The sequence below is a fragment of the Schistocerca gregaria genome, chromosome 3 (assembly GCF_023897955.1).
Source record: "Schistocerca gregaria isolate iqSchGreg1 chromosome 3, iqSchGreg1.2, whole genome shotgun sequence".
NCBI lineage: Eukaryota > Metazoa > Arthropoda > Insecta > Orthoptera > Acrididae > Schistocerca > Schistocerca gregaria.
Genome location: NC_064922.1, coordinates 39,260,461 through 39,332,549, shown reverse-complemented (window position 1 = coordinate 39,332,549; position 72,089 = coordinate 39,260,461).

The following is a 72,089-nucleotide window of genomic DNA, read 5'->3' as shown; positions in this document are numbered from 1 at the left end:
TACACGGAAACATTATGAAGATAAGGTCTTCATATAAGGGTTGATCAAAATGTTTCTGTTCGAAGGCCGTACAATCCAGAAACGATATTTCAATCCGGCGAAATCCCCGTCAGCATTGAGGTACTCGCCCCATCGGTGCACCATGTTGATGAAACACGGTGTCCTGCTGCGTGAAGAAGTCCGTTGCTGCGTGCTACACATCGTCCATCCTTCAGTGGCTTTTCTGAAGGGACGAAAGGTATGACAATCACATGAGGCAGAGATCAGTAGTTGGCACAAATGCGTCACGGCATGTGCAATGTGGAGACGTACGTTATCGTGAAGCACCAGCAGCCCTTAGCGCACGCATTCTTCATTCTCTGAAGGGCGTCTACCGCTGCTTATCCTTCGGCAGTGAAGGAAACAATAACAGCACGTTGGTCCCTTTTCAACGCATTTGGTAATATGCCACGTTTAGACATTTACCGGACACACGTCGGATAGAAAGGGATACCACACTAATCCCTCGCCTGCATCATACTGTTTATATACCCACATATAAGTCAAGTTACGTTATATATATGCTGCAGCAACGCCCTAAAACGGAACTTTTTGGTCGACTCATATTATACAGAGTGTTACAAAAAGGTAAGGCCAAACTTTCAGGAAACATTCCTCACACACAAATAAAGAAAAGACCTTATGTGGACATCTGTCCGGAAACGCTTAATTTCCATGTTAGAGTTCATTTTAGTTTCGTACTTCCTCTATTCACCGCCATGATTTCATACGGGATACTGTGCTGTTCGAACACGTGCCTTTACAAGTACGACACAACATGTGGTTCATGCAATATGGAGTTCCTGCACATTTCAGTCGAAGTGTTCGTACGCTTCTCAACAACAGATTCGGTGACCGATGGATTGGTAGAAGCGGACCAATTCCATGGCCTCCACGCTCTCCTGACCTCAACCCTCTTGACTTTCATTTATGGGGGCATTTGAAAGCTCTTGTCTACCAAATATACAGACTCTTCGTGCTCGAATTGCGGACGGCTGTGATACAATACGCCATTCTCCAGGGCTGCATCAGCGCACCAGGGATTCCATGCGACGGAGGGTGGATGCATGTATCCTCGCTAACGGAGGTTATTTTGAACATTTCCTGTAACAAAGTGTTTGAAGGTACGCTGGTACGTTCTGTTGCTGTGTGTTTCCATTCCATGATTAATGTGATTTGAAGAGAAGTAATAAAATGAGCTCTAACATGGAAAGTAAGCGTTTCCGGACACATGTCCACATAATATATCATCTTTCTTTGTGTGTGATGAATGTTTCCTGAAAGTTTGGCCGTACCTTTCTGTAACACCCTGTATATATTATACAACGTTCATTATGGAGCAAACCTTCTAATGAGTTACATATTAACATGTTGTCGTCTTACGATCCTCGTCATTCCCGGAGTTTTAGATCTGAGTACCAACATAGCAATTTCCAAGCCGTGTAAATATCTCTACAAGCACTGTGAAATACTGAAATTTATTCCTGAAATTCAACTTAACTGTAAAAGGTATAGATGTACTACCGATGCGACATTTGAAAATCTGATACCAGGGCCGGCATAAATTTGTTTACAAGGTGTACAACTTTGCTTCCCCCGTTTTTCCCCAACATTTGAGGCTTTAGAGACAAAAATTGATTACACTTGTTTCATTCAAGGTATTTTCGACCGGTGGCCAATACGTTCTCCCATCTTTCGGGCACTGTACGAATCCAGCGTCGAAAAAGTTGTTCATCTTTTGTAACGTTCCAAGAATAGATCCAATTTCCTACTTCTTCACGAGTTCAGAACTTTTCGTCAGCCAGGCCATGCGCCATTGATCTAAACAGGTGATAGAGGGAGCAATGTGTGAAGAATACGGCGAGTGGGGTAGGACCTCCCATTTTAACGTTTCCAAGTACATTTTGACCTCCTTTACAACGTGGGTCGAGGGATGTCGTGCTGCAAAATCACTTTATCGTGCCTCTCGCTCTATTGCGGCCGTTTCTCTTTAAATGCTCTGCTCAAACGCATTAACTGCGTTCGATAACGAGCACCTGTGATTGTTTCACTTGATTTTAACACCTCATACTGCACCACACGACGCCGAGCTGGTTCCACCAAATGCAGAGCATGATCTCGGAGTCGTGAATATTCGGTTTGGACGAGATATCCCCATGATTTTCTGCCTTTAGGTTATCGTAATGACCCCATTTTTCGTCCCCGGTCACAATGCGATGCAGATCCCTTCCGTTTTTGTCTCTGAAGCAACTATTCACACAAAAACACCGTTCAACATCTCTCGGTTTCAGTTCACAGGGGATCCACGTTCTTTCTTTCTGAATCGTGCCCATAGCCTTGAGACGTTTTGAAATATCTTGCTGTGTCACTCCCACTAATCGTGCCAATTCTTAAGTTTGACGAGAGTCTTCACTCAGCAATGCCTCCGATTCTGCATCTTCGAAAACATTCTCTATTCCACCACTATGCCGGTCTAAGACGTTAAAATCACCGCTCTTGAATCGTTGAAACCACTCACGCAACATTCTTTCACTAATAGCGTCCTTACCATACGTGCTTGAGAACATTCGATGAGACTCGCCGCTGTTTTGTTCATACTGAAACAAAACAGTAACACCTCCCGCAAATGACGAGAATTAGGATCGTAAACTGACTTTATTACTCAGACACAAATCGACTAATGTCTGAATGAGGTTATGTTGACCGAGGTCAAGGCTAACTGCCTGACGTCTGCGATCTGTTTCTCTCGACCGCTACTTATCGTTGCCGCCACCTATCGGCAAACGGCGGAAGCAAAGTTGAACACCTTATATATTACAGTTAAGTTGAATTTAAGAACTAAGTTTCTGTGTTTGAAACTGTAGTTCGTCATCAAATATGAATTCAGAAATATTTTTGCTGCTTTGACGTTTAGCTTAAAATTATATTTTCAAAATAAGGGTCCAACCATTCCTTCGCACTTCAACTGTGGGAGAACCGTAACCAGAGTTAAGATTACTCAAGTACGGTGAACAGGAAACAGTAAAAAAGAAAAGACCTTGTAATTTATTTTTCATATTTCATTAATATCTGCAGGTACTTTTACGAAATAGACATTTGATAACCCTTATCAATCAGTTTCCAATTGTAACTGCTAGGTTCCAGATTTTCATTATGTGAGTATGTGATCTTTACGGAAGCTTGTACAAGACTCGAGAATAAACTATCGGTAGTAGACAGTGGGGAGCGAGATTGTCGCGCAGTGCGGATACTAGTTGAAAATAACATGTGAAGTGGATTCTGACCGACCGCAGGAGAACGAACAGTGACATTGCATTGCATTGTATTGTATGTTAACCGGGGACCTAGAAACGACGGAGAGGCTCCGTCCCGGCCGCAGCCGCAGTGGTTCACAACCCCACGACGACTACCGCAGTCCACTTCACCGCTCCGCCGCCCCACACCGAACCCAGCGTTATTGTGCGGTTCGGCCCCTGGTGGACCTCCCAGGGAACGTCTCGCACCAGACGAGTGTAGCCCCTATGTTTGCGTGGTAGAGTAATGGTGATGTACGCGTACGTGGAGAACTGTTTTGCGCAGTAATCGCCGACATAGTGTAGCTGAGGCGGAATAAGAGGAACCAGCCCGCATTCGCCGAGGCAGACGGAAAGCCGCCTGAAAACCATCCACAGACTGGCCGGCTCACCGGACCTCGACAGAAGTCCGCCGGGCGGATTCGTGCCGGGGACCAGGCGCTCCTTCCCGCCCGAAGACGTGCGTGAGACCGCACGGCCAACCGGGCGGGCGAACACTGACATAGTTGGATTAAAGTTTACATTGTCACGGTGAATTAAATACGTTAGGTCGTCTACTCGCAGTTGAAACAATTTTGGAGTAATATTAATAATGACAGCACGAAACAGATTAGTAACTGCAATGCTGTCGGCAATAAAGATAACATGACACAAATCGAAACTCAGAGTGAGTTTGATGGATATCAGAAATCAAACTTGACAGTGCCGCCCATGACTTGAGTTGGGAACTGTCGCAGAGCTCGAACTCTGGCTGTGTCGATTGGCTAGGGTATGAGAGAGTGCTGCAATTAGGTGCCAAACTGATTCTTATAAAACGGATCCAATCCCCGCGAGTAACCCTTTCGCTACGATGAACTTCTGTAGAAGTCGGGAGCGAATGTGGCGCTCAACCGGTGGACTGGTGCAGCAGTTCCGCTTCGCGTCATACTTCTCCGCTTCACTACGCTCGACTTGTGTGGAAGCTTGACCTATGCACCATCTAGCGGCTTTGTTCAACGTCTGTAGTTAACAACAGTCGCTAGATGCAGTTGCAATCACTTTCAAAGTGTTTGTTTCGCTCATTTCCCGCCTTGATTCTGATCTGAAGTGACGTGTTGTTAACTTCAGTTTCTACTAGAAGTGATATGGCAGGTAAGCGATATACTGTGGATGAAACTCTTTCTCTCATACTGGATAGTGACTCTGAAGATGAAAGGGAATCATCGTCCGAATCTGACGATTAATATGGAACACTTATGAGTGATTTGTATAAATCTTGCCTAATAAATATATAGTACAAAGTCCAAAACTGGCGACAGCACTACGAGTGTGAAAGCAGGACAGAGCAGAGCTGCAGGGCGCGCAAAAAATGCGGCGTGCAGCGGGCACTGGTGCTCGGCCACAGCGCACGGCGCCGGCATCAAAGGCTGAATATGAACGGCACTCACACAACGCACCAAACACACCACAAAGTTAATCCTTTTCTCAACATTCATTCCTACGGTACCATTTTTCTGGCAATTTTTGAAGCAGTACATATACACGTGAACTAATATTTAATGCGGATAACAAAACTGTCATGTTACAATTATGCATGTAATAGATATTTTTAACGGAATTCGTGTACGTCTCCAATGTAACTACACTTTTTAGTTTCTGTGATGTGTAAAGTGTAAAACTAACTTGCAGAGACGTTAATCAGCCACACTCAAACTAAATTGGAGGACCGAATAAAATAGTAGAAGTAGACGAATCTTATATATATTAGACGAAAGAACCAGAGAGGACGGCCTTCTAAAAGTGAAGTAGATCATATTTGGGTTATCGGTGGAACAGAAAGGGTGTCCAAATAAAATGGCTCTGAGCGCTATGGGACTTAACATCTATGGTCATCAGTCCCCTAGAACTTAGAACTACTTAAACCTAACTAACCTAAGGACATCACACAACACCCAGCCATCACGAGGCAGAGAAAATCCCTGACCCCGCCGGGAATCGAACTCGGGAACCCGGGCGTGGAAAGCGAGAACGCTACCGCACGACCACGAGATGCGGGCAAAGAGAGTACCGCAAGTGTTGTGAGGGTATTGTCCCGAGACAAGTTGAGTTTAATCGGTCTCATAAAACACTTCATACTGCCTCTAACAAAAGTAATCACACAAGATTTCAGTCGTACCAGACTCTGAAGGCTGAAGGGTTCTACCACGAATTTGTGAACCACTCTAGCGTCTTCCAAAGAGACGAACTCCACAGTGTCCACACCCAGAATATAGAACGGCTGTGGAAGTCTGTCAAGTCTCCCATAAAAAGAGAATGGCGTCCAGGACAGAGGAACGGACTGTACTCCTTCCAGTACCTGTACTTCCACAACTTGGCGTTTGCAGGGAAAAGTCGACGCATGCGACACTCTTCCGATATTCCTGCGCGATATTGGCAGAGTTTATCCTGGCCACAGGAAAATGGAATTGCCCCTGTACTTTATACATCACACGGTCTGTTACAAGACGATAACACCAACGACGAGTAAGGTAAGTCGTCTCCTTTGAATTTACAAATGCTTCTCCAACACTTTTCTTTGGTCGTTTTTGTAGTGACAACTTGAAACATACTCATAACGCCCGCCACGAGACTTCCGTAATCGATTTACTATCGCACGTTCGATATGTATCGTTTGGACCCCACCAACTTCGATAGGCAATCATTCTTGGGAATTACCAAAATTTCAGTATCTGTGCACGTACCGGAGACGTCAATATATGAATCTATTTTATACACAAAAATTAGGGCTAACATCCTGAGCAGTGAATCTGACAGACTATATTTTATTTTTCAGATCAGCAAAATTTTATGGAGAAGGTCTGTACACGGCATATAATCTAACAACTAGCATTTTTCTATTATTGCAGTTAATGGTGCCGAATTTAGCGCACGGTCTGTCAAAGATCATTATAAACAGTCAGCTACTCAGCGAGGAAGGCTTTCCGTTGAGATGCCAGTGAGGAAGAAGTTCACCTGAGAAAGTAAGTCATCGTTCTTTTCGTTGTCTAAACAAAACTGTTGCACCCATCGTATGAAAAACAAAGAACAGATACGTAGATGCCCTACACAGAGTTATCATCAATTATCGAAAAGCTTACTGAAGGCTTACAATAAATATTAACTAGATGACGTGAAGTGTTAAAAGTACAACAAAAAAGACAGTTTCAACACAGGAATGTAGACCGTCACTATTGTGTTTTAATTTAACGGTATTTCTCGCAGCTGTTACTGAGTAAATGATTTAGATTTATTTGATAATTCGCGTTACTCGACTGGAAGCTATCAATTTAATTTTGTGATTTTCTCGTGTTACATTAGTTGTGTGATGAAGGCGTTGTATGAGAGTTTGATTTATTGGTGACAGACAATGATAGTTCAGTCTAGCTAAACGAATCACGATGCACTAAAGTACGATTCTTTCCTTTTTTGGCAGTATAGACTTGGTGGATCGAATATTAACACTCGATTGCAGCCCAAGTTGCAAAGAAGACGTGTGTGAAGTATAAAAGCGTATGTATATTGAACAATTGTTACCAGTAAGCTGGTTTGTTAATCGTTTTAGTTCAAAATTAATTGTTGACAACTTAAATTTTGTTTAACTGTCTCGGGAGGGTGCAGTACATGAGTGGCAGAAGACGCAGTTGAACCAAAAATGGATCCATACCTGAAGCGAAAAAAATTAGTTGACAAGTTGAGAGACTGTGTAGATGATATAACCTGAAAACGGAAGAAAATGGACTCTTTAATAGTTTATAAGTTACATAGCCACTTTTGTATCGGAATATTTAAACAACTCCACAAAATATATAAAAGAGTGCCTGTGTCGATGATTACACATTAACAATGAGCGTTTTAATAAAATACCAGCGCGAAAATAATGAGTAATGAAAGAGAGACTGACGACACACATGAAATACTTCCACTTTTAACTGAGTAAGCTTGGTGTCCGCCACTATAAGTGATGCTCGCTAACTTTCCATTACCTTTCATGTGTTCTTGTAGCTTTATAACTGCACCACGTGCTGCATTAGTTTGCAGCCAGTGGACATCTTTTTATATTTTTTTTACGTTACGTAGGATGTTTACGTTTACATAATAGGTATTTTCTCGTTAGCTAATATACATTAAACCATATTATCGATCCGTACTTTTACTGTATGCCTGTAGTCAACTAACTTCAATGCCACCTAATAATAATAAAATATATTTTGGGTTCTATGTTTTTATGGGTGATGGGCTGTTTAGGCTCTTTGAGTAAGACCAGTGTACGACTAGCGCAATAATTTCATTTCTTTGTTATGTTATACTTGGAACTGTTTCATGTTTGACTAACATATTCAAACAAAGATTTTAAACAAAACGAGCTTTGGTCACCACTTTTATACTGTCAATCATACTATTAAAAAACTACATCGAACATGCCATTGTGTTAAAATCCTATATCGATCCGATGTGACAACATATAAAACTAACTGACAAGTTCATTTGTAAAATGAAATGAAATGTCGTGTGACGAGGTCCTCCAGTCGGGTAGACCGTTCGCCTGATGCAAGTCTTTCGATTTGACGCCACTTCGGCGACTTGCGCGTCGATGAGGATGAAATGATGATGATTAGGACAACACAATACCCAGTCCCTGAGCGGAGAAAATCTCCGACCCAGCCGGGAATCGAACCCGGGCCCTTTGGATTGACAGTCTGTCGCGCTGACCACTATTTTTTAATTTTTATTTTTATTTCTTTTAACAGTAAGGAACAGAAAACTAGTAAGTGCACTCGTTGCGTCGAGTTGGGGACGCACGTAACTAAAACCATACTAATAGTTGTAGAAAAGGGCATAAAGAAAGAGAGCAAAGTGCGGGGCGAAGGAAACCATGAAACAAAACTGAAGGGTGGAATCCATACCACCATTAACCAGTGCTACATCTTGCACCGGATGGGAAAACTAAAACTGCGAAGACCTTTTCGCACCGGGGACAAAAAGAGGAAATGGGACAAATACTGCTACAGAGTGTGAGGGTTCCCAACGAAACTCTCCATCTGCTGTATCATCCAGGTATGACTTCTTGTAATGATGAAAGTAGATCCCACCTTATACCGTGTAGTGTTCTATTATCGTATTGTAATTTTAGCTTCTCTTACCCGTGATGTTCCAGCTACGTGGAGGGTCGTGGAACGCACTCCACAAAAAATTGGAAAAATATTGTCGATACTCTGGGTTACGGAGGATCTTGCAATGCCGTTCCTGCAAATAGTTCCAAAAGTCTAAAGTGTCCTTAGTGCCGTCTTGAAACAAATAGTGCACTGCATGTCCACGAAGCCACGTCGTTGCATTAGTTTTAGTGCGTGGGTAATACGTTTCATCCGGGTATAAGATAGTCTTGGGGTCGATATGATGCGGCGTTACCCGAAGGAAGTATGCTGACATTTGCCTCACTAAGTGCCACACTGCTGTAGACTCGCCACAGCTAAGACGGTGTTCATCGTTGTCTTGAACGCCACAGCTCGTTCACATGGGTGAGTCTACCATGTGGATCGCATGAAGCCTTGATCTGGTCACCTGATTACCGTTGATAGTGATATACCACATCACCGTGACGTCAGTGTCTAGTGTTACGTGGTGAATTGTCCTCAACACTACTCGCTAGTTGACGTTTGGGTGCTTCCTCTCCACGACGTTATCGGGTCGTCCACGTTGCAGGACCCTACAAACAGTCTTTGCCGTCGCCAGTTGAGTCGCTGGTAAGGCAAGTCGAACGTAACTGAGTTCGAGGTAAAAGACACAGATGTAGAAGAGCGAAGTGGGGACGTGGTGTATTGGCACAGGCGGCAACAGGGAGGGCGGTGCTAGTTCTTCTATTAACAAACTGGTCAGACTGTCCGGACGGCGGTGCCATAGTTTGACTAATGTGCTGACAAATAGGGCGACCCCTTTGTCATAAACGTGATAAAGGCCAAGCCCTCCCCGATCCGGGGGAAGGGTGAGAGTCTCATATTTGATCTTGAAAAGCATTCCAGAACTCACGAAGGACCCAAAAGCCGCAAGTATACGGCGAGCTAACATCACCGGTATAGGTAATATCTGGGCGTAGTGCGGAATGCGTGACGCTAAATGTGTGTTGACATACTGGGTCCGTTGGACGATATCCAGGGCTCGTAGGCGGTTGTTGGCAATTCCAGTCCGAACATTTCGTAAAAGCCTTCCAAAGTTGTGAGCAGCGGTCCGTCGTATATCGTCTGTAAAATCAATGCCGAGACATTTCAAACTATCACTGAGCTGTAAGGGGGTGACACTGTTCTCAGACAATCCGACCCCGATGTTCATCGCCACCAATTTTGCGACGTTGATACGACTACCAGTGGCCATGCCATATTTCGCTATCCAAGTTAGTGCGCTAGCGGTGTCGTCACCGTTGCGGATGACAATCACCAGGTCGTCAGCGTACGCTTTACATCGGAAAGTGTGGCCTCGTAACGTCATACCCGTTAGTTGTTGGCGCAGGCCGCAGAGGAGAGGTTCTGTGGCCACAGCGTAAAGTATAAGTGGACAGAGGGCAGCTTTGGCGTATCGATCGAGAAATGGTGAGGGGCTGCGTAGGTCGGCCGTTGACTATCACCTTGGACGTTGCGCCGCGGAGTAGTCGCATGACGACAGTGACGAATGGCTGTGGGTACCGCATATGTTGGAGGACCGCTTCGAAATAGTTGTGGTCGAAAGCTTGACTAAAATCGATGGTCGCCAGTGCACCCTTCAGACTACATGCCCTCGCCAGTGAGATCAAGTCACGATATTCGCTGAGTGCCGTTTGAATATTATTGTCGCCTCCCAATGACGTCTGATCGGGTGAGATAACATTGCGTAGGGTCTGGCGTATCCGCGCCGCCAACAGTCGAGAAAAGATCTTAAAGTCGCAGTTCAATAGCGTCAACGGGCGGTAGTCCTGCAGTCGTGAGCCACCGGACGGTTTGTGAATAGGAATAATCATCCCTTCCACAAGGGCCGCAGGGAGCGGCACGTCCGGGGATAGTAGTTCGCGACAGATGTCCGTCCATTGGGAGGCTAATAAATATTGAAAAGTCCGGTAAAATTCCAAGGGGAGCCCATCAGGACCCGGAGACTTGTTGAAAGCCCCTTTTCTAATGGCGTTGATCACTTCTTCTTCTGTAATTTCTTCCATCAAGGCCGCTTCTATTACCGGGGTGACGGTGCCGTAAATCGTCTGAGAGACGTCCTCCAGTGCTGTCGGATCAGGGGTCTGAGCGGAATTGAGCTGGGATTAATGATTGTAGAACGCTGTGTTTATGTCTTGTTGCGTGGTGAGGCGATGACCGTCCTCCGTGTCGATGAAGCGTATCAGCGCTCGTTGGCGTCGTTTACGTTCACGAAGGACGTGGAACATTGACGGGCGTTCGCTAGATATCCGATCCTGCGTCCTCGAGCGGATGACTACCCCCTCTAGGTGGCGTCGCATATGAACGAGAATATGAGCCTTAGCACGGTGGACCGCCGTTTGTCGTTCCGGAGACGGCGCCATAGTATCGCAGTCGCGCAGGACCCGGAAGTAAAAGTCGAGTGTATGACTTCGCCAAGTAGCGTGGTCGCGACCGTAGGTTATCAACGTTCGCCTCAGTGACGGTTTGGCGCAGTCCAACCACCAGCGGATCGTTGTGGGATATGCACGGAGGGGATTTTCACACGAATGCCACGTATCCTCAACGGCTTGGTGGCAATCCGGGTACGTCAGGTGAGCGATGTTTAATTTCCACGGGCTGCGGCTTCTCCAAACTTGTTGCCGCCGCAGGGTGACGGCACAAATGTAAGCTGAGTGGTCCGAGAATGCTGCAGGCCACAGTTCCGCATCTTGTGTTCCAGCGGCGAGAGAGCGTCAGACATAAATCCTGTCGATACGACTGGAAGAGTGACTCGTGAAGTGCGTGAATCCCGGTCGTTGGCTGTGAAGATGTTCCCAAGTGTCCACCATCTGCAGGTCTCGAATTAGCGTCTCCAGTTCCGGGCAAGGATTATGTCGTGGGAGTTGGTCTCTGGGCGCCAGTACGCAATTTTAGTCACCTCCAAACAACAGATGGACGTGGGGGCCTTGGAAGAGCGGGGCGACGTCTTCCGCAAAGAATCGTGAACGTTCGCGACGTTTGTCCGTCCCGGAAGGTGCGTAGATATTGATAAGGCGGACACCCAGTACTGTGAGTGCCGTTCCTCTTGCCCCAGGCAGAAACAGGATATCGTCTGCCACTACCCCTTCCCGAAGAAGTACAGCGACACCACTGCCTTTTGGGGAAGCTGGAGAGACGCAAGCATCGTAACCGTACATGTCTGGGAAGTCGTCGACGTACACTTCCTGGAGGAGGGCTATGTCGATGGAAGCCGAGTTCAACATATCCTGAAGAAATGATAACTTAGCGCGCGTCCGTATAGTGTTGATGTTTATATTTGCAATGCGATAAGTTTGAGGTCTATCCACAGCATCTGTGTTGGCCATCAGTACCCCTGTAAGGCTGTCTCGTCACTCTACCTAATGGCGGGAAAGGGTCAGCACTGGTGGGATAAATTTCCCCCCGTGTCGTCCGACACGATGGGCAAGGAGTGTGCCTCACAGTCGTCTGCCCAGTCGCCATGAAATACCATCGGCTGTTGGTGGCTGTTAGTGGCTGCTGTGGCACTCGGCGCTGACTCCATCGGCTCTTCTGGCTGGGAATCGGCAGCGGCTGCCTGCTTGTGATCCTGCTGTTCTGTGGGGTCGGAGGGGCTGAAGCCGTCACCACGGCGATCTGTTGAGTTTGAAGTTACAGCGGCCTCTGTACCGCCGGTACCGTCGTCGGAATTTCCTCAGTCCATGGCAGACGATTGCTGCAAACACTCGTCCGATGGAGCACGCCGCCGTCTCTTGTGTTTTCGCGGGGAACGCTGTTTACGGACGTGTGCTTCAGTATCTGAATGTGGGTAGATTTCTTCAGCTGCTCCGGTGTCTGGAAGAAAAGCTGCTGTCGGCACAACCCGTGGGTCAATGTCCATCCTGGCATCTACGCCTTCTTGCAAGGTCGGTCGGTGATTATCTTCAGGTGGGGGTGCCGGATCCTGTACTGCAGAAGCCATTATGTTCTCTCCATCGAGGGCGGTTATCGGACTAATGTCGTCAGCAGCGGTAAAGGTTGCTGCCCGTGTAACTTCGGCGTAATTGAGAGGAAGGGTCGTCACCGTAGGAGTCATAGATTCACCTGTCGGGATTTGAGTAAGCCGTCGTCGGAGTCAATCCGAACGGACGTGCCCTACTTGGCCACAACCAGAGCAAGTGCGTGGCTGACCGTCATACATAATGATCGCCCTACATCCGCCGATGACAGATATGACGGAACATGTTTGGTCAATTCAATTTTAATCTGTCGTACCCCGTTAAGAACGGGGTACGTTGTAAAGGTGGTCCATTTTTCGGCCATATGGCTGATTACTCTGCCGTTGGGCTGGAAAGCCGCGGTGACTACGTCCAGTGGTACTTCAAAAGGGAGTTCGAAGACGCGTATCGTACGTAGGCCAAGCCCAGCGTGATCGATAGAGACCGCCCGAATATGGCCATCAGAATGTTTGAATTTAAGACCGTTGGCATGTGCGCTCACGATTCTGTTGCACACCTCGTCACTTACTAGCTTGACGTAGACAACACTGCTCGTGATAGAGAGATGGATACCAATTACGTCTCGCGGGTCAATTTTAACGTCGTCATGAAGGAAACGTTCCACTTCAAAAGCTCGCGGTCGTGCATTATCGGGTTGAAAACTGATCTTGATGGTGGTTTGTCTGTATGAATGTGCCATGTTCCGTCGGTAGTGATGGACGCTAAACTAGCGACAACGCAGTAGTAAACAACTACGAGCACTCGCGACCGCGCGGACGGGACGTAAACAAGACGTCCTCGCCACAGCGCTGCGGAAAGCAGACTGAATCAGCTACCGGGGGCGGACCATTTGTATAAGATTTAGTCATCACAAAATTTCTGATACATGTGCAACCTACACGACACTTGGTTAAATGCACATGTGAGCATTCTTCGTTTTCTTTTATACACGCAAATGAATAACGCAAGTGGGTTATTCGGTAACAGGGAATGGTAGTGCAACCAGATGACATGATCACCACTAGAAATGTAAATAACAAAGTAAAAATTTATTCGAAGATTCGAAATATCTCTGACAGTAGATTATTATTTCAGCACTATCATCCCAAAATACCTTTAATAAAGATTCATATCATTGTCCAACTGAGACTCTATTCCGTTGGTGTAACTACTTAATCACCAATAGAGGGCTTCACCACGTTAGAAATCCCTGGGTTCGTAAATGACAGAAGTGGATTCAAATCTATGAACAGGGGTAACGATTTCTCTTACACCAACGTCCTCAAAACACAGACAAACTTAATTGATGTTCAGTTTTCATTCCCTTCAGCAATTTTACAGGAGGGCATATGACTCCGCTTTCGATGTATTAACAGAGAACTGTAAAGTTTTCACTCCAAGAAGCAGTTAACATATGTGCTGTTCCTTTACTTCGGTGACTGAACCTCTTCTTTATGTTGTCCGAAACACACAACCGCGGCCAGGGAATGTTTGTGGAGGCACAAGGACGACGACAGGACAAAGTGTCATGTTTGTCTGCAGATTGCTAATGTGGTTACTGCAGACAACTGGCGTCGCCCTCCCGTCACCCTACCGCTGAGTGACGTCTTATATAACGTCAAACAAACAAAGGCGGGCAGCCGCCACCCCTAGTCTCGCAGCAGGAGGTCACTTCTGGGAAAGCACCGGCCCTCCACAAAATGCAGCTCCAGATTTGTTTTGCGCCGAAGCTCTGAGGGCGCAGTTAAGAAAGCACACAAACACTGAGAAGGCTTACTTAGCGAGTGGCTACACGTGTTCGAGGCCCTTAGGCATGTTCGAAAAAGTTTGGGTTATAAACGTTATATTGTCCATGATCGACAGTAACTAGTAAACTATAAATGATGCATACAATAATCTTAGATGATTTTAAAGCTTAAGACCTTAGCTACGTAATCTCGCAATAATTTGTAGGCCATATCGTTTTCTCTGAGAGCGAGAGGAGGCAATATTTATGCCGGTCAACTGACGTGATAGGTGCTACAAATCGGTTCAGATCTTTGTTTATTTTGATCAAACAACGTGAACTAATCACATACTGAGTATTATACTGACATACCCTTGTTGAGGTTACTAATGAGGTAAGTAAATCTGAAGAAATCATTATTGCACTCAACGAACAGCAAGACTAGACAGACTCAATAACTACAGTAATTTATTTATTCCCCAGACATAGGTTATCGATCTAAAATACAAGGTACGAAGTACAAAGCGGATCCTGCTTCGTATTTTTCTAACAATCCCACCAAGACATATACTTGCAGCCTTACAACTTCCCAATTTTATCGCCACATGTGATAGTCTAATTCGTTGACGAAAGCCGCCGTTCATATGTAAACTATCGTCCAAGTGTCGAGGAAAAAATGAATATGCATCCACGAAGATAAAGAAGACAGGGGAAAGGAGTCATAGAGAGAATAAATCTAATATGTCTACAAATCGATAACAAAACTGTATTCCAATATGATTCTTCCGATGTCTCTGTTGGTTGGTTGATTTGGGGAGGGGACCAAACAGCGAGGCCACCGGTCTCGTCGGCTTAGGGAAGGGAGCCGGCCGTGCCCTTTCAAGGGAACCATCCTGGCATTTGCCTGAAGCGATTTAGGGAAATCACAGAAAACCTAAATCAGAATTTGAACCGTCGTCCTCCCGAAAGCGAGTCCATTGTGCTAACCACTGCGCCTCCTCGCTAGTTCCGATATGCCTCTAAGCCATTGTTTTAGAAGGTCTTCTGCTATTTCACTTTCTTCATTTGGAAATAATCTTTGATTGTTCATCATATTTTTCATACACTGATACCTTCCAAATTTCGTAGAAGCTATAAACGTTTATAGATACACATAGAACCTATACAGGGTGTTACAAAAAGGTACGGCCAAACTTACAGGAAACATTCCGCAGACACATATAAAGAAAATATGTTATGTGGACATGTGTCCGGAAACGCTCAATTTCCATGTTAGAGCTCATTTTAGTTTCATCCGTGTGTACCGTACCTCATCGATTCACCGCCAGTTGGCCCAATTGAAGGAGGGTAAAGTTGACTTTGGTGCTTGTGTTGACATGCGACTCATTCCTCTACAGTACTAGCATCAAGCACGTCAGTACGTAGCATCAACAGGTTAGTGTTCATCACGAACGTGGTTTTGCAGTCAGTGCAATGTTTACAAATGTGGAGTTGGCAGATGCCCATTTGATGTATGGATTAGCACGGGGCAAAAGCCGTGGCGCGGTACGTTTGTATCGAGACAGATTTCCAGAACGAAGGTGTCCTGACAGGAAGACGTTCGAAGCGATTGATCGGCGTCTTAGGGAGCACGAAACATTCCAGCCTATGACTCGCGACTGGGGAAGACCTAGAACGACGAGGACACCTGCAATGGACGAGGCTGTTCTTCGTGCAGTTGACGATAAACCTAATTTCAATGTGAGAGAAGTTGTTGCTGTACAAGGTAACATTGACCACGTCACTGTATGGAGAAAGCTACGGGAGAACCAGTTGTTTCTGTACCATGTATCAGCAGCTGATTGGCATCCACAGGTACACTTCTGCGAATGGTTCATCCAACAATGTGTCAGTCCTCATTTCAGTGCAAATGTTCTCTTTACGTATGAGGCTTCATTCCAACGTGATCAAATTGTAAATTTTCACAATCGACATGTGTGGCCTGACGAGAATCCGCACGCAATTGTGCAATCACGTCATCAACACAGATTCTCTGTGAACGTTTGGGGAAGGCATTGTTGGTGATGTCTTCATTTGGCCCCATGTTCTTCCACCTACGCTCAATGGAGCACGTAATCATGATTTCATACAGGATACTACCTGTGCTGCTAGAACATGTGCCTTTACAAGTGTGACACAACATGTGGTTCATGCACGATGGAGGTCCTGCACATTTTGGTTGGTTGGTTTGTGGGGGTTAAAGGGACCAGACTGCTACCGTCATCCGTCCCTTTTTCCAAATACTAAAAACACCCACTGAGAATAAAACGATCAACGGACGATAAGACAGACGATAAGACAGACGACACAGAACAAGAGAAACGTAGACAAAGACCAGACAAGACGAACTAAAATCACACAGAGTATGACGGTGGTTGGCCGACCATACAAACAAAAACGGAAAAGCCAACCATCGAGAAAGACATGAAAAAAATCAGACAAATCGTAGGCCATAGGCCAGAATCAACACAAAAACTCACACACTTACATTAAGCGATAAAATCTCCCTGCCCGAATAAAACGCAGAACTACGTCCGCTATGGAAGAGTCGTCAGATAAAAGCGCAGAGAGCGTATCAGGCAACGCAAAAGTCTGCCTGAGCACAGATAAAAGGGCGCACTCCAACAGAATATGGACCACCGTCAAGGACGCCCCACAACGAGAGAGAGGGGGATCCTCACAACACAGTAAATAAGTGTGCGTCAGTCAGGTGTGGCCAATGCGGAGCCGACAAAGGACGACTGATTCCCTGCAGTTAGCTCGCATGGATGACCGCCACACAGTAGTCGTCTCCTTGATACGGCGGAGTTTGTTAGGCACGGGCATGTTGCGCCAATCAGTGTCCCATAAATCGAAAACTTTGCGGCGTAATAGTGCCCGCAAATCAGTCGCCGGGAGGCCAATCTCCAGAGATGGTGCACTAGTGGCCTCTTTCGCCAGGCAGTCAACAGTTTTATTTCGGGGTATCCCAACATGACCCGGGGTCCAAACAAAGACCACATATCTGCCGCAACGGGTAAGAGTATGCAGGGACTCATGGATAGCCATCACCAGACGAGAACGAGGGAAACACTGGTCGATAGCTTGTAAACCGCTCAGGGAATCGCTACAGATAACGAAGGATTCATCTGAGCAGGAGCGGATATACTCTAGGGAGCTAAAGATGGTGACCAGCTCAGCAGTGTAAACACTGCAGCCAGCCGGCAACGAACGTTGTTCAGAATGGTCCCCTAGAGTTAGTGCATAACCGACACGACCAGGAACCATCGAACCGTCGGAATAGACAACGCCAGAGCCCTGATACGTGTCCAGGATGGAATAAAAGCGGCGTCGGAAGGCCACCGGAGAAACTGAGTCCTTTGGGCCCTGTGCCAAGTCGAGCCGAAGGCATGGGGGTGTACGCAGAGGGGCCCGGAAAGGAGGTGGTACAGGGAAACATCCAAGCCCGTAGAGAATCTGTTTGACGCGTACGGCGATCGGACAACCCGACCTGGGCCGACGTTCTGGCAGATGGACGAGGGACTGCGGGAACAGGACACGATAATTTGGATGCTCGGGCAAGCTAAAAACAAGGGCAGCATAAGCAGCCAGTAATTGTTGGCGTCGTATCCGCAGTGGAGGGACACCTGCCTCCACAAGTATGCCGTCCACAGGACTGGTCCGGAAGGCACAAGTGGCAAGGCGTATCCCGTTGTGGAGGATTGGGTCCAGCACCCGCAGCGCAAATGGGGATGCTGAGCCATTAGCCAGACTCCCATAGTTCAGACGGGACTGGATTAACGCCTGGTAAAGCCGTAGGAGAGTAGATCGGTCGGCGCCCCACCTGGTGTGGCTCAGGCATCGCAGAGCATTTACATGCCGCCAACACGCCTGTTTAAGCTGCAGCCAAGTCAACCGGGCATCAAAAACCACCCCAAAAACCTATGTAACTCCACCACTGTAAGAAGCTCGCCGTCGAGATAAAACCGCGGCTCTGGGTGAACAGTGCGTCGCCGGCAGAAATGCATGACGCAGGTCTTGGCTGCCGAAAACTGAAAACCGTGCGCTACAGCCAAAGACTGCGCCTTGCGGATTGCGCCCTGTAGCTGACGTTCAGCAACTGCAATGCCAATAGAGCTGTAGTAAAGGCAGAAGTCGTCAGCATACAGGGAAGTGGAGACAGAATTTCCCACGGCCGCAGCGAGCCCGTTAATGGCTATTAAAAACAGACACACACTTAGAACAGAACCCTGTTGCACACCGTTCTTCTGGACTTCGGAGGAACTACATGAGGCCGCGACGTGCACGCGGAAAGTACGATACGACAGAAAATTACGGGTATAGATCGGCAGAGGGACCCGAAGACCTCATCCATAAAGCGTAGAAAGGATGGGATTACGCCATGTCATATCATACGCCTTCCTCATGTCGAAAAAGACAGCGACCAGATGCTGATGGCGGGCAAAGGCAGTAGCGGATGGCCGACTCTAGGCTCACCAGATTGTCGGTGGTGGAGCGGCCTTTACGGAACCCACCCTGAGACGGAGCCAGAAGGCCGCGAGACTCCAGTATCCAATTCAAGCGCCGGCTCACCATCCGTTCAAGAAACTTGCAAAGAACGTTGGTGAGGCTAATGGGACGGTAGCTGTCCACCTCCAAAGGGTTCTTCCCCCGTTTCAGAATGGGGACAACAAGGCTTTCCCGCCATTGCGACAGAAACTCACACTCGACCCAAATGCAGTTGTAAAGGTCGAGGAGGTGTCGCTGGCAGTCCACTGAAAGATGTTTCAGCATCTGAGAGTGGATGCTATCTGGGCCAGGAGCGGTATCAGGACAAGCGGCGAGGTCACTGCGGAATTCCCACTCACTGAATGGAACATTGTACAATTCAGGATGGTGGGTGCGAAAAGAAAGACTCCGACATTCTATCCGCTCTTTAATGCAGCGGAAGCCCAAGGGGTAGTTGGCAGAAGCGGAATTCAGAGCAAAGAGCTCTGCCAAGCGGTTTGCAATGACGTCGGAGTCAGTACAAACTGCTCCATTCAGTGAGAGCGCAGGGACGCTGACAGGGGTCCGATAGCCATAGGGGCGGCGAATCTTGACCCAGACCTGCGATGGAGTGACATGGAGGCCAATGGTGGACACATACAGCTCCCAGCACTCCTGCTTGTGTTGGCGGATAATGCGGCGGGCTCGCGCACGCAGCCGTTTGAAGGCGATAAGGAGTTCGATTGAGGAATGTCGCTTGTAAAGCTGGAGCGCCCGCTGGCGAGCTTTAATCGCTTCAGCGATCTCAGGCGACCACCAAGGCACAGTCCGCAGCCGAGGGTACCCAGAAGAACGGGGAATGGCAGATTCGGCGGCAGTAACGATGCCGGTGGTGACCGATTGAACCACTGCATTACTGTCATCGTTAGAGAGAGGCTCAATAGCGGCAGTGGAGGAGAACAAGTCCCAGTCAGCCTTATTCAGAGCCCATCTGCTAGGGCGCCCAGAAGACTGACGCTGTGGTAGTGACAGAAAGATCGGAAACTGGTCACTACCACAAAGGTCGTCATGCACTCTCCATTGGACAGACGGTAAGAGGCTAGGGCTACAGATCGAAAGGTCTTTGTCGGGGTATGTGCCATGCGCCACACTGAAGTGTGTGAAGGCACCATCATTTAATACCGAGAGATCAAGCTGCGCCAATAAATGCTCAACGATGGCGCCTCGACCTGTTGCCACTGACCAACCTCACAGATGGGTATGGGCGTTAAAGTCGCCCAGTAACAAGAAAGGTGGCGGCAATTGGGCTATCCGAGCAGCCAGGACATGCTGCACGAGATCACCATCCAGTGGAAGGTAAAGATTGCTGACGGTAACAGCCTGTGGCGTCCACACCCGAATAGCGACAGCATCTAAAAGTGTTTGGAGAGGTACAGACCCGCTGTGAAGAGAGTTCAGGACATATATGCAGACGCCACCAGACACCCTTTCATAAGCTGCCCAGTTCTTATAATAACCCTGGTAGCCATGGAGGGCGGGGGTTCGCATTGCCGGAAACCAAGTTTCCTGCAGAGCAATGCAGAGGAAAGGGTGAAGGCTGGTAAGTTGGCGGAGCTCAGCTAGATGGTGGAAGAAACCGCAGTTCCACTGGAGGATGGTGTGTCCATGGCTGAGAAAGGCGTGACGGGACTGGGAAGGGAGATTACGCCACTGGGTCACCTGCTGCCTCCGATTTAGCACCTGTGATAGTGCTTTCCATGGCGTCTGATGGACCGGCGAGATTGAGGTCCTCAGGGGACGCCAGAATCTCCACCTCATCCTCAGACGCAGAGCTGGAAGGTTGCGGTGGGATGGCTGCCACCACGAGTTCCTTGGGCTGAGAGCTCTTCTTGGATATCTCACGCCGTTCCTTGGGTCGCACCGGCTGGGAGGGCTTCACCGATTCAGTCTCCGGGACGGAGGAGGACCGTGAAGCCCTACGACCAGCGGATTGCGGGCACTTACGCCACTGTCAGTCGTCAGCCTTCTCGCTGGCGGAAACCTGGAAAGGGAGGGACCCCCAAGGGACCCCTTGCAAGCGTGAGAAGCCGAAGAAGTCAGTGTCAGCCAGTTTTCCGTGGCATACGGAGCTCCATCGCAGTCTTTAACACTGGTAGCATGCCGCGACAGCGTGGACGTGAACCGTATGTGCAGTTGACGGACTTTGAGCGAAGGCGTATAGTGGGCATGCGGCAGGCCGGGTGGACGTACCGCCGAATTGCTCAACACGTGAGGCGTGACGTCTCCACAGTACATCGATGTTGTCGCCAGTGGTCGGCGGAAGGTGCCCGTCGACCTGGGACCGGACCACAGCGACGCACGGATGCACGTCAAGACCGTTGGATCCTACGCAGTGCCGTAGGGGACCGCACCGCCACTTCACAGCAAATTAGGGACACTGTTGCTCCTGGGGTATCGGCGAGGACCATTCGCAACCGTCTCCATGAAGCTGGGCTACGGTCCCGCATACCGTTAGGCCGTCTTCCGCTCACGCCCCAACATCGTGCAGCCCGCCTCCAGTGGTGTCGCGACAGGCGTGAATGGAGGGACGAATGGAGACGTGTCGTCTTCAGCGATGAGAGTCGCTTGTGCCTTGGTGCCAATGATGGTCGTATGCGTGTTTGGCGCCGTGCAGGTGAGCGCCACAATCAGGACTGCATACGACCGAGGCACACAGGGCCAACACCCTGCATCATGGTGAGGGAAGCGATCTCTTACACTGGCCGTACACCTCTGGTGATCGTCGAGGGGACACTGAATAGTAGACGGTACATCCAAACCATCATCGAACCCATCGTTCTACCATTCCTAGACCGGCAAGGGAACTTGCTGTTCCAACAGGACAATGCACGTCCGCATGCATCCCGTGCCACCCAACGTGCTCTAGAAGGTGTAAGTCAACTATCCTGGCCAGCAAGATCTCCGGATCTGTCCCCCATTGAGCATGTTTGGGACTGGATGAAGCGTCGTCTCACGCGGTCTGCACGTCCAGCACGAACGCTGGTCCAACTGAGGCGCCAGGTGGAAATGGCATGGCAAGCCGTTCCACATGACTACATCCGGCATCTCTACGATCGTCTCCATGGGAGAATAGCAGCCTGCATTGCTGCGAAAGATGGATATACACTGTACTAGTGCCGACATTGTGCATGCTCTGTTGCTTGTGTCTACGTGCCTGTGGTTCTGTCAGTGTGATCATGTGATGTATCTGACCCCAGGAATGTGTCAATAAAGTTTCCCCTTCCTGGGACAATGAATTCACGGTGTTCTTATTTCCATTTCCAGGAGTGTATGTTTTATCAGAACCCTTTAGTAAGTCCATGTTGAAGTCACCGCAGACCGTTAACGGCTTTCTGCTGTCTGGCAGACAGCATAATAAGGATTCGAAATTCCTCATAATCGATTCAAAATATCCCAATGGGGGATCTATATATAGTAAACAAATAATTATGTAATGAGATTAGATTTTCCCTTTGTGCAGTAGAAACTCAGTAAGAGAATTGGAAGTCAAAACTTATCTGAACTGAGAAATTGATGCTCTACATTCCCATATTTTTCTCACTGCAAGATTTAGCAACATACGTATTTCAGATTTGTGCAATGTAACAAGTAACTCTACCTTGAACTATTTCATAGTTCGCTAACGATGGGAAACCGTGTAGGTGAACTTTGTTCGTAAAAGAACATGCTACACTTTTCTGCGAGGGAAATAATCACAACAGAATTTTCAGATTAATGGCGAAATAAATATCGTGACCTAAACAATCAGTTTGTATAGTAAGTTATTCTAACGCGAAGCGACTCTGCGAACGTGCATGCACGAAAATTAGACATGCCACGTATGAAACGCAGTAGACATTATGCCAGAAGAAGTCCAAAATAGTTTAAAGAGCTTAATTGTCTGACTATATCAAGACATAAATATCAGAAACATTATATACCTTTTTAAACACAAGTGCTTTATTAAGGAGAGTGGTACTGTCATGCTCAAAAGTACCCGAACGACATGAATCGCGTTTCGCCTGATTTATATGCAATCCCCATAACGCAACTGTCTTGCATACCCTCTGTGGTCTTTTGGATACAGTTGTTTGACTAACTAAAATGGTTATTACAAGAGGCCTCAAAAAATAACTGCCCTTAATGGGTATCAATCCACATACAAATTAATACAGAAAACACGTTATTAGACATGACACGGCCATTACGCTTGCAAACTCAAATTTATTACAGTAAATAACATTTCAAAAAGCAAAATTCAACTTGAAATTATATTACAAACATTTTTGTACTGGAATGGGACTGAAGTCTCCAATCCAGCAATTCTTCTTCATGTTAAGTAACAACGAAAAATTTTAAACATGGTTCAGGTCAAAAGTAACAAGTGTGTGCAGGATTTAATTTGAAATGACATGGCATAAAGTTTGTGGGGGATTGGGATTCGAACCCAGTTGATACTGAATTGTTAATCGAGCACAATCAAATATTAGATCTGAAATCTTTTCAACACTAGCAAGACGACTAAAACTGAAATACCGAGGTGAAAAACTTTTGATTTACCGGGATTCGAAACCAGTACCCCTTTTAGTGTTATACAGTCATGAACACATGTTACAAAACATTTTATTTCACCAGTTGTGAGATGTACAGGTATTTGAACTGGAAATAACATGACGTACAGCTGTGTGCTGATTGGAAGTCGAGCCCTGCAAATGTCTTCGTTTCGACTACACACGAAGAGGCATTGACTATGAAATACTTTTTCACCAAACTAAGCGACGATGATTGTATATGAAATTAATATGACGAATCGTTCTGATTGCGAGTCGAAACCGGCACCAATCAATAATGTTGAAAGGCACGGAGAGACGTTGAAAGCTATAATTGTCACCTGCAGGCTGGTGTGCGCGTACTGCAGCTTGAAACGTCGTGATGGAAACTTTTTGCCAGACCAGTTGTCGAACCCAGATATGCGTCTTTCGGAGAGACTTTGAGAACTCAGAAATCCAGGGGAAACATTGAATCGTTGGAACTACATCATCTGAAAGGGGTGAAGCCTGGCGAAGGGAAGGATGAGAGTTCGAATCTCAGTCCCAGACAAATATTTTCAACATCTCGGGTTCAAACACCGTAAGAAATAAGTGTCCTGCGACCTTACGTGACGATTCGTTCATTAATTATAATAACTCTTGTATAAAGAAACTTACTGATAACAGAATCGCTATGTAGCGTGACATCAGCCTCTATTACGTCTCCAACAATTAGCGACTCTCCACCAGTAGACGGAGCGAGATGGCGCAGTGGTCAGCAAAGTGGACTCGCTTTCGGGAGGTGGACGGTTCAGTCCTGCGTCCGACCACCCTGATTTAATTTTTCTTGATTTTCCAAAATCGCTCCAGGCAAATGCTGGGACGGTTCCTGTCAAAAGACACGGCCGACTTCCTTCCCCATCCTTCCCTAATCCGATGAGATCGGTGACCTTGCTGTCTGGTCTTCTCCCCAAAACAACCCAATCCAACTCCACCAGTATGTAGCGACCGGTCGTCGCGTTTAACGTGGATATGGAAACACGGTGCAACACGGCACAGCTCAGCCGGCCTTACCACAGGTGAAGTGGGTCTTTTACTTGTTAAAAATGGTTGCCTGATGTGTGAATCCCACCCAGACCTTAAGCACACAGAGAATGTTCATACAAAACACCAAGCATTTGTTCCAGTTTGCGTCGTAAGTAAGGGTGCTCCACGTTGAAAGAGAATTCTGATTCCCTGTAGGTTTATTGCTACTTGTTCGACACATTCATTACCTTGTTCGTCCACATCGATATTCATTATCTGCATTGACAACCACCGGCATTGTGGCCGAGCGGTTCTAGGCGCTTCAGTCCGGAACCGCGCTGCTGCTACGGTCGCAGGTTCGAATCCTCTCTCGGGCATGGAGGTGTGTCATGTCTTTACGTTAATTAGGTTTAAGTAGTTCTAAGTTCTAGGGGACTGATGACCTCAGATGTTAACTCCCATAGTGCTTAGATCCCATTTTATTTGCATTGACAACCAAAACTTGCATTTGACTTGATTCTATAATCTTTGAAATGAAATCACATAACTATCAGTTGCACATACTGTCAACACGGTAGTATGCGGAAATTTTTGCTGGAAGTGTTACTTTCCGTCTGTGATTCTGTGTTGATGTGTGTGTTCATGGTCTATTCAAAAATGACAGAGTGTAAACGCAAAAACCAGATCTCAAGTACACTCTCACCCTATGTTTTTAAACCAAATTTCGTGTCATATAACTGAGTAGGTAAGGGCGTTGTGACCTTTTGTCATGCAGCACATTATTTGAGGAGGACTGACCTATGTAATCCACCTGGGCAAAATTTGCCAAAAACGACAGTACAACTGGGAGGATGACGGCGCTATGAGGTTTCTGTACAAATTACTTATTCTTATAGATAATAATAATAATAATAATTTAGTGTGGCTCAGAGGCGTGAAGCAAGTCTTCGTATTCAACGCCACCAGAGCGACTACCGTGTCCCTAACCTGCTTACGTTATCGAACCGGGTAAAGGCAACCTATATTTTTACGCGGAATCTGAACCACATGTTGTTCCTCACGATTCCTCACATCGTTGAGATGTGAAGACTAGGTTAAAACGATGAATGAGAAATTGGTGGTCCGATCGAGAAACGATAACGACCTCTCGGTTTCTGCGCTATACGTGCACAGCGCCAGGCCCCAGGGTCGAGCTCTGATTTCATCAATAGGATTTGACGAGTGAGTTTGCAAGTAACGAAATATGTGACATATGTGGCCGTATCTTTTGACTACATTGACTTAGAACCTTAAATTATTTACATCGCAAAGGTATCGTTTACCATAGTATAGCCATTCTTGAGAACGGACAGACAGACGAACAACAAATGACTCTGTATGTTGATGTTACTAGTAGATTATTTTGTCAAGTTCCAGTTAGCTGTTTTAACTTCTGCCAAAGATACAAAGACAACATACAAGACTATCTATAATATATGACCCTGTGGCTGACGGTATAATATACATCCTAAATGCAAACAAAGAATGTCATCTAGCTGGGTAAGAGTTTCTAGTAACTGAGGAATACCATTTTAATAATTTTCATATTATGGAACATGCAACCTAAATACTGGATGTTACATTAGGGATAGAATACAGTTTCTACATCAGTGCTTTACTATTTCCTGTAGTTCGTAAATCTCCAAATACTGTAATGTCTATGTTGGAAGTACAAAATATGACATTGGTGCAAATATTAGCAATAATGGGAGCTTCATGAGGTTCAATTAAATGACACAGACATTTTACAATGATTGCAAGAAACGACAGTAATGTAGAAGCTTCAGTAATTGCAATATGAAGTACTTATGCTTCCTTTCAAAGGGACCAAATTTAAACAACTAACAGTTACAAATGTGAATAATGATACATTTTTGGAACACAAAATATTTTGAAGAGTGCTTCTGGATAAGAGACTCCAAGCACAGAAATTCTGATTTCAGTAACTACTTTGACAAATGCAAATTTATACTACTAATTCTAGTTATCAGAATGTAAACTTACATGAAATCTATTGTATTTTACGCAAACTTTTGAATAAATATCATACAACTGTAATCGAGTGTGAACAAGTCATATCAAAACAGTGAAAATGTCAATAGAAATGTTTAAATGAGGAAACTATGGCTTCTTGAGCTAATAATTCTTTCCTCAGACAGGTGAGAGTAGTGAGAGGTTACTTTATTACAACTGTTTTCAGTCATTTCCCATCCTCACAGTACCAGTATTGTGTAAAAAAAAAAGACTGAAGAAAACTGAATAAAAAGGGTGCACACATTCTTGACGTATATATATGCCATAACGAGAAACGCAGTGTACCAACCCTAACTTGTGTAAACACACAAAACTGCAATGTCATAAGCAGCTCACTCACTATAGCTAGTTCCATTATAATTACATCATGTCAAGGAACATAAATGTATTACTATGTCTTATTTATGAAGTCTAATATTATGAAGAGGTGGCAATCTGTGGGTCGATCAATCTTAAACAAGTGGCCACCCCTAAGCTTATACACGATCACAATCAACTGCCAGACAACACATACAATTAACTGCTTTGTAATGTAACAATACATCAACCTTTTTATTAGTCTGCTTAGGACAAGAGGTGGGATGTCAACAGTAACAGGCACTCAGCATTTCAGATCATATTACAAGCGTGTAATATTTCTATATGCAGAGTTGTTCGCTTCAAAGAAAACAATTTACAACTGAATGGCAGTAGTGTGCACAAATATATATTTTCAGGAAAATGTATCATAAAAAGCCTATAACTTTGTGATGTAAGCTCTCCTAGAGAGAGATTAAAAAGCACAGGAGTAACAATACATCCTTGTGTAGCTGCACATGAAATAGTAGTTTGTAGACATACATACGTAGTAGAAAAATATGCTCTGATCTTCATGTACTTAATATAACCTATTTAATAGCATGACAGGAACGAGAGTCATATCGGATTACAGTTATTTCTATGTTCTCAATGCGCACAGTATGCAATAAAAACCTTGGATAGTGAAAAGGCTAAAGGACACAAAGCAGGAATGTAATACATATGTTGCTTTAAGTCTTAATTTCAAAAGCATGTGACAGAAATCAAAGGAAAGTGAAGTGTAGCAAACTGACACTGATAATATAGTTTTCATAAACCTGGATTTATTGTAGCTCAGCCAAACCTTGAAAATGTTATGGAAGGCCACAAAAAAACTAAGGGAAATCGTTTGCTATTGGGTTTCTAATTGCTATTATTGCTTCTAATAACTGAGCTTCAAATTATCTGGAGTTGTTTTACACACTGCAGTTTCTTTGAACTTTTGTTACTTTGCAAATGGTGTTTTAAATGTCTGCTATTAGGAATTTTGAGAAGGTTTGAATTTATAATCAATGTTTTTGTTGGAAGCAGCTAAGTGCTCTCATTAAGAAACACTGGATTAATATAGTGTGTGTTTTTTGTACATCTTTATCTCTACTGGCTGAAGACATGCACGCCATTTCTGAATACTGTTCTTCTTATGTTTAACCGCTGATTCAAGATCATACTTCTTACTGACTACATTCTGACAACAGTTCCATTTTCAGTATTTTTGTAATTACTACCTGCATTTTAAAAAGGAATATTTCTGTTGACCCAGGACACTGTCAGATAAGCAATATGAAACTGGTACTGCAGGCCATGAAGTTAGTCTTTTAGTAATAGCAATGGGATAGGGTTTGGGGGAAAAAGGCCTTCTGTCCTGTGTCTGTCCTCTGATTTCTGATAATTATCTGCCAGCTATTGTGAATGGTGTTTAGTACAAATTTACCAAATTTACCATGTTTGCAGATGGCAGCAGTATTCCAATGGAATATCTGTTATGAGGACAAGTGGCACATCTGTGAATTATTGCCAACTTGAGCCGTACTGCTGGCGTCATGGGAATCAAAGGAGAGCAATGTGGAATCAAGTGATGGAGGCCAGTTCAGCAGGACAATGTCTGCAGTGTATGAGCAGTGCTTCCTTGTTTTGAGTGAATGGCACAGCCTTCATTTTGCTGATATACCAGTGCTTATCCGGAATGATGTTCTTAGTTGCATGGCAAGACTTCTTACAATTGGAATTGAGGGCAAGATTGCTTGGGATTATTAAACTTCCTTATGGAGTAATATGGTGTCATTTGTGGCTGGCAAAGGACTAATTCTGTAGCTCAGCGTGTACATTCCAAGACATTTCTTTAAGGTAAGAGGAAGAAGTTGGCCAAGCCACTAAGAGGTTTAATTCCCTGGAGCTTGTTCCATGAAGGGAAGACCTGTATTAATCACAAAGAGACACCATTTGCTGACAGACAGCAACACAAAGATCGGAGGGAATGGAAGAACTAGCAGGCCAAGGTAAGAGGACAGCTGCCTCAGCAGCAGTATCAGCTCCCTCATTTCCTCTCAGGTTGCCGTGACCAGGGACCCACAAATACATCACAGTGGCTCCATAAAGGTTCAGCAAGTGAAAGATTTCTTGGATCTGTTTCACTAAGGGATGGACAACATACAGCACAGGCTCTGAAGGGTGTAGGCAGAGCAGATGATACGACTGAAAAGCCTGTGTCGCTATGTGGCCTGATACACAACAAAGAAAACCGCTCTAAATACTGAGCAATGTTTTGAAAGCTGATGCTGGAAAGTCTGTACCAATAATGAAGAGAGACCCAACACCAGTGAGAGCCATCCATTTTGACGAAGGTACTACTGCTAATTTCTGCATGAAGGTCGAGAAAGAGGTTAAAAAATCAGCCAGTAAGTCGCAAATACAAGGTGTGGATAAAAGTTTATTATCTCTTCACCATGGTTTTGCTATTTTTACAAATATCTTATTCAGAAGAGCCCAAAAGGGGATGGTGCACATTGAAGTGCAAAAAGTGAGGAAGTTGCCCAATAAGCTGAAGGATGTCTGCACTGGTAACACACAATGATGGAGAGACGTGGACAATGGAAACAGGAAAGATGAAGTGATGACTGCAACAGCTTCAGTCTGGTGTTCAGTGAGACAGAGTGACAATGAATGTGATTGCAGATGAGCAGTGTGACTCCTCAAATGGAATGCTATCCCCAGTTGGAAGGTGAAAGAGGACTGGAAAGAATACCAAGAGGTTTGAAGCAGTTGTGAGGGCAATTTTGTTTCCTGGAGGGAGAAAACAAGTGGACACTGCAATTGCAAGAGTAGCCATAATCCCTCCTTGTTGGATCTAGTGCTGCGACTGTTCCACTGAAGGGAAGTCACGGTGGGGAAATGGGAAGAGGTAAAGAAGTGACGGGTCGTCACCTCTGTCACCTGTAGTAATGAATCTTCAAAGGCTGGCACTTGGCAGCTACAGTCACTGTAGAGTCCTGCTCTATGTGAGCTACGTGTGTGTCAGCATTCTATCAGAGTCAGTGTGGAGATTCCGGAGTATCCAAATGGTTAGCAGCGTGCACTGGCAAAATTGAGGTTGGGTGGGTGAGGGTATTATTCAGTGAGACTACTGAGGAGGACCAGTGAGTCAGTGAAGAAGAAGACTGTTTGCCTTTGGTGTCTTGCAAGCTTTGCATTCAGTAGATGATAGCTGAGAAGTTTGTTAGCTTGAAGGAAGTAGGAAGCCTCCACGGAAGCATTTCCTCTGTCCTTTCCATCCTGCTTATTATGTAGCACGTGATTTCGCTGCCAGAGGCAAAGATTTGGCGGCTTGCACAGGTAGAGGAGAAGGTGACACTATTGTTACACTGGGCAATTTTACAGCTGTAGTGATGAATTTGAGGTCACGTCTGCTTGGATATGTCCTTTGTGCAGCAAGGTGTAGCAAGAACAGTACTGCAAGTGCCGGATGGTAAAATGCAAGGCTTTCAACTAGCCAACAACTTGCAAGCCTTCACTCAGATCTGATGCATGACTTTCTCATCTCAGGATGAGACTGCATGGTCGTCAGTGAAATTTATGCAGGAGGGAGGACAAGGCAGGCAATCACTCATGAGCATCCCTACCACAAGTACATTTTGCTGTGTTGCGACAGGAGTGTTGTTGTTACAGTAGCAGTGGTAACAGCTCGTCTGGCTTCAAATGTGTGGTTGGACTTTGATGACTTCATAACTTGGTCTATGTTTGACAGAGGCACTACTCTACCAAAAGTGCGAGTATGTACGGACTAAGGTTGCATCAACCTGTTTCATTAACCAACAGACTGCAGTGACACACTCATCAGAAAGGTATATTTTGATTTGTCCTTCATTCTGACCATTGAGCAGCCTGGTGTAAATACCACCACATGAATTCAAGATTCGATGGGCCTTACCACTAACATGATAGCTTTGGAGGAGTGAAGCTGCAAGCAGTTGTTGGGCTTGAGGACCACACTTGGTCTCCAAAAGCAAAGTGCAATTACATAAATGAGAGCAGGATTTCACAGGGCCGGCAATTTTGTCAACACCTTTCTGAATAATATGTGGATTATCTGTAGCAAAGAAATGACAATGTCCACTATGTGGTATGAGGAACCAATGTGAAAGCTGGAAGAGTCTGAATGTTTCACCTCATTCCCATTACGTTTAGTAGACACAGATTGGAATTGGCTCATTGTGACAGAATCCCCAAGACCGCCATCATCTCCAAAGGCATAGCATGTTCCTTCCTGCTGTGGGACCCTTACTCAGAGGGGAGCTCACACTCATTAGGCGATGGATCACACCTCCCAAACTTCTGACAGAGGGACTAAATGGCAATTTGGGAGGGTTACAGCTCAAACTACCACCCCTCCCTGGACCTGGCCTGTACCATGTATGTGGAAACCCTACCTGCAGACCTGGGGATGGTCATTACGTGTTACCCCGTCACATGGTACACTTGGGCTGGCCTTCAGAACTGCACAGGGATGAAGAGGAAACAAAGCCAAACCTCAAACGCCAAAATGGAGAACGATAGATTACGAAAGAAGAAACTGTAGTCTGTGTGCTGAAGCTCTAGCACCTCAACGTCATTCACAAAACGTGTCCATGACATGTTCCAAAGGGAGGATAGACATGCAGCACGGAAGTGCAAAGGTGCTACAATGGCAGAGGTCCGATGGTAGCCAAGCCCAAACTCATTGAAAAGTGACGAGCGATTTAGGAGGTTGAATTTTTTGGGATTGATGTTTTGTTATTATGAATCATTTTTCATAACCTGTCTAAATGGTCGCAGTGCCAAATGAACAGGCAGCAACACTGGTACAAGCAGTAATTAACAATAGGGAACTTAATTGTACCAGAAATAACAAATCAAGGAGGTCATCCGTATCTTGGATTTATAGAAGGAATTTAAGCTGTAATGAGGGAAGAAATTGAGGACAAGTCATCTACATCGTCAGGCTAGTAGGACCATGTTAAGCGTGCATGAAGCAATAGAGAGCATGCTATAATACCATATAGCACACACATACCAATTGTGATGTCTGTTCAAGTTATCTTTGTCTGTGTACAAATCAAAACAGCAAAAACTACAGAACTTTAGCCATATGAGGTGGAATATGGTCAAAACCTATTGTCTTTCTCTTTTTGTTTTCCTATTTCAATAATTGAATGCATGTTAACGCATTTGTGAGGGTGGCAAGAGAAGAATTGAAAAGGTTGGTTAAGGCAAATAGACTGGCACCGTATAAACAAGAGGGAGCAGTGACTCACAGAGAAAGATCACACCAAGACAAAAATGGCCAATGTGAAATCTATCGAATTCACATACTACAAATAGTAAGACACTACTTTTTATGCAGTGTCATGGCCAATATCAGATTGTGAAACTGTCACCAGTGACTTTCAAAATGCAGTTGTCTACGAGAATTCTGCATGTGGAAATATGAAACATGTGACAAGTCCTTAGATTAACCAAAGAATTGGAGGGCTGAGCCAGAAAGAAAGTGGGAAACAAGTGATGAGTAGCAAGCAAGAAGTTTTAAGTGAAACAGCTATAGTAGGTCTACACGGGAAGACCTAGGATGTCAGGGAGTTTTCTTTGTATGTTTGGTACAAGGAAGATTACCTGCTGTGCAGGAGCAGTGGATTTTTGCATGAGAGACACATGCACTGTCCTCAGATGAGCTATGCCAGGAGAGAAGATAAACCCAGTCTTAAGAGGACTATGGCTTGTCATTGCAGTGGCAGCATTGCAGAACGACCACGTTGACAGTGAGAACTGTTCACCAAGCACATCAACAAATGTGCTTATCAATGGGGGATACAGGTGTTATTTAATGAATGGTAGACATAGAATGAGGTAACATGGTTAGAAGAAGCCCTCGGTAAATTTAAACTGATGGTATGTGATCACAGAATGTTTGAAGGAGTTTCCAGGGTGTGTAGGAGGAAACATGGGAGGATTTGGGGGATGAGGTGACTTAGGCTTTGGGGAATATACCACATACCAAAAGTAGAGGTTGGATCACTGTGTTAGGATGACATGTGGAAACAGTGGGACAGCTGATGAGGTTGAAAGAGTGAATGATATAGTAGAAGTAATAAAACAACGGGTAGAATAAGGAAGGCAATAAGTGAGTGCTACAGCACAAAAACTCGTGTTTGCAGAAGGGTATGCTCTTACTGCACCAGCTGAATTGGAAGTGTTTATTACACAAAACAGCAGAAGAAATGGTGAATCTTAACTGAGATGTTGCTAAATGAAGCAGAAAATTGGATAAAGAACTAATAATTTAGTTGCTACTGTCTTTGGAAGACAGCATGGGGAGAGGGGGGGAGAGAGAGGGGGGGACTGAGGGGGGATGAGATAGAGGGGGGTGAGAGAGATAGAGGGGGTGTGAGAGAGAGGGGGTGTGAGAGAGAGGGGTGTGAGAGAGAGAGGGGGGGTGTGAGAGAGAGAGGGGGGGGTGAGAGAGAGAGGGGGGGGTGAGAGAGGGGGAGAGAGTGGGGGTTAGAGAGGGGAGAGTGGGGGGGAGAGAGGGGGAAGAGAGTGGGGGTTAGAGAGGGGGAGAGAGTGGGGATTAGAGAGGGGGAGAGGGAGAGGAGAGGGAGGGGGGAGAGGGAGGGGGAGCGGGATAGGGAGAGGGGAGAGGGAGAGGGGGGGAGAGAGAGGGGGGAGAGAGAGGGGGGAGAGAGAGGGGGGGAGAGAGAGAGGGGGAGAGAGAGAGAGAGGGGGGGGGGAGGGAGAGAGAGAGAGAGAGAGAGAGAGAGAGAGAGAGAGAGAGAGAGAGAGAGAGAGAGAGAGAGAGAGAGAGAGAGAGAGGGGGGGGGGGGGGGGAGAGGGGGGGGGGAGAGAGAGAGAGTGAGATGGGGAGGGAGGGAGAGAGAGAGAGAGAGAGAGAGAGAGAGAGAGAGAGAGAGAGAGAGAGAGAGAGAGAGAGAGAGAGAGACAGAGGCAGAGAATTACATGAATCTATGGAACAAGTGAGAAGCCAGCTAGGAGCGGAATTCCGATCACCAGACAATGCCTGGAGGTGCAACGTCAAGTGCAATAGGAGCTATACCAGAGAGTGTTTGTCCTTTAGCATCATCGTAGCACCTAACCTTTTCATTTTAACCAAGCCACAGCAGAGGAAATGAGTAGCAGGGGAAAGTATGGATTTCAATTTCCTTTCCAGAAGCAGCAACTATGCATAATACCTACATCATGCAGTTCACATGTATCCTCATAAGTGTGAGATGCTGAAGAACTTTCTTGGAGTAAAGGAATAAATCATTGGTTATGGAAGACAAACACAGATTGTCTATATGGAACTAGAAGTTACCGTAGTATTACAGTAGTGCCATTATGGTTTGTCCAAACAGACTAGGTGGAGAGGGTCAGAAATCCCACGCAGTTAATATTGAAGGAAGACGGGGGAAATTATAAATGAACAGGACACCATGTAAAACAATATTTATTTTTGCTCCACCTGCCACAGTTTCAGGCACAACCCACAGATTATATTGGGCAGGGGAACACATGGAAGTGCTACCAGCCACTAATTTGACTATGTTAAATAGAACTTTGGGGCCTGAGATTATATAGTCCACAGACAAATTCATTCTCTGTAAGGCTGGGCCCATCTCCATGGAGACATGGGTGCATCATGAAAGTCAGCACAGGGAGAGTCAGAACCAGAGGGAAATAGCATTGACCAATGTAATAATAGTTAATGCTGTGACACTACCAACTATAGTTCTTGTTTACACATGCTGGAAGTGGATCCCTAGACAAAGCTTGGATCCAGCCAATGTTCGATCTCTTGTGGACTCGATTCCGAGAGACTAGGAAGCAGCAGAGGGAGAGCTGTAGCAATAAACAATCAGGAAACAAGACTTGATATGAGTTGTGAGTAAGGTAACATGATGGTGAAAGAAATCCTTAAAAAGCTGACTGGAGCCATTTGTGGCAGCCAACAGGATCAGTCATTTTAGTGCAATGATGTTCTAAGTCATGATCCAGAGGGCCAGGTCTTGTCTAGGAGGAGGGCACTGTAGCACAGTAATCATATACTGTCTTCCAAAACACGCGAAGTAAGAAGTAGATCACAACTGAGCCTGCCACTGGTGAACACTTACATTATGCCTTACATAACAGCAGTTGTGTTTGTGAGGTGAGCTGGTCAGGCACAGTGTTGAAATAGTTGACATAGCAGCATGTAACCTGAAATAAGAGATATCCTAACATATCCTTCCCACCTCTCCTGAAGTAGTCTTCCACGCCTGCACAACCTCCGAAGGATTCTAATCACCCCTTTGACACTCCTATCCCCCATCACCTCTCCATAGGGGTATTATCTCCATTCGAGAACAAGGTGCATAGCCTGTCCAATTCACCAAAACCATGTTTCTAGGTCTGACACAGGATTATCCCAACCTATTAGAGGAAAGGCTACAAGTGAAAACTGTGAAAACAGCTTTATCAGATACCAGCTCTCAGATGAGTCAGACAAAGACAGACTATGATTTACTGAGGACCAATAACAAATTTGAAGAATCTCCGGGTCCACACACATTTCCCAAAGATACACAGAGCGTCATGGATATTTCAGAATTATATATTGGGAAAGATCTGTTTGAGTACATTAGCAATGAAACCCATGAGTATTACAGTCAACATTGCAATAGAAGGAAACTGGATTAAAAATGTCATATTTGTCAGCATTATGGGATCCGTTTTTATAAAATAGTTTGGGCTTAGTATCCTTATGGGAATTTTCGAAACGCAAGGATCCATGATTACTGATCAACAAATCCATTGATAGACACATATTTCGCAAAGCGATGTCCACAAGATATTCAGACAAATATTATCATTTTTACATTTTTCTGACAACAATAAACCAGATAATGCAGACCGGCTTTTTGAAGTGCAATTTGCAGTTGATTATTTTTCCAAAAAGTATAAAGAAATGTTTAATCTAAGTCAAAATATCTCAACTGATGAAGGAATGAAACCATGGTGTGGTCAGTTAAATTTTACAATCCATCAAAAATTACCAAATAAGGCATACTCATAGGGATGTTGTGTGATTCGAGTACGGTATACATTTCTTCATTAAAGATATATCTCGGCTCTGAAGATCCCCCTGACAAAATGAACTTGCAAAACATGAATGTCCAGTGACTACTGACATTCCATGCTTTGACTCACAAATCTGTAGTAGTTCAATATGGTAAAGACGCTAGAAAATCTGAAGAGGAAATTTTAATGTTCACTCTGGATGTAGTGGCAGTCAGTGAAACGATATAGGAAGAATATCATTTCTGGTAAGATGGATTTCTCACGAGCAGAAATGTAGGGTAGAGGTTGAGTCATTGAATGTTCTAATCCTGCAAGAGAACACAATATAATGATGGACACAACAAACTAAATCTAAAACAGAAATTATACCAGGTACAGAGACGTGCACAATAACAATGAGGTAACATGCATGTCAAGGTAAACATGACTGAGCTAGAGGTTGCTCATCCTATCCCCAAAAGATGTCAGCTCGAAAGCAGAGTGCATGGATGAGAGGCTGTGTACATCCACAAGCACCATCTCCATCTGACTTGCACGGTACACACTGCAAACTGCTTACAAAGATTTTGGGAGTGTATGTGTGGGTCAGTACAGTGTCCAGTTCAGTAATAAGAATATTCTCATCAAAATTTGCACCAAAAAGCTAATGGTTATGTTTCAGGTATATCTGCCAATGTCACAATCTGACGAAGAGGGAGAAGTATATGCAAAATGTGTATGTAATGAGGATGTAAATCTAATAATCATGAGTGACTGGAATGCTGTAAAAGGCAATGTAATACATGGCAGAGTTTAGGAGAATGAGCTTGATAATAGAAGTGATGAGTAAAAAAGTTCCATTTCTCTATAAGTCTGTTATTAATTATGAATATGCTATTTTAAAGTTACTGGAGGAAGAGGTATATTTGGAAAAAGTCTGAGGGACATGAGGAGATTCTATCTGGATTACATCATTGAGACATTTTGTAAAATCTGATATTGGATAGCAGGGTATACTCAGGAACAGATATACATTCATGTCACAAGTTAGTAATGACCAAGAGCAGACCGAGGCGTAAGAGAATAGTCCATAACTGTTAGTGGTGAAGTAAGTGGGGTACTGAGAAGAATGGTGTGTGTTTAAAGTTATCTGAAGCAATAAATAGTGTGGTAATGAATACTGCAACACGCAGATCAGTTGAAGAGGGAAGGATTTATCTGAAAACGGCAGTCACAGAAGTTGGACAGACAAATTTATGTATGCACGAGGTAACTGTAAAAGAACTCTTGTTACAGAATAAATACTGAAATTGATTCGTAAAGTAAGGAACTACAAAAATGTGCAATATATCACAGAAATACAGCGAAGTAAGTCACTTGTTTGAAACAGGAAAGCAAAGGAGGCAAAGTTAAATGACGCGAAAGTAATTCCACTGTTGAACTCGGAGGACTAAGCTGGCATGTGGTAAGAGTGCATTAAGGCTTCTATGTGTGGTAGGATCTGTTTGATGACATGACAGAAGAAGAGTTTGAACACATAGGTGATGCAATGAAAATTAGGAGTTGAATAAATTATTGGGAGACCTGTAATCCAATAATGCTGGAGGCACACGAAGTCCTAAAACTCCTAGTGGAGGAGGGAGTGAAGCAGTTGGGGAGGGGAATTTTACTTTTGGAACACAAATTTATTTTTCTGGTTTATCACAATGTGTAATTGACTTTCATATAATTCTAAGTATTTGGCCTCTGGTTCTACAGAGGAATGACTAAAATTCAGTGGACTGCTGTGGTAAGAAATGAAGAGTTTCACCACAGGAACAGTGGCAAGAAGGGACAAACTGAAAGGGCATGCGTTAAGACACTAACAATTAACTTTCATCATACTTTGGGGAGCTACAGAGGTAATAATTTCAGTAGATGGCAGAGATTGGAATATGTCCAGAAAATAACTGGGTGTTATACTGTGAGGTTATGTAGTTGGGATAGAGGAGTTCACAGTACGCCAAATCAAACCAGTCAGGAGACTGCTAAAACATCAGTATTTCTCATGAACTGTTCTGGATCATGTACAACAAATCTTATAAGAGAAAACTTTTACTGTAAATTTTTAGGTTGAATACCTAAAATCTTATTCAGCTGTCTAAAATACGATCACAGGAGAATACCACATTTATATGGCATCCTATTATACAATATATTGCCTTATGTGTAATTCTCTCATAGTCACTTCATTTAATTAGACTACATTAGATTACACTTTTCTTGCTCATCTTATGATCTCTCAAAGACACTATCCACTGTGTTCAACTGCTCTTCCAAGTCATGTGTCATCTGACAATTTCATAGCCAAGGTTTTCCTTTCATCTTTTTTAACTTCTTTGTTCAATGTACCGACTGAATAGCATTGTTGGTAAGCTCCAGCCCTCTCTCCCTACCTTAACACTATTCCCCTTATGCGTCTTTCAGCACTTAACTGCTGTGTGGCATCCATACAATTTATGAACAACTTTTCTCTCCATGTACAAAAGTCAAACCAAACACCTTTTAACCATCTACATTTCCAAATTGCTTTGTTATTGAGGAAACAGTTTTGGTGATATATTATGCTGTCTTCAGGCCCCACGCCCAATGTGTTTGAAGTTTTCCCACCTCTGGCCCAGTCACAATAGGGGCCAGTATTCAATGACTGGCATCTAGATTTTTGATACGATGCTCACTTTAAACATCACCTGCCGACTGCTCAATTGTCCGTATAAAACAGTCTGTACAGAAAAGCCAAGGTCCGACAACCATCTGTGAGAAGATGGGTCATTTGAGCTCAATAAAACACATGGAGCAAAATATGTCCATCTTGTGTGTTACGTATATGTCATTCTTTATGTGGCTAGTTTTCGAAATAGCTCTTTAATGCCTACTTATTTTTCTTCACTGCAGTATATTTGTCCTATTCTCTAAGTAGCGAGTCATGTTTGTCAGTAACTATATATATATTTAAAATTGGACCTCTCCCTACCTCCTAGAGCTCTGTAAAATGTTCTGCATGCCTCCATTAATGTGGTGAAGGCCTTCAAGATAGGTTCCTTAAACTAGACTGACTTCGGTACTCTCCACATATTACTTTTATCATATTCTAAAGGTGCTCTGTCTGGCCAACATTTTACAGTATATGCCCCTGTGTGTTTAAAGTATTCATCACGTCTTTTCCCTATTTCTGTAATTAACCTGGTGTGTAACTAGGCTGATACAGAAAATTTAACCTACAGATGAATGTCACCGATTCTTGTTTTCTAAGTAGTGAACCTACCGCATTTTTACGTACCTTCACTTTGCAAATGGATGTTTTTTTTCTTTTTGTGTTATGCAGTTTCTCTGGTGTCCGACTTTTAGTTGGCTGCTCTAAATTTTTAGAATTGATGGAATTACTGGGCTGCAGGTTAGATTATACATTTACATGGATGTCATACTTACGACCTGATTCACGATTCATTAAGTGATACGTATTTTAATGTACATTAATGTAGACTGGGCAACAGACCATGCTTCCTTGTCTGTCCCAACTCTACATAACTAGGTCTGCAATCCCAGCTTTACTTGTATGCATACTTCCTGTATCTGGTATACTCCTGTATCATAATACATTTCATACTATACACAAGTAGAGAGTCAAATGAACCATGAAAAAAAGGTCATATTGTATGGAACACACCTGAGGAACTACTTGTCAAACAAAATTATCCGACATAAGAACTTCACAACCAAGTCTGATACTTTCTGAAGGTAGTCTCACCTTGACTATTCATGTCTGGCCACAAAAAGTAACTTGTTTTTTGTTCTCCTCTTCCATTCACCAGGCAGGCCCGACGGCAGTTTGTAACCTCCAAATGGATCTGGTAGCTCATATTTCATTCCAGCCATAATGACAACTAAACTTCAGATTAAAATGGGTGCCTGGTGCATCTTGTGGACAATTTGAATGTGTACAACATCTTAGAATCACAATTGTAAAGAAACACTCTACTGGACGATATCTGTCACCTAAATCTCTCCTTGGTTTCCTTTACTTCCATTAGATTACCACTCCTTAACATCCCCCCTGCCACATTAACATGTGTGTTTGATGTTTGTTATGTATCTGAAATAATTTACATTTTTTATTTTTATCATAAATAAACTCATTACTAAGTAACAGTACAGTACCAAAAAGTACCATTACGCAGAATGTGCTTTTGTCTTATAGCAAATGACAGTGTTTTCGTCCAGGCGACACAGCAAGCTAATGGCGTTAGAACGAGCAAACGTGGCCGTCCTCAGATCCGGTGCATGAAACACTGGCTACGTAGTAACATTATTCTAATTTACATCTCTTTGTTGACTGTGAACAACTCTAATAGATATTAAGAGTTGTCAGTGGTTTACAACAATTACTTGTGAAAGAGAAAGATCAAGGAATTTCGTCAAAATATTACGTTGAATTACGTCAATTGAGGCATTACATTGAATTCTGCAGATGGAAGGAAATTAATAATACAAGAATGATATTTCTGGTAATATTGACATTTACATCTATAGTTTCCTACGGTTGTTACAAGGACGAGTGATATTTACCTGCAAGATTCTCTAACTGTTTTCCCTCGAACATAGCTCGTACAAAAGCAATTACAGAGATTGCCTTTACCTTATTTCCTCCATAATTTGCAGTACTATTCTTCTTTTGGAGCCATGGTAGTACAACCAACTGTCGCGCAATGAGCATTAACAGCGACTATTAGTGCCACAACAAAGGAATTGGATGTCAACTATTGAAGGAAAACAGGCTGTACGCAGGAGCGAGCAGCATCTGTTGAAACGAAAAAAGTCAGTGACTTATTTGGTTTCACCAACATACAGCGTAAAATGCACTACTTGTTCTGCCATTTGTAGAAGTATGACTAGTTTCATTTCAACACCAAACGATACGCGACACTCTTAAATGACTATTCAGTGAAAAAAACGAAAATTGACAATTTGTGATTCAGTTTCTTGCCTCGCTGTTTTCGGTCAAAAATCTATCATCTTAAACTTATAAGATACATCCTGGGAGATAATGCAAGAGCCTTTACTGATTTTGAAAGTTTCAGTCAGGTGACCAAAGAGTTGTCTTCAAAACTGTCACATTCAAAAACGAGAATCTTGCCAAGATTAATGGAACGACAATTGGAATCTGAAGGACAGAAAGAATGTCCTCAAGAACGAGTCACTGGTTTATAATTTCCTTAAAGGGTTATCTGAGTGCTTTGGCGTTATCTCCAGGAACGAACTGGTCAGGCAAAGTTACGTTACTGGACCTCCGATTCAAACAAGGATTTTCAGCATGAAGGCTATTGCAGAGAAGTAAGCGTTGGTTGTTCAACAAGAACACAGCTCATTTCTGAACTATTTACCACTGTAATGCCAGAGCAACCTGGAATGAGTTTGGTGAAACCAAGAAAGGCACCACGTGCAAAATGCGGCAATTGTAGACTCGGATAAATATTTAGCGGAGGGATATTTGCCTAGAAACAGCGATCCCGTAAACTGGTGAGAAACAAGAAAATTACAATGACCGACGCTGTATCAATTTGTTCCAAAAGCGTTATGCATCGGAGCAACATCAGTGCCCTGTTAACGAATATTTTTAAAAGCACGACAAATATCCACTGAGGAGAGACATCGACTGAAGAGGGTCAGATTTTATTTATAAATTCCTTTTTGAATACACATATGGTAATACTGACTAAATGAAAGCAGACACACTAATTACAGTTGTAATTTGTATACTGTACATTTCCAATTGAGGTAGCAAGATATAAGAAGTATCACTTGATAAACATTTAGTATTACTTTGCAACATTTGTAACTTTTACAGCAGACGATGTTTAAAACTTTAATATCTCACCATTAATAGGGCAGTAACAATTTTTACTATTTTTAAGTTCTTTAGAACTAGGATCAAACCAGATAAAAATTCCGGGTTAGTGACATGAATTAAAAAGGCGATGTGACTTCCTTTCACTAACTGTGTGAGAGTGGTGAGTCATGAAAAAGAAAGTGTTCTTCCCGGTGGTTGACCAGTTGTGATCCGATTTCAGAGAAGAAGCTCTGCCCATCTCTAAATCTGCCGCAGCGATTTGCTTGGCTGGAAGAGTGGGCCTCCGACACAGAGACTTGAGCAAAATGCTCGGCAATCGCGTGTGCGTCGGTAAACAATACGCCATTTATCCTAACACTGAACACCTGTTAGGGTCTGGTACCCGAAAAGACGCTTGATATTTGCCCAGACTTGCGAAGGTGACACATGGCACCCAGTGGTCGAGATTTCTCTCTCCAAACACTCCTGCTTCCATCACTTGGTAAGTTGCCGAACAAGGGCACAGAGCTGTTGTAAAGGCAATGAGGTGCTCCAGGAAGGATGCTGCTTATGCCACTGTAGAGCTCGCCGACGCTCCTTAACTGCTTTACAGAGTTCTGGCGACCACCAAGGGACTGCCTCACACCTCTGGCACCCTGAAGAGCGAGGGACCGCGTTTTTCTGCAGAGAAACAATTTTGTCACCTGCTCAACCATAAGATCGGTGTTACCATGTGGGGGAGAGTCAACGGTAACATCAGAGGTTAAAATTTCCCAGTCTGCCTTGTTTAAAGCCCATGTGGGCAGGCGTCTGTATGCCTGATGCTGGGGCAGTGACAGGAAGATGGGGATGTGGTCACTACTATACAGGCCGTTATGTTCTCTCAGCATCGGATTACAGAAGGACGGGGAAGGAAGTCGGCAGTGCCTTTCAAAGAATCCATCCCGGCATTTGAATAGAGTGATTTAGGGAAATCACGGAAAACCTAAATCAGGATGGACTGACGCGGGATTGAGACTTCGTCCTCCCGATTGCCAGTCCAGTGTGCTAGCCACTGCGCGACCTCACTCTGTCGTTAAGTGATCACCAGTGGATAGATGGGAGAGGTCCTGGGCTGGAAATTGATAAATCAATGGCCGAGTAACTACATCGAGCCACATTGAATTGTGTAGCGGCCCCAGTGTTTAAGAGGTAGAGGTCGAACTGAGACAGTAATGTTTCGATGTCTCTGACTCTGCCAGTAAGCACACTGCCACCTCAAGGGGTTATGGGCGTTCAAATCTCCCAGAAGTAGGAAAGGCTTAGGGAGTTGATCAATCAGTGCACCTAATACAATCAGGTGTACTGCACCATCTGGAGGAAGATATACATTGCACACAGTTATTTCCTGCGTCGCCCATATTCTGACAGCCACAGCTTCAAGAGGGATTTTTTGGGGGGGTTTTAGGGGGCACAACTGCAATTGTAATTAGGGCCCAGACTAAGTTAGGAATGCTCCGCGAGGCACAAGGTTAAAACAGCAACTAAAAGGGACAATACTATACAAGACGGACAGGCAGAGGATTAAAAAAAACTGCATAATCAAATGTCAGACAGGTTTGTCAAGTTGACAAAACGAAGAACGTGAGCACCTGCTCCTGGGTCATCCGCTAAAATGGCATCCAGAGTACATGGCAGGCGAAGATCAACACGCAGTGTATTAAAATTTGGACGGAACTTTAATACGTGGCGGACCGTCAGCAGATGGCGATGGCTGAAGAGGCAGTGTCCAATTCGTAACCGGGCCAAAACGACCTCTTCCCACCGAGAAGGGCATGAAGAGGACGTCCAAGCCGCGGCAAGAGGTTTCAAGGGCGGAAGCTTGTTGTCCCTAAGTACAGCCCAATCGGCATGACACAGTGACAAAATGCGCTGTCAAATGACCCTGCTACAATCTGATGAAGGGACACAACAAGAAGCTGTCTGAGGCTGGAGGACCACAGCCTTGGCCACGGCATCTGCAGCTTCGTTCCCAGGGATACCGACATGGCCAGGAACCCACAAAGCTAACCGGAGAACCGTCGTCCACCAGCTACTGAAGAGAGCGTTGGACCCGGTGCACAAAAAGGTAAACCGGATATGGATCACTGAGGCTGTGGATAGCGCTCAGGGAATCGGAGCAGATGACATAAGCAGATTGTCGGTGGCGGCAGATGTAAAGAACAGCCTGGTAGAGAGGAAATAGCTCAGTTGCTAAGAGCGAACAATGGCTATGGAGCCGGTATTTGAAACTGTGTGCCCTGACAATAAAAGAACACCCGATACCGTCATTGGTCTTAGAGCCATCTGTATAAATGAAGGTCATATTAAAGAACTTCGAACGAAGTTCGACAAAACGGGAGCGGTATACCGAAGCTGGGGATACCTCCTTTGGGAACGAGCTGAGGCCAAGGTGAACGCGAACCTGAATCTGGAGCCAAGGTGGCGTTTGGCTCTCGCCCACTCTAAAGGTTGCAGGGAGTGTATATTTAAGTTGCAGAAGGAGGCAACGAAAGCGTACTCCAGGGGGTATCAGGGCAGAGACATACAACCCGTATAGACGGTCGAGAGTGTCGTCAAAATAAGGACCTATAAGACGGGCGGTCCAGCATTGATAGTAGCCGACAGGCATAACGACAAATCGCGCAGGTAGGTTAGTGACAATTCACCGGCTTCAGCATGAGACTCTCGATGGGACTAGTATAAAACGTTCCTATCGCAAGACGTCAACACCGATGTTGTATGGAATTGAGGCGGCGTAAGATAGACGGCCGTGCAGAGGAGTATCCGAAGCTCGCAATAATCCAGCTTGGAGCGGACGATCGACCGTTATATGCGAAGTTGGACGGTTCGATCCGCTCCCTACGACATAGCACTGAGAACACGGAGGAGTTTCCTGTCAAATGTAACACCAAAAAATTTTGTTGTCTCCACAAATGGGAGAGCAATGCTACCGACTCGTAAGGATGGTGGGAGAAACTCTTTGTAGCGCCAGAAGTTAATACAGACCGTCTTCTCGGCGACACTCCTGGAGTAAAGACGGTCAAGAGAACGCTAAAGACAGCGGTCCAGGAAACATGTAAGCTGCGAGCTGCAGTAAATGGTAAAATCGTCCACGAAAAGGGAGCCTGATACATCAGCTGGGAGGCAATCCATTATTGGATTGATCGCTATGGCGAAGAGACCGACGCTCAAAACTGAGCCCTGTGGCACCCCATTCTCCTAGCGAAAGGCGACGGACATGACAGAACCCACACGTACCCTGAACTGTCCATCGATTAAAAATGCATGAATAAAATATGGTGCGGAGAATGCCCGCCCTCCAACAGGTGTCGTAAGCTTTCTCCAAATCAAAGAACTCATCCGCGGTCAGGCGCTTGCGCAAGAGGTTATTCATAACGAAGTTCGACAAGGTAACGAGATGGTCAACCGCAGAGCGGCGCCTACGAAATACACATTATACATTGGTAAGTAGGTGTCGAGATTCGAGCAGCCAAACCAAACGAGAGTTATCCATTCGCTTCATCACCTTACAGACACAGCTGGTAAGCGAGATGGGTCGATAACTGGAAGGTAAGTGCTTGTCCGTTCCAGGCGTAGGAATCGTGGCAATAGATTAGCGCCAGCATGTGGGAACACCACCCTCAATCCAGATGGGATTATAAGTACGAAGAAGGAAACCTTTACCCACAAGAGAAAGGTTCTTCAGCATCGGAATATGAATAGAATCAGGTCTTGGAGCGGAGGACCGTGACCGGGCAAGTGCATTTTCGAGTTCCCGCATGGTGAATGTGGCATTGTAACTTTCACGATTCGAGGAGCGGAAGTTAGGTGGCCTAGGCTCCTCTGCCTGTTTTCGGGGGAGGAAGGCAGGGTGGTAATGAGCAGTGCTCGAAACCTCTGCAATAAATCGGCCGAAGGCATTGCCGACATCCTTAGGGGCCACAAGGACGTCATTCGCGACCGTCGAGCGAGATGCTGGTGAGTAGACCTTAGTGCTAGATAGCCGGCGCAGGCTACCCCAGACAACAGAAGAAGTAAAACTGTAAAGAGCTTGTGAAAGCAGCCCAGCTGTCTTTCTTGCTTTCTTTAATAACACGACGACACTGTGCACGTAATCGTTTATAATTAATACAATTCGCCATCGTATGGTGGCGTTTAAAGGTGCGTAAAGCATGTCGACGAGCACGTATAGCGTATCTACCTGCTGTGGTCCACCAAGGGACCGGTGCGCGACGTGGAGAAGAAGCAGTGTGAGGAATGGAATATACAGCAGCAGTGAGAATGACTTCCGTGAGGTGTGCGACCTGACTATCGCAGCTTGCGAAGGTTTGATCCTGGAAGGTCGCCCTGGAAGAGAAGAGCCCCCAGTCTGCTTTGGAGATGTGCCAACTAGTTGAGCATGTAGATGGGGTATGATGCAGGAGATGGATAACACAAGGGAAGTGGTCACTCTAATATGTAGCAGAAAGTGCATACCACTCAAAACAGCGTGCAAGTTGGGTAGTACATATAGAGGAATAAATGGGGATAGGTGTGAGTTGTGTCCAAAAGAAAAGTAGGGGCGGCAGTATTGAGGCTGACAAGATTGAGCTGGTTGAAAACGTCTGCTAAAAGAGAGCCCCTCGGACAGGATGCTGGAGAGCCCCAAAGAGGATGGTGAGCATAGAAGTCTCCAGTTAACAAAAATGGTGCAGGTAGCTGAGCAATAATTTGCATCATGTCTGCCCCAGTAGCAGCAGATGACGAAGGAGTGTAAACGGTACAAACGGAAAAAGTGAAAGTGGGGAGAGTAATTCGGACGGCAACTGCCTGCAGGCCCGTGTTCAATGTGATGGGATCGTAGTAAATATCATCCTGGACCAGCAACATAACCACTCCATGAGCTGAAATACCTGCAGCAGTGGGTAGGTCAAAAACGCACAGGATATAGTGTGCCAAGGCAATTTGATCGATTCATTTCCTGGAGAGCTATGACGAGCGGACAGTGCAAGTGGAGCAGCACCTTTAAGTCCTCTCGGTTGGAGCGAATGCCGCGAATATTCCAGTGAGTAAGTGCAATCATGAGAAGAAAAACAAGATGCAAGAAGGGGGTCACCTCAAAGGCCGCTGAGGGCCTGGCTTTGAGCGAGCACTGCCGCCGCTATCAATAGGCGGATTGTCATTGTCCATTGGTTCAATAGGTTCATCGGCCATCTTGTTAAGATGGCCGGGAGGGGGAGCTTCCTCCAACGGTGAACGGCCAGATGTTGGGCTACCAGCGGTGCGGCCAGGGGAAACGGATGACGGCTTGGAGCGGCAACCGCTGGGTGCAGCAGGAAAAGAAATGCGCCGTGGCGGAGAAGGAGAACATTGCTTCCTATGAGCCTTCTTGGAAGGTCGTTTAGTGGTAGTACTGGTCGATAGCTGGGAGTTCGAGGTTCGTAGGAAGTCTGCACTGGACGGTTCCTTCTTGAAGGCCCGTGCATCTGACTTCTGGGTTTTCGTCTTGGCAGAAGCTGATGAAGGTGCTTGTGTCTGAGGGGTGACGGGAGGAAGAGGAGACGTCGACCGGGCGGTCTTAGCACTGGCCGAACGGACGACCGTAGTGCTTAAGATCAGATCGCGTGTCTGCACCGATAACTCCCTGGTAGTCCGAGGAGCGGCGAGGACGGTACTATATTTCCCCGCTGGCAGCAGCGTGGGCTTCCTAATAGCAAATAGCTTGCGAGGAGCTGAAGTGGATAGTTTCTCTTTGTCCCGAATTTCCTGTATACAGCGTTCTTCCTTGTAGATGTGACAGTCGTGGGAGGATGCTGCATGGTCACTCTTGACAGTTCACAGAATGATGAGATGGAGGTGGACGGTCACCCTCATGGACATCCCTGCCACAAGTGACATTTAGCCGCGTTAAAACAAGACTGGCGAGTGTGATTAAAACGCTTACACTGGTAGCAGCGCGTAGGTGTCGGGACTTTGGGGCGAAAAGAAATAACCTCGTAGCCCGCTCTGATGCACAGCAGCTGTTGAACACTATCAATGGTCAAGAAAAGTGTTCGGGTTGGTACAAGGTCATTGTTGACCTTTTCCATGACCCTATGGACAGCCGTCATGCCCTGCTCAGCGAGGAAATACTGAATCTCCTCGTCAGTCAGTCCATCGATCTAGTGTATACCACACCATGAGACGAATTTAAAGTGCGGTGAGCCTCCACCCAGACAGGGAACGTTTAGGAGTGTGGCCCGAAGCAGTTTTTGTGCCTGGAAGGTGCTCTCAGTTTCTAGTAACAGGGTACCGCTACGCATCCTGGTACATGATTTTACACATCCAGCTTTGGCATCTACGCTCTTCTGGACAACTAAAGGGTTGAAAGAAGAAAAATCTTGTCCATCCACAGATCTAGAAATTACAAGGAACTTTGTGGCAGGCGGTAGTACTTTTGTAACTGGTGGCTGGTCAAGTTTCCGTTTTTTGACAGAAGTCGAGAGGGAAGAAGAGATATCCATTGCGGAGTAATCCCCTTATGATTGCCAACGTCTCCAATGGCGCGTTCCTTCCTTGTGGGGACCCTCTCAAAGGGCACTCCCACCTCATGTCACACCTCCCAAGAAACGGACAGAGGGAACAATAGGCATGGTCGGAAGGTTTCCCTGGGCCCGGCCTATACCAGGGGGTATGTGCGTGCCTTACTTGTCTACCCAGCGCGGTGAATTACGCGTTAGCCCGTCACCGAATACGCGTGTGAACGTGTGGGTCGGCCTTCAGGCACACAGGGAGGAAAGAAGGAGAGGAAAATGTAGGGAGAGAGGGAGAGAGAGGGCAGACTGTCTGAAACGCCGAGGCGGAGGCCAGGGAAGGAGGAGCAGGAGAAGGAGCGGAGAAGGAGGGGGGAAGGAAGAGGATCAGTAGGAAGAGGTGGAGGGGGAGAGGGGAAGGAAGAGGATCAGTAGGAAGAGGAGGAGGGGGAGGGGGGAAGGAGGAAGTGGAGGAGGAGGAGGAGGAGGAGGAGGTGGAGGGGGAAGGAGGATGAGCATGAGGAGGAGTGGGGAAGGAGTGGGGAAATGAGGGGGAAAGGAGGGGGAGGGGGGAAAGGAGGAGGGGGAGGGGGGAACAGAGGAGGGGGCGGAGGGGGGAAGGATGGGGGAAGGGTGCAGGGGTGGAAGGAGGGAAGGAGGGAAAAGTAGGGGGGAAGGATGTGGTAAGGTGGAGGAGGAAGGAATGTCGAGGGAGAAGGCTGAGGAGGAAGGGGCGGGGGAGAAGGCAGAGGAGGAAGGAAGAGGAGGAAGGAAGAGGGGGGAGGAAGAGGGGGACGGAGGAGGAAGAGGGGGAAGGAGAAGGAGGGAAGACAGTAAGAGGGAGGAGGATAATGAAAGGAACCAAAGGAAGGAAGAAACCATAATAAGTGAAAAACCAAATGACCACAAATATAAGTAGTGGAACCGTTTCTGGATGCAGGCTCAATCTACCCTCTTGAGGGAGAGGGACTCTTTTTAGTCGCCACTTAGGACGGGCAGGAATACCGTTGGCCTATTCTTGCCCTGGACCCACAGGGGGAAGAGGAATTTGAAAGGGCACAGGTTCACTAGAGAGTTTAGGACAAACATGAACACCACCTGACACTGATATAGACGCTACGGTTCCTGTCATATGCCTTATAACCGCGTAACTGGCCTTCAACAAAGCGATCTCACGAGCGCAATCACCAACTATGCCAAAAGCTCTTTTGATAGCGTTTTGGTATTCCTGTGGGGTGAGTGGCCCAGTTATCCTCTGTTTGTTGCCGCCTTATATTGTTAACAAACCTTAGTGCATAAGCCAAAATCCTTTGAGTTTCCTTTAAAGGGGAATACTTACACTACGATTCAGCATTAAGCTCAATAACAGACATCAAAGACACCTACACCCCTTTCTGGCGCATCTCCTATCACAAGTGAAGGAAAAGTGCTGTAGTCCAGGTCACTACTGAATAGCCATGATGGGGCAGAGCACCACTGCAAAAGTGAATCCATATGTGCTGCGCTGATGCCACGTGATAAGCAATCAGTGGGAGTGTCTTCTGATTTGATGTGTCTCCAGTTGGAAACAACTCATTTCCTGAATTTCAGAGACTCTGTTGACAACAAAGGTTTTCCCGTGAGACTACGTTGCAGCCAGCTGAGAACTATTGGAGAATCCGTCCAAATATGGATATCACTACTGTTTACAATGTCTAAGTCACTGGCCAAATTATGAATGAGCCGAGCAAGACGAAAAGCATCTCATAATTCCAGTCACAGAACAGATAGTTCTGTGACAGGGGCTAAACGAGATTCGGCCACAGCCAATGAAACTACAATCTTGTTGTTGGGAAGAACACATATGTTGTATACACAGGCATCATATGTCAACTGTGAAACATCACAGAAACATGGAATTTCGAATTTAATGTATTGAGGACAGGGAATGACATGCCTGCTAATAAAAATATCAGTTCGTTAAGGCAGTTACATATAAAGGACATTCCATTCATCAGCTAGGTTGGATAGAAGGACTTAATACAAGTCAAGGCTTAGTTGACATAAGCGCTGCAAGAACAGTTCCATCTAGTGACTAATGGGTCAAAAAGGCCTAGTTGCTCAAAAATGAATGCTGTTGTAGACAGGCGATCTTTGAGCACCGATGATTCTTCAGCTTCGAGTGGCACTGAAAAGGATAAGAGCTGTGGTACCGTAAGATTCCTAATGTTTTTATTACTTCTCCATCAATGAGATTACAAGGTACAAACGTTTCTGTGTGCTGCACTGGAATTTGTTCCACAACCTTGTGGCTACTGGAGTTCCATTTCCTCAGTAGAAACCATCCAGAAGCTGATAGCTGAGTCACCTGGGTTTCTGAGTTTCAGATTCCATATCTGACTCGCCTATGAAGTCGCCCACATAGAAACTAATCAACGAAGTTTAGGCTGCCACTGAAAACTTTTCTTGATTTTCGAAGCCTAACTGTTGGAGACATGTAGTCGCAATAAAGGCAGCAGGAGCAGTTCCATAAGTGGCTGTGGACAATCCATATTCTTGTATCAGCTCACACGGTGATTCTCACCACAGAATTCTCTGAAAGTTACTACTATCAGGATGGAGAGACAGTGATACCTGGCCTCGTAACTGAATGATAGAAAGAGCTCGAAAAACTAGATTTCGAAGCAGCAGATTCCGACATCTCGTAACAAGTTTCTTACTTAAGTGTTTCAATACTATACCTTACCAATTATGTAGTATATCGATGCGAAAATTACGACAGATCACTGGCGACATCCAATGGGAAGTTACTGGCAATGCTTGAGGGAAGTTCGCTTGAGCGGCTGACCACGATTTCTCGTTGAGGTTTGTTTGTAAGCTCAGGATCGTTCCTCGAAACTACTATGAAATTATCGAGCAAGGTAACGCAGTAGTTAGCAAAATGTACTCGTATTCGGGAGGTTGACAGTGCAAACCTGCGTCCGGCCAGTTAAGTATAGGTTTTCTGTAATTTCCCTTAACTATTTACTGCGAATGCCATGTTGGTTCTCTTGAAAGGGCATGGCCGATTTCCTACTCCATCCTTCCATGAATATGCTCCTCCTCGTTGTCAACAGGACGTTAAACTTTAACAAGCTACTCCTCCAGCTACGAAATAGGAGTTAATATTTGCCTATATCTATGGATACCACAATTTGCACACGGAATGTGGTGTCACTAAAAACCTGTGTGCCATACTTTGCGACCGATTCTTTTGTTCATCAGCAAGTAATTAAATTTGGTGCCATAGCGAAAACATTTATCCGGCTGTGTTGGCTATCGTCAGACGAGGCAAAGGAAGCAGAGGCAGCTCAGCGTCGGAAAGCAGGGAAGTCGCATTTGTCATTAGTTTGAGTATAAACGAACTTTATTTGCGTTAATTAGGGCGTATATAACACCCCTGCACACCCACCAATTTACTGGCTGACAGACGACCAATTCCATGACAGCCTACACACGTCCCGACCGACTAAACTCTGTGATTACAATGCGGGCCTGCTGTCGTAGTTTCTTTATTTTATGTTTAGTTCATTGTGTTTGCCCTATGGGATCCCGCTCGGTTTTTCACAAAAGCAAAAACGGGTGAATCGTGCATTACGAAACAGCTGAACATCATAAAACCATTCTTAAGCGAAAATACTGCTGTCCTGACAGAGGTTGTAAACTTCGAGGAGAGACTGTTAGCTACGTATATTACGATTTGTCGCCAATGGCAGGAGACGTAAGATTCAGTGTTCTTCTGCTGCCACAATTATTAACTAAAGTTGTTCCTGAAATGTGCAACGTGATTTATAGTTGACTGAGAATATACATCGTGGTAAAGCAAAATAAATAAAGCAAAAGTCATTCGTGAAAACGTTATTGATTTATTTGTGGATGTAGCACAACAAGATTACCTGTAAATTTCAGAGACCCATATTCGAAGAAGAAAGATTACACATGGTGGAGGCGCGCATCATCTAATAAATACAACAGATGAATAAGAAATGAAGCATTTAGCGACTGTTAGAACTGAAAAAAACTACATGGCAGATGGCATGCATATAGGCTGGAATTTTTCAGTACTTACAACAGTGAAGCAAGTACATTTTATGAATTAACGTCCATGGAATGTCGATACTTCAGTTTTAGATTTCATTTCCGATAAGTATCGGAAATAAAACCTAAAAAGAGAAAGAAGGTCGACAGACTTAACCTCGTGTTGCATAAAGAGAAACCAATATGTATTCGTTAAAAAATGAAACAGGTGCCTCATTTCTTGCATCTCTATTGTTAATACTCCTCGCACGATGTGCCGCAAATACATCAGCAGTCTTTAAATTTCTTTAAAAACTCAGTCCTTAAAGTATCTTCTCCTCGGACGTCGACATGTATATTAGAATACTATTTAATTCCGTCGGCTGTGACAAAACATGAATTTTAGTCGGGCGGTTGGCACGATCACGCACACTCGACACAATCTGTTGGGTCGGCTGTCCAGTGGTGCGTCGCGCCCGACAGTGAAAGTTGGTCGATCGGTCGGTCAAAACACCGACACACAACCAATTTGTCGGACGGACAGTGGTTGAGGCGCCACGAGAGGCGCTGCTGGCGAGTCACGTGATCAGGCTGACGGCTGCGACAGACGAAAGGAAGAGCTGTGAATCATTCAGATGCATTGCTCGTTGAGATAAAGTTCGAAGTGCTTTTTTTGAGTTGTTTGATGGAGTTGGTGTTGTTGGTGGAGTAGTTTTCGGTGGTGTTGGAGTTTTACAATAACGTGACCAGTTCTATGTGTGTAATGATTTACAAGCTTTAATTCCTTCTGAACAGAGACCGAAAACCATGAGAAGGGGTTTGCTGGAGACAAATCTTGTGCAGAATTAAGAACAATTTGAGGTGGCTTCAAGAGCTACCCTGACAACACTGAGAAGAGCGAAGAGGAAGTATATCAAGGACATCATCGTGGATGCAGAAACAGGCGAGAGCAGACAGTGTCACAGTAACGCTTAGAACGTTCACAGGCTACAAAGGATATTGTCGAAGACGTAAAATAGTTGCAAACGACTGAAATCGCCAGAAGATGGAAGGAGTACTTCTACCATCTCCAATTGTAATGAAACCAAAGTAGGATTCTATTTCCATTCTAACTACGGCTGACCCACACCACTGTCGTCCCTCCTCCCTCCCCCCCTTTCCCAATGCACACAGCATGATTTCCAAACGAATCAAATAGCTTAAGAAGGGAAGCCCAGGTGAAAACAGAATACAAGCCAAATTGATCCAGACTGGAGGTGAGAAACTTACTTGCAGCAGACTACACCAGCAGATAATTGTAAGGACCAAAGAAGAAATACCAGAAAGGAAAACGCTGCTAATCTATGCAGTCCATAAACGAGGATGATTGACTAAGGAGGGCCACTCAACAATAACACACATTTGTCTAAGATACGTCATCTTGTCCAGCTGCTCGTATAGAGAACTCAACTCTTGAAAATTAGTAATTGATGAATTCAGAGAGCCAAGCTTCTGAACAGTAGATCAGATCTTCGTTCTTTGGTAATTCACTGAAAAACAGATGACACAGTAAGGAACCAGATTTAATCTGTTGATTTCACAAGTTCTATGATTGCAAACACCACAGAAGCCTGTTTATTAGCACTCGTCGACAGGGTCAATATACTGGTCAAGTTGTTACTGTGGGTGGAAGACCAGTCCTGCAACTGAGTTTCTCAATGGGAACCCTTCATATCGAATAGAGATCAGCTCCATGATCTATGCAGGGAACCTGTCCTACAGCCCAATGAATCTGTTTTGGTCGAGGTGAATGTCGAGACCATTAAGGATTCAGCTATAAAAAATATTGATCCTAGAAATAGTACTATATTCCTGAGACGAGTCGAGTATCGACTGGACATAGTGGGGAAGGTAACTTTTAGCCACATGCTGTCCTTTGTGTCTGACTGCATGGAACTGAATTAAGGAAGAACATATTCGCGTTTTTGCATTGAGAGAGTAGCAGAGAGACACTGTGGAACAGAGGCGACAGTGGCAGTGGTAGAGATAACTGGTGGAGACCGCTGCTGAGAGTGAGTGGAGCCTAGATTTTTCCAGCCATCGTCACGGTGGGGGGTAGGGGGGGGGGGTGGTAGGGGGAATTATTTTCATGTTTTCCACACCCCTATAGCCATCTTTTTGTTCCCCATTTTAGTGGAGTATGAATACTTAACTCAGAGAGATGGGATAAAAGATGTGCAATGTTCCATGTTACAACAGCGTACGTTCATGCGCCAAAATGTTTGATGAAGAAACGAAAATGAGACTGTGCAGCTGGTTCCCCACTTTTCTGTCATTGTTTTACAGAGAAACATTTTCACCTGTTTGTTCTCAGGGGAGCATTTTTAAACTGCTGGTATACTACAAAAATGTCAGTGTAGGGGTGACAACCTATTACATGAATGAATACATACATTTGACTGGGGAGGGGGGGGGGGGGTGACATCTGTAGCCAGTAGCTGGTCTAATAAAAAATTGAAGTAACAAGTGAAAACGCAGTGCCAGTAACTCAAGGTTCAATATGTTAAAGTCACTATGCAGGCAGTCAGAGCATACTGTAAATCTGACTTTGCCTTCTTGTTATGTGAGCACTTTGGTTACAACGATTATAACAATTGTTCCTGTAACTGGTATTCAATCATGTCTTCCATGTCCCTGGTTGTCACTAAGATGGCGACACTGGTACCGGGCTCTGGGATGGTTATTAATTTCAGGTTGCCTACATTACAGCTTCCAAGGACAACAGAAATTTTATAATTATTATCTCACATAATTGACCAAATTCAGACATTCATAAAGCCATAATTTACTCATTTAGATGTGTAATATAGTGGAAGTTCAACGGAATAACACAAATAGTTAGGAACTTGAGGAACCAAGTGCTTTTCGACTCCCCGTAGATTGTGTGCGTATACATGGACTTTATCCATTCATTGTTGGCGAAAGAGCGCTTACCAACTTCCAAACTTGACACTCAACTTCAAAACTGTCCAGAACATTTCGTTTTTACATGTTTCAAATCAATTAACACAATTTACAGAGCGATGAGTCCTCTACTCTCATGCGTGGGAATCTTTAGAAATTCAAGTTACACTGGTACATTTTTAAGACCTGTGTCTTTTACATTCAAAACTACATAACCCCACATAGTAACTTTTAACAAACTTCTTTGTTCTTTATGAGAGAATTAAAGTGTCTTGCAAACCAGTATTTGCATAATTCATCACTTCGTTCTTAAATATTATCAGAGTGTTCATACTACTGTGAAGAAACTAATTGTATTGTTCACATCCATAAGCCGTAAAGTCATTGGTTTAATTCGCATGGGGAACTTTGCTATTAATTTTACAGACTTTGTCCAGGTTTCATTGTAGAAATATTACCAGACAATTTTATGGGCATCATAGAATAACAAGGTATTTCTATTACTGCACACTGATGTTCATTAAGGAAGATTGAAGGAAAGCTTGTGAAGTGGAAGGAAGTTTATTCACCGCCAAATTTCTCTCCAACAAAAACCCCATCATTTACAACTCTCCAAACTTAGTTCATTACGTTAGCTATGTTAACGTTCCAATGTACAATGAACTTCCAAAGACCCCAACTGGTAACACTGGAAGAAACATAGCAATTAGACGTTAACTTCATAATTTTGTGTGTAATAATTGGACGTAATTCCACTTGCTACATAGTAGCAGATGCTGCAAAACTAGATATATAAGACACTTTCATACTGACGCTCAATAAACTGTGCAAAGCATCTGCCATCAATCTGATCACTAATAAATGCAGGGCATTTCACGTTTCCTGTTACACTTTTTGATAGAAAGCTTAGTAGACGAAGTTTTGGTAATGAGCTCATGTCCAGAAATGTACAAAGTCTCCTCTACAAACCATGAAGGCCTGTGTTAGGAATTGTGAAACACACTGGACACGGACAACAGCGAGAGCAAACTGCAGATTTTGTATCTTGTTTGTGGTGGCGAGGAGACAAAGTTAATTCACATCACCTGCAGTGCATAAAACAATGAGCAGTAAGACATCCTTACTGAACAGATGCAACATCTAAATTGGCAGTCTCAATTTATGAGAAGCTGTTCATAGTATACTTCAATGTAACTGATGTATACACTCAAAACTGCAAGTCGTCAGTTCTTGTATAGCTTGGCATTATGACAAGTCTCTTGACTGTAGTGCTAAAACTAACGAGTGCATTACGGTGGATGTTCACATTCCAGGATACAATTTTTGTAACTAAAAAATGAGCAGATAACTGCAATAACGAATTTTATCCAAGTCTCTTAATTATCACGTTACAATGAAGTATTACACAGGCGCTCTAAATTCATATAAATTACTGTATTAAAGAAACGTCATTATTCCACTAGCGCTGTCGTCTGTTAAGTTTATCATTGGCCACCCAAATATGACAATGAAAGACACAGTAACAGAAAGTACACACACAAACACAAAAACCAAAGTTCTGCTGCACAGACTGCATAAAACCCCTTTCGGTGCGAAATAAACACACCAAGGTAGCTGCACAGTAAATATAGATGTATTTCGTAGTAAAAGGACGATACCAAGCTGTTAAACGTTGTTCTATTAATGTTTTTATCAGCACTGAACATGTTATACAGTCAAAAACGCTGAACAGTTTATTGCTCATAAGTAAATAGCCAAAATGGTGCTAAATTACTTTCAGTACATTTAATTCATAAATCATGGAATTCTGCCACTTATTATTTGCAAAATATTCATGGGTTTTGTTATCTTATAGATGCCAATTTACCTCACTTATCCAGTGCATTCATTTTAATATGCACATTACACACAACGAAGTCATCTTTCTTGAAATGTTAACCATTTCCTACGTGGTGCAGAACAGATGTAGAGAATAATGCTCAGCTAACATTTATTTACACTGTATTGTATGATTAAATACAATGAATAAGAAAAAAGGTAATAGCAACTCTGCAGGCGAGGCACATACATAAACAGCTTGTGAAGAATACATGAAGTGAAACAACCAACAGGCTCTTTTTTCCAATACTGCCCTTGCTCATGAGATACTTGTGTACTACTCCTCGTCAGAACTAATGTTGCAACAGCGCATCACACCTGTGGGAACTGTGGCTGATGTTACACTGAAGCCAGGTTAACAGAAGTGACTGGGACACAATTTTCTCCTCACAATAACATGTTTCTTTGTACCTTGTTACCTTATATCCCAAGTTCTGGATGGTCTTCTTTGTTGCTGTAGTTCAGTGCGAAGTCAACACAGATATTGGAGAACAGGTGGCAGTTTCTTGTGCCACGTAGCACATTGCACTCTTCCGGTTATCCTATCTCCCTCAAGAAATGTTCTGATGTAAAGCCAGAGACAGGCCAACTTAGGAACAGCGACCCATAGAGTTACCACTGTCCTTTGGCATTTTATAGATCACCCACAGTACTACCACATCTCACAAATTGGTCCGTGAAACATCGGGATGGTGCATCTACTAAGATTGGCATCTCGCACTTTATTCATTCTAAGCTGTCCACTTCCACGCCAGACGAAAGTAGCAGTGCACTGGTATTTAAAATTGCATTCAGCTGAAGATTCTGAGATGCAACGATGTGTTCCGAGTGACTGAGGTACAAGCATGTCAGAATCTCACAACATGTAGCCACAGGCAGTCGTTGTCAACTGCTCTGTGTATATTGGTTTCTTGGCTCTTATGCTGGACTTTCCAGCAAAGGTGAGACAAGTACACAACAGGAAGAAACGTGCTGGCTGGTTGGCAGGTAGAGCTTATTTGTCAGAATTTTAAGTTTTGTGGAATGATGTTGGCCTACAGGCATCTTATGTCCCTCTTCCAAATAGAAAACAGCAGGTGAAGATTCTTCAGGCCCCTTATCAAGCTGACTGTACATCATGTCATCTTCCTGTTAAAGATGCAGAACCGTCTTCTTCAGTAACTGTCGTATTTCTCCTAGTAGTGGTCACCAGGTTCCAAATGAAGACTATTAGTGCAGACATCCGTTAGATCTGGGGTGACTGACAATCGGGAAAATTACATTTTTTGAGATGCTGTGCAATGAACTGTTTTAGGTTGAAGTAAACTGTCGAAACATTGTGGGGCACTGTTGCTGAAATTGAGGAAGCACTTTCACTTCAGTCTTCACATTTCGCACCAGCAACATAACTTTAGTTCTATCCTTCATTAATGACCAACCCAGTGCATAACGTCTCAGTAATTTTGGAACACCAACCTCATCTGTCTCATTTGTTGATTTCTCTTGGTGCAGTGTTGAAGTGCTAAGCTTCTCTCTAGGATTGTCCCTCTAGTAATGGCTCCAGGAGGGGGTTACCATTATTCTCATTTACTTCTTTTGGCGATGATACAAATGCAGCAACTGTTACCATTTTATGTGGTTTATGTCTCAACTCCTTCAGTTTTGATACAGAGGGACGTCATCAACCACAGGCCACATTGTTCCCAAATGAGAGTAGTAGAGGGTGCATGATGTCTACACACCCATTATGGTATGATCTCGCCATCTTTTCATCAACCTTCATATCTGGGGCTTGTTCTGAAGCTTGTGAGTACTACGATTCTAGCACAGATTACCAGTATTGTCATATTACCCTCAGTTTGGAGGGCGACATTTTGTCTTACAGGTTGGCATTCCTAGCAGGGCTGACTTCAGATCTATGGAGGCTCTCCTCCATATGGAATGTAAGATTAGAGAAAGAGAATGAGGGACACCCTCGGGCTCGCAACCTAATACCGTTGGGGTCGAAAAATCAAGAGTTGACCAAGAGAGGCCGACAGGAAAGGAAACCAAAAGTCAAAGTTAGTGGAAGTGGTGTCAGAGCGCTAGGTCATCTAAGGCTATTTGACACAAAGAGAAGGAAGATTTGTGAATTGTTACTTAATGCATAGTACACTCAATACATGCAAGCAAACCGTAAGTAATAAACATTATTTTCTATGCACTGACAGGAAAGTGCTTTTAACAGGAACAGCACTTACTGAATAAATATAATTTTTACATGTGGACACTTCATAGAGATTTGTTACATGTACCATTCAATGAGACATTGAAAACTGTTTAACTGGTACACACAGGTCACTCCTTAGCTAATAATTAAAGCTGCTTGGCATGAAAGTATTTTCCTCATTTTAATAATAGTGGAAATAATTACACATATTGTTTGATCTGGTACAGAAGTTAAAATTCCTCATAATTAAATTGAAATTGTTCCACTGAAATGTTACAATCTTTGTCTAAAATACTAACTTAGATAGTTATTGTGTATCTATAGGAAAGCATCATACAGCAATAACACACTGCATGTTCAGCACAAAGCTAATCTTTAAGAGAGCTGATATGTCTGTCAGTTGAAATACTTTGCAGTGGAATTTATTGTCATGATGATAGCCCATACATGTTCAGATAACGACTGACTTCAACCAAGACAAAATATATAGACTTTTTAATATGTAGATTATAGAACAGAATAAATTTCTTTTTCGAAAGTCCCCATGTATTTCTATAAGACTTATAGAGGAAGTAATGGGTTTTACTAATTAAAATGTTTAAAAAATCCAATTTACAAGCTTAATTTCAGTTAGCATTATTGGCTATTATTTAAAAATATGTTAACAGTATGTATGATGTCCCCCAAAATGTAGAGCACACATTATCAGTCCACATATACAGGGTGTTAACAAAAAGGTATGGCCAAACTTTCAGGAAACATTCCTCACACACATGTCCACGTAACATATTTACTTTCTTTGTGTCTGGAAACGCTTACTTTCCATGTTATAGCTCATTTTATTACTTCTCTTCAAATCACATTAATCATGGAATGGAAACACAGCAACAGAACGTACCAGCGTGACTTCAAACACTTTGTTACAGGAAATGTTCAAAATATCTTCCGTTAGCTAGGAAACATGCATCCACCCTCCATCGCATGGAATCCCTGATGCTCTGATGCAGCTCTGGAGAATGGCGTATTGTATCACAGACGTCCACAATGCGAGCACGAAGAGTCTCTACATTTGGCGGAGTTGCGTAGACCAGAGCTTTCAAATGCCCCCATAAATGAGAGTCAAGAGGGTTGAGGTCAGGAGAGCGTGGAGGCCATGGAATTGGTCCGCCTCTACCAATCGATCGGTAACTGAATCTGTTGTTGAGAAGCATACGAACACTTCTACTGAAATGTGCAGGAGCTCCATCGTGCATGAACCACATGTTGTGTCGTACTTGTAAAGGCACATGTTCTAGCAGCACATGTAGTATCCCGTATGAAATCATGGCGGTGAATCAATACATAATGGCGAAACTAAAATGAGCTCTTACATGGAAATTAAGCGTTTCTGGACACATGTCGACATAACATCATCTTCCCTTTATTTGTGTGTGAGGAATGTTTCCTGAAAATTTGGCCGTACCTTTTTGTAACACCCTGTATAACAATAAATGCATAATAGTACGCATTAAGTCAAACAGCAACAGAAGAGCATTTAACAATGTGAAGAACAGTAGACAATAAAATTTTATGATTTAAATTCTGTCCTTTTACTTCAGAACCACACTCTGTAGTGTGAAAACCATAACTGATCTAGTAACAACAGAGAGTCAAGATATAGTTAGCTGTTCAAACTTCTGCCGAAGATACACTTAACACAATATACAAGTCAATCGACAGTGTAAGCACCTGTAAGAGAAGGTATAATATACATCCTTCAGGATAATCAGCTAGATGTAACACATCCTTTGTTAAGGATGCCGGTTAAGTGAGCAATAACATTTTAAAATTGTGGAGCATGCAAAGTAAGTAATAGCTGTATGTTACATGAAGAGTAATAAACATTTCTACATCAGCCATCTACAATCTCGTGTAGTATTAATCTGAAAAAATTGTTCCATCCACATTGGAAGTACTAAACATGACACTGCATCATCTAACTGAACCACATGTAGTTCTGATCGTTGCAAATGTTTGTACCAGACTTTTTTTACAGTGCTCGCAAGAACCAACACTAATAGGGACTTCCGATTGCCATTACCGAAACTATGTTTCCTTTCAAAGCGAACTAATTTCAAAGACTAATAGTACAAACTTAAACTAAGATATATTTGTGGAATACAACTATTTTGGGGAGAGAGTATGGATAACGAAACCATCTCCAAGCACACAAACACCAATTTCATTAATTACTTTGAAACTTGAATTTGGAGTCTACACCTGCAGTTTTAAGACTGTAAACTACTCCAAAAAGTAATTTTACACGAATTGTTGAATACATATGTGAATAACAGTGGCCGGCCGTTGTGGCCGAGCCGTTCTAGGCGCTTTAGTCTGGAACCATGCTGCTGCTACAGTCACAGGTTCGAATCCTGCCTCGGGCATGGATGTGTGTGCTGCCCTTACGTTAGTTAGGTTTAAATAGTTGTATGTCTAGGGAACTGATGACGTCAGATGTTAAGTCCCATAGTGCTCTGAGCCAGTTTTTTAAAAAGCTTTAAGGTCGTATGATTATGGTAACAGAAAAATTTAACTGCGAACACTATGGCTTCAACTAATAATTCCTTTCACAGAGAGGTAAGTGTAGTGAGAGGTTACTTTTTATTACGACTGGTTTTGGTCATTTACCATTTATGTAAAAGACCAAACAGAAGGAAATGGAATCTAACATCTAAATGGTTCAAATGGCTCTGAGCAATATGGGACTTAACTTCTGAGATCATCAGTCCCCTAGACCTTAGAGCTACTTAAACCTAACTAACCTAAGGACATCCAGGCCCAAGGCAGAATTAGAACTGCAACAGTAGTAGTCGCGCGGTTCCAAACTGTAGCGCCTAGAACCGCTTGGCCAATCTGGCCAGCAATCTGACATCGAAACTGAACAGAGGACCCATTAAGATTACTAAATAGAGTTTCTTTTCGAGAAAATTACTATCACATGATCAGAATTCATACCTTTCATCGTACACGAAAAACGATTATCATAATGAAAATATATGAAACAGTGAACGTAGTGTTGGAATTCTAAAGTAAAAAACTGCCTGTGAGGTACACAGCTAAGATATGAAGTGTCGAAGTTAACAGTTCGAAGATCATGCAAACAAAGAGCGTGAATGTGCATAATACATAACATTAGGTAAAAACACTTCTATGTCAAGTTTGTACGAATGTATAACAGTAACAAAGCTGTGTTCAACAAAGGCATTTTAAAAAATCAACCAAATGGCAAACATACGTACAGGGGGCACATGATGTATACATGCCATACAAACGTAATAAAAACAGTGTACAAACCATAACGTGTAGAAAGCAGAAAACACCCATGTCATAAGCAGCTGACTCTCTAAACATACTGGAGTCAGATATAATTAAATTATATCAAGGAACGTAGATGCAGTACTACATCTAGTATTTATGAAGTATAATAATATGAAGAGATGGCAATGTGTATATCAAACTATCGTATCAAAAACTATCTCTCTATAAGCTTCTGCATAATCACATTAAACTAACAAAGAACACACAAAAACAATAAATCCTTAAAAATGTAACCATACATCGTTCATATTAGTCGTACTTGAGACAAGGTGTGGGGAGTCAACAACAGGCAACCAGTATTACCGATCATACTGAGTGCGCTTGTGACATTTCTCTTTCCACAATTACTAATTATAAAGGAAACTATTCGCAACTGAATCACAGTAGTGTGTACAAATATCTACAAGGAAATATTATACTAAGAACACACATTTGTGATGCAAGCACTCTTACAGAGAGAGGCTCATAAGCGCTAGAGTAACAATGAATTACTTTGTAGCTGCACACACTTTCCAGGTAACACTCTAGATATTACAGTTATTAATAGGAAACCAAGCTCAAACTAACATGTCGTGTACGAGGGTTGACTGAAAGGTAATGCCTTCACCTCCGTAACATTTCAACTGTTGACAGCATTGGTATGTGGCAGGTACTGGCTTGTTCTGTAGCCTCTCCTCTACAGCTCCAGGTGGCAGGAAGCCTAAGCATTGAACTGTTGTAGTGTTACAGTGTAAAGTATGGAACCCTACATACGGTAGGGCAATGCATTTAAGCAACGTGTAGTCATTTGATTCTTGACAGCAGAATGTGTCACTCCAAAGGAGATTCATCAGAGAATGTAAGCATTTTATGGTGAATGTGTTGATGTGAGTACTGTCCGTCATTGGGCGTGTAAGTTTAAAGGTGTTGATGCGAGAACATCTGACTGGCGTGACAGAGTTGGATGTCCTGGAACAGCAACCACTGAGTTTCACAAGCAAACCGATGACTGATTCAGAACGATCGTCTTATCAGTCAGAGAGAAATTTCAAGCACAATCAGCATTTCACAAGAATGTGTGGGTCACATTATTGCTTCACGTGTAACCACAGAAGAATTTCAGGGACAATCTCACCACCATGTATCGAAGCAGGGTTGCCCACTGCTATCCTGCTTTGGTCTTACGCTACTTCAGTAACCTAATTAAGCAATGAACGTTTAATTTTTTTTTTTCATTTTCACTACTCAGATCCCGACTACAGATTCTGTGGCCTTCAGCCTCATAGCACAGAATTCAGAAATAGTTTAAATAAAATTCCCCTAGTAAAACCTATTATTTCAGTACATTCTAGTATATATTCTAAAAGCAATGACGTAATCAGTTTTATTGGAAATGCATACTATTAACAGTTATGGACGATGACATATTGTGCAATATATATTAAGTAACATTCGAGTGAGCTAATAGATCAAATTCAGCTATAAGACTGCATCCAAAAGAAAGCCTAAATTTTACTGATTCCAGCAAAGTGTTTAAATTTACCCAAAGTCTGTTAGTTCAATAGATATTAAGACTTAAAATCTGTTGCCTGTATGACTTTCAGTGCCAATTGAGACCAAACTACTAAATAATTCCGACATCTGTTTTGATATTTTTGATATCTTTATTTTTCTACGTAAAGTGACTCCAGTCTCAACTTTGTAAGTGCATTAATTAAGAATTAAGTAAATTTGAATATGTAAAAATTATTGTTCTAAAGGGCTACCGTGGTTACAAGTCGGGAATTCCCACGGCGGATGCATAAGTTAGTTTCGCGTATTTAAATTGATACAGCTTACTCATGTTAGTTAAATAATAAACCCAATAGTTAACTTAAAAACCAGTTAGAAAGGATCATTTTAACCCTGGGAAATTATAAACTATAATATATTAACAGAATAGTCAAACATTCAAGCGCTCGTCTATTTAAGGTCGGAGCTAGTGCAGCTCTAGTTAGTTCTCGGTCAGATTCTCTTGGAGCAAAAGTGCAGCAAGTTGGTCAATTTTTTCGGTAATTGTGACTGTGAACTTTGTTAAAGACTGGAAGTTTTTAACCTTCCTAATGTGACGATTAAGTGTAAGAGGTCTGGTCACATGAATACTCTGTGTGCGAGTGATAACAAAGAAATCGCCATGTGGTTGACATAAATGTTCAACAATCAATAAAATCTTGACTTTTGATTTTGGAAAACTTAACCTAGGATCCTGGCTTCTTAATTTCAGTGTGATTTAGGTGAGACAGACGTAGCTACCGGGAAGACAAAATTGAATAAGCAAAGCAAGTTAGATCGAGAACACTGGGCGAGGAAATATTTCAGTACCAGTACATCCGATTGTGACGTGAACTTTAAATGACACTACTAAATAAGGACATGTCCCGGCACGTTACATGTGGTGCCCCAGGTGAGGAAACAACCCAGCACGTTACAACCATACAGAATCCTCCATACAGTCCAGATTTAGCACCATTTGACTTCCATCTGTTCTTGATAATGAAAGGCGATCTGCTGGAACATTATGCTTCTGATGAATACGTTGAGAGAACTGTGAGACTGGTTTCAGGAACAGTGTCGACTTCTTCTGTGATGGATTCAGAATACTTGTTCATTGTTGGCAGAAATTTATCCAATTGGCTCGTGTTGATTATGTGGAAAAGTGAATACTTTTAGTTAAGGATCACGTTCTACAGACTATGTCTACATGTGATTTATTAAGATATTGCCATCCAAACCCAATTAACGAAGGTGGAGCATTACTTTTCACTCAACCCTCGTACCTGACTATGGCCTATTACATATAACGACAGGAACAAGTGTTGTACCATATTATGATTGTGTGTTCTTAAAGTTTCAACAGCATGCAATAAAACCCATGAAAAATGATAAAGCTAAAGGACACAAAGCAGAAATTTAATACATTTGTTGTTTTAAGCCTTTATTTTAAATGAATATGATGGATTTTAGAAAACTTTTGTTTGAATTCTCTGACTGGAAATATGGTTTCCATAGGCCAGGATGTATTGGACCTCAAGCAAACTTTGAAAATGCTATGGGAGATGGCCAAATACAAACTAGGAGGAAATGTTTACTATTGTGTTTCTAATTGTTATCAGTTACAATTACAATTATTTAAAGCTGTTTTATACACTGCGGTTTCTTTGAATCTCTGGTATTTTGCAAATGATAATGTTTTACATATCTGTTGTTCAGCATTTAGAGGTTTGAAATTGTGTCTAATGTTTGTTGGAAGCAACAAAGTGCTCATTATGAAAGTGAGTGTATGTTGTGCATCCTTATCTGCACTGCCTGATGACCTCTCACCGTTTCTGACAAATCCTTTTCTTTGTGTGTTGTAATCTTTTAAGATGCAGGAAAATATATGTAACACTGAAAATAAAATTGTCTGGATTTACTCAGAAATAGGTATGATTTTACATCCAAGATTCATTTCTGTTGAACCAGGAAGCTATCAGATAGGAATGATTAACCAAATTCATGACATGCAGCACTAGATTCAACTTTTAGTAAGATCAGTGGAATAGTGTTTGGGAAAAAAGTGCCTTCAGTCCTGGGTCCATGCTTTTCTGATTTATTTCAATGATCTAATGCAGTTGTGAATGGAGTAGAATAAACTTACCATGTTTTCACATGGCACCAGAATACTGACACATCTTTTACGACTGAGTGGCAAATCTGCAAATTACAGCCTCCTTGATCTCCACTGGTGGCGCCAAGGGAATCAGAGGAGAGCCGTGTGGAGGAGACTGGTTAGTTGGTTGTTTGAGGTTTAAGGGACCAAACAGCAAGGTCATCAGTCAATTGTTTCAAATAGGGTCCATTCCGCTAATGGGACATCTGAGGAAAGTCAGAACAATAAAAGGGAAGAAGGCAAAAACGTAAAAGGGCAGTCATGTTGTAAATCGTAAAAAACAAAATGAGGCAAGTTGGCAAGAGAACAAACCCAACGCTATGCTGAAGCAGCATAGGCAAGACCACCTGTGACTTAAGATGTGCAACCTATGGTAAAAGGAGACTGTTTTACCCTTTTTTTAAAGGATTGGTTTGAATAAAAGCGCAAGAAATGATTATCTCTGTCAGGGAGATGAGTCTGGAATCTCCAAACATGGCTTACAGTGGGAGACACACAAACACTCACCGCCCTGCCCCAATACCTTAAAACTGAGAATAAAATCCACTTTCCTGGAGAAAACCGAAAACCAGAGAGACCATCCGGGAATCGTCAGCCAACATCAAAGGTAAAGTGTGGGGCAGTCTGTACTTAGCACGCAGAGCCAAAAGAAGGGGGCATTCAAACAAAATATGGGCAACTTACTGGAAGGCTCCACAACCACAAAGTGGGGGTGGCTCATGATGCAAAAGAAAACCATGGGTCAGCATGGTATGGCGAATGCGGAGATGACACAGTGTGGTCAAGTCTTTCGGGAGACGCGAAAGGAAGAACGCCACAGGCCTGTGGTCACCTTAATCACGTGAAGTTTATTAGAGAGAGGAGTAGCCAACCAAGTGTGGGCCCATGATTGTGCGAAGTGGGATTTGATGTGGAGCCGTAAATCCTCTGCAGGAGGGGTTACGGAAAATGGGTGGTAAGTGCCTGCACCTCCAGCCAAACGAACAGCGAGCTCAGTACCCGAGATGACGACATGGCCAGGGACCCAAAGAAAGTCAATGGAACAAGCAGCACGGTGAATATCAGCGAGATGGTCATGAATGGCAGAGACCAAGGGATGGCGCGAAAAACACCGGTCAATAGCAAGAAGGCCACTCATCGAGTCCGTACATAACAAAATGCGGTTGTGTTGGGACTGTTTAATGAAGGTAAGAGTCTGGGAAATTGCCATCAATTCCTCAGTAAACACCCCACATGTAGATGGCAGCAGATGATTTTCCGTTCCAATAGAGGACGTGAAGGCATACCCAACATGATCAGTAGATTTAGAGCCATCAGTCTAAAAAACGACAGCATCCCAAAACTCCCACAAAATTCGGCGGAAAAAGGAAAGGAACACCACCAGGGGGGATGGAATCTTTCGGACCACGGCAGAGATCCATCCGAATTCGAGGCCGAGGAACTAACCAAGAGGGGGGGTGGGGGGGGTGGAGGGAACGGAGCGAGGAAGACAGGACAAAGAAGGAAGCTGAAAACACGACAAAGAGATGCAAGGCGGAGCCCAACCGATAAACCCGCCTGTGGTCGGGAGTCGGGTGGGCGACGTCCATGGTCTGGGAACAGGATAGAATAGGAAGGATGCGTAGGAGAGGAACGGGTAACGAGTGCATAAGACACCAGAAGCTGGGACCGCCGAACAGAGTGGGGGGTGGATCCCAGCTTCAACCAGGAGACTGGTCACCAGTGCCTTCCCTACTAGCCCTGTTGATAAACGGATACCACAATGGTAGACTGGATCCAGCATGTGCAGTGTGGAAGGAGCAACAACCATAAACTTGTCAACCATAGTCCAAGCGAGACAGAACTAGAGCATGATAAAGACGGAGAAGGAGGCAACGGTCCATACCCCAATAGGAGTGGGCAAGGAAGCGAAGGACATTGAGTTTACAGAAACATTCTACCTTCAGGAGTCTGATATGTGGCAGTCAAGTGAGCTTGTTGTCGAAAAGAAGACCCAGGAAACGAAACTGTGGGACCAAAAGGCAATCGTTGTGCAGCGAGATAGAGCTCTGGATCAGGGTGGATCGTAGTACGGCGACAGAAGTGGATCACCCGCGATTTTGAAGGAGAGAATTGAAACCCGTGTGAGAGGGTCCATGCAGATGCACGCCGTATAGCTCCCTGGAGCTGCCGCTCTGACGATGCCATCGAGGAGGAACTAACCCAAATGCAGAAATCATCCACATACAGGGCAGGGGCAACCAAAGGACTGGCAGAGGCCACAGGTCCATCGACAACAATGAGAAAAAAAGGACACTCCAGACAGAACCCTGTGGGACACTGGTCGTCTAGGTCTGTGGAGAACTAAAAACAGTACCAACTCAAGCTCTGAATGACCGATAAAAATCGGTAGTGGGCCCCAAAGACCCCACTGATGAAGGGTAAGTAAGATGTGATGGCGCCAGGCCGTGTCATAGGCCATTCGAAGGTCAAAAAACACTGCAACCAAATGTCGGCGCTCCGAAAAAGCCTGCCGAACTGTGGATTCCAAGTGAAGAAAATGATCGATTGGAGATTCTCCCTCTCGGAAGTTACACTGGTAAGGAGACAATAGATCCCAAGATTCGAGGACCCAATTGAGCCAACGGGCTACCATCCATTCAAATAACTTACAAACAACATTGGTGAAACTAATTGGCCGATAGCTGTCAACAGATAGCGGGTTCTTACCAGGCTTAAGGACAGGAACCATGATGCTATCACTCCACTGAGAAGGGAAGTCACCCTGGAGCCAGATACGGTTAAACACCCAAAGAAGATGTTGCTGTTGTGGAGCACTGAGATGGTGAAGCACTTGATTATGAATGAAATCTGGACCAGAGGACGTATCATAAGAAGAAGATAGAGCAGAAATAAATTCCCATTCAGTGAAAGGTTTGTTTTAAGTTTCTGACTCACAAGGGGAGAAACATAAGGTGGAAGCATCAGGCTGCTGCTTTTGGTGAAGGAAAGCCGCTGGATAGGAGGCTTATGCTGATGCCACTGCAAAATGGGTCGCAAGGTAGTCTGCACAAGCTAATGGGTCCGTACAAAGGCCATCTGGGAGGTGAAGGCCTGGGAGGGTGGACTGCCGATGGCATCTTTGGAGAGAGCGAAGTGTAGCCCATACTCGTGACAGAGGGACAGAAGAACCATGGGAAGAAACGAATCGTTCCCAACATATCCGCTTGCTCAGTTTGATTAAATACCGGGCTTTAGCACGGAGGCGTTTAAAAGTAGCAAGGCTGGCTATGGATGGGTGCCTCTTAAGGTGTTGCAAAGCTCAACGTCGATCACGGATGTCAATGACAATGGCTGTACTCCACCATGGGACTTGCCGGCGACGAAATGGCCCAGATGAGCGGTGGACAGGAAGGCTAGCAACATGAACGATAGCGTCAGACGCGTCACGTAGGATGTCATCAATACAACCGGACAAAGAGGGAGAAAACACGATCTGTGCTGTGTATAGAGGCCAATCGGCACGTTGGAAATACCAACGAGGTAATGTGTCCATCGGAGAGCGGGAAGGGAGCGAGATAATGAATGGGAAATGTTCACTATCACAAAGGTGGCGACCAGTGTAATGAAGGTAGGAGAGAGGGAAAAGAAAGAGAAAGATCAATGGCAGAAAGTGTACCATGACCGGCACTGAAATGAGTAGGAGAGCCATCATTAAGAAAGCACAAGTCGTGGTCTGCTATAAACTGCCTTTCCATCTAGACGAGGTCTTCTTATAGACCACTGCCCCACAATAGATGATGAGCATTAAAATCCCCAAAAAGGAGGAAAGGAGGAGGAATTTGCTGAGGAAGGGCAGTTAAGGTAGCACGTGTAAGACTCCTCTCAAGAGGGAGATAAAGATTGCAAACTATGAGCGCAGAGTAAGTGGACCCTAACAGCAACCGCTTCCAATGTAGTTTGAAGAGGAATCCACGTGCTAGTAATGTGTGTACGGACCAACGTACAAATGCCACCAGAAGCCCGCAGGGGTTCGACCCAATTTCGACAGAAAACACGGAACGCAAGGAGGGTCGGTGAGTGAGCACCAGTAAAATGAGATTCCTGGAGAACCACGCAAGCTGCATAGTAGGACAAAAGAAGGGATTTCAATTCTGGAAGTCGACGATTGGATTTAGCGTGTTCAGCCTCCCTTTAAACCATCGTTCTGTGGTTCTCCAACGGAATTGTAATGGATCCTGTCATACCGCAGGGTCCCCACCCGTCACCGACAACGAGGGAGCGACACCCATGAACTACAGGTCAGAGTCCGGTTGTGAAGTCGGAGAAGGGACCTCCGGTGACACCAGAGGCTCTTTGTCCCGGGACTTATATTACTTCTTCTTTTCAGGCTGCGCTCGAGGAGGGCTGTGTGGCAAAAAGGAGCCAGCTGCAGCAAGATCAGGAACAGAAAGAGACCGGGCGACTTGGGGGCCAAAAGATCGCGGCTCTCTCGGTCGTTGCAGGGCAGCAAACCTTTGGCCTGGAAGGTGCCTGGAAGAGGCATCCTGGGGAGGCGCCCTTGACCGGCAGACGCCGAAGGAGTGGAACACTTCTCTGGCTGGGGAGGGAGGGCAGACCCCAGGGGAGAAGGTGTGGGAGCTGCAGGGGAGGGGGGGGGGGGGGGGGGAAAGAGGGATCCAGGATGAGGGTAAGGAAGGGTGAGGAAGGGGTGAAAATGTAACCAAGCCGTAACTAGATGTCACAGACACGGGGTGAAATCATGTATATTTCTTAGGTGCCCTCTGTGTAGGTTAAACGATCGAGTGACTTATACTCCTTTCTTCTTATATACTGGGCAATCTGGTGAATGTGGAGAATGACTGCTGTGACAATTTACACACACAGGAGGGGGAACACAGGCGCTCCTCTCATGGAGTGGACATCCACAGTCGCAATAGAGAGGTGCCTGTGAGCAGCGGGAAGACATGTCCAAAACGCAAGCACTTAAAACACCTCAAAGGAGGTGGGATGTACGGCTTCCCATCACATCGATACACCATAATCGTAACTTTCTCAGGGAGGGTCTCTCTTTCAGAGGCCAGAATAAAGGCACCAGTATCAATACGATTGTCTTTAGGACCCTTCTGAACACGCTGAACCAAGTAAACACCCCGACATCCGAGATTGTCCTGAAGTTCCTCATCAGTTTGAAGTATGAGGTCCCTGTTAAAAGCACACCTTGTACCATATATAGAGACTGTTGCTGATAAAAACTGCTTTAGCTGCCCAGTCTGCAGCCCTACGTGCCTGTATCCATCTTGGCACAATTGCTGTGTCCATTACCCCCCACCAAACCCGACCGCATCTTGCTTAGGGAGTCCACTTCGCCAAACTTGTCTTCAGTGTGTTCCACAAAGAATAAAGGTTTGGTATTGGTGAGAGTATCTCCATCAGTCCTAGTGCAAACTAGATAATGGGGGAAAGGTTTTGCCCCTAGCTGACGGGCCTGACCCTCTTCCCAGGGGTAGCCATGGAAGGGAAGGCCAAAGGGACAAGAGAAGCAGCACTTGAGGAATCAGTTCCACACGGAGACATGGCCGCAGAAGAACGGCCAGAGTTCAGGACCCGTATGCGTTTCATTTGCATAGCGTCCGCCCTGATACCATCCCCCCCGATCAGGGGCTCTCCTCACGGACGCCACCTAGCCACAGCAAGGGCCGTCTGGCACCGCGTCCATTGCCAGGAGTTCCGATGCTCCAGGGTGACGAGCAACAACTCCAAGGCATGCATGAGGATGTCACAGGGATCACACTTCTGATACCTGAGCTGTGTGTTCAGGGGGCTCAACCAAAAGGGTACATAGCGACCCCACCACATGGGCTGGCTACCGTGCTCGCTATGCACCCT